Source organism: Bidens hawaiensis, unplaced genomic scaffold, assembly GCF_021521415.1.
Source record: "Bidens hawaiensis isolate Kalapana, Puna unplaced genomic scaffold, B.hawaiensis_p1.1 tig00047366_1, whole genome shotgun sequence".
Classification (NCBI taxonomy): Eukaryota; Viridiplantae; Streptophyta; class Magnoliopsida; order Asterales; family Asteraceae; genus Bidens; species Bidens hawaiensis.
Genome location: NW_027506030.1, coordinates 41,034 through 113,122, shown reverse-complemented (window position 1 = coordinate 113,122; position 72,089 = coordinate 41,034). Strand labels below are relative to the sequence as shown.

General features: G+C 38.9%; 1 pseudogene; it reads right to left on the bottom strand.

Moving 5' to 3' along the window:
• Window positions 1-27,919: 27,919 nt before the first annotated feature.
• LOC143616431 (NADH dehydrogenase [ubiquinone] 1 alpha subcomplex subunit 13-B pseudogene) lies at window positions 27,920-28,506 on the bottom strand (annotated as a pseudogene).
• Window positions 28,507-72,089: the final 43,583 nt, after the last annotated feature.

Here is a 72,089-nt window from a genome sequence, read left to right as displayed (position 1 = left end):
AGGTAAAAACCGAAAGCATGTTAGGTTTGGTTAGAAATCTTCGGTTTAAATGGAAAGTCAAGTGAACTAGTGCACCCGATAAAAATAAGGGAATAGTGTATGACTTGGGACCGTAACTGAACCGGATTTGTGGTAATATTGGTGGATACAAGTTGAAAATAATAAAGATTTTATTTTGAGATATTGCTTGAGGGCAAGAAACGTGTAAGTGTGGGAATGTGACGGATGGTCCATGGGACAACCCTTAAGGGGTTTAAGTTCGTTAATAATCATGTGTTTAGTTGGTTTATCTCGTTGAATTAGATAAATACGTTTACTCGTATAATTTCAGGTATGAGAAGATAGAAGATGGAATTACGAGAACATGGGCGAAAACGGACTTCGTACGAGAAAGTTATAACGAGGACAAGGTGGCAATGTTCAAGGCCACCATAGCTTACGGTAGCCACCGTAAGCTATGGTGGAGACTGGAGTTATAACTGCAATAAGGCAGTTTTATGCCACCGTGGGTTTTTGTAAGCCACCGTAAGCTACGGTGGCCACCGTAGCTTACGGTGGAGGCTACGTTGAACTTTGTAACTGCCGTTTTACTTATATTTGGGGTCGGCTTTTCACATTATTATCATTACTTTTCATATAAGGACGACCTAAGGGCGATTTGGAGGTGCCATAGCTTAATTTTGAGTGTGGTAATCATTAGAAACTCTATTTTGATTCATATGCAAACTATAATCGAAGAGATAACGAACCGAATCATGCTCGGCTAATTTCCTTTGTGTTTTCCCTCGGATTGTAAGGTTTATTATGTTTATTTGGTTGAATGTTTAGACAATTTCTGAGATAATATTTGCTCTTATTGATTTAATAATTTTTTTTCCTTTTTTTTTAATGAAATCAATAAGATCAAATATTATCTCATAAGTTGTCTAAACATTCAACCAAACAAAAAACATAATATACCATACAATCCGAGGGAAAACACAAAGGAAATTAGCCGAGCATGATTCGGTTAGTTATCTCTTCGATTATAGTTTGCATATGAATCAAAATAGAGTTTCTAATGATTACCCCACACTCAAAATTAAGCTATGGCACCTCCAAATCGCCCTTAGGTCGTCCTTATATGAAAAGTAATGATAATAATGTGAAAAGCCGACCCCAAATATAAGTAAAACGACAGTTACAAAGTTCAACGTAGCCTCCAACGTAAGCTACGGTGGCCACCGTAGCTTACAGTGGCTTACAAAAACCCACGGTGGCATAAAATTGCCTTACGGCATTTATAACTCCAGTCTCCACCGTAGCTTACGGTGGCTACCATAAGCTACGGTGGCCTTGAACATTGCCACCTTGTCTTCGTCATAACTTTCTCGTACGAAGTCCGTTTTCGCCCACGTTCTCGTAATTCCATCTTCTATTTTCTCATACCTGAAATTATACGAGTAAACGTAGTTATCTAATTCAACGAGATAAACCACCTAAACACATGATTATTAACGAACTTAAACCCCTTAAGGGTTGTCCCATGGACCACCCGTCAAACCGTAGGGAAGCCGTTAAGCGAGCTAATAGATATTTATAAATGCATATGCATAACCAATTAATTATATGGAATTATTTGACTATGGTTACTCCTATAATTGTAGGTATGAGGAGATAGAGGATGAATTCACGGGAACACGGGCGAAAACGGCGAAGAAAACGGAGTTGAAATGACAAAAATATGAAGAAAAAAGAAAATGAGAAAGAGCTCCATCGTGGCCCACGGTGTTGACCGTGGGCCACGGTCAAAATGGCACAAAAATGACAGTTTTCACCGTACCGTGAGCTTTGGGGGACCGTGGACCTCACCGTGGCCCACGGTGGTCACCGTGGGCCACGTCCGGGAGCTGTAACTGCCGGTTTTCTTTGTTTTTAATCCGTTTTTCATTGTCTTTTCACCTATCTAACACTTGAGAATGACCTAGGGGTGAATTTGGAGTCCAAGAACATTATTGTGAGTGTGGTAATCATTAAAGAGTTGATTTTGATGCATATTCATACCTTGATTGAAGGAATGATGAACCAAATTATGTGTTTCTTATTTCCTTTGTGTTCTCTCCCGAATTGTAAGGTTTTCCATTGAATGTTTGTTAATTGTTTATGTTATTTGTGGGATAGTAATTTGATCTTTTGATTATATTGCTATGGTGATTTTGAGTTTGATTAGTATTTGTTAGTATAGTGTAATTCGTGTTCTTGACTATCAGTTCTTGGTGCCATTGGCAATCGGGATTTATTGGAAGGGAATTAGGGTTAGCTATATAAAACTGATTATCGGGTGACAACCTTGCGTTATTACAATCGAAGTACTTAGTCCTCTTTTATCACAATCAAACACATACTCACGAACTATGCCTATGTTGTTTATCCCAAAGTAAAAGTTAACATTATTAATCTTGGAAACCTGAAATCGGGAGAGAGCATTCTTTTTATTGAATCAGTTAAAACTCGTTATTTGTTTTCAGTTCATTTTGTTAATAAAATCAACCAATCAAATCTTTGAATTTACTTTTTATGCAATTTAGTTTAATTTAATATAGTCATATTACAAAGCTACTTAATAACACATTTTCTGCAAACTCCCTGTGTTCGACACCCACTTACTGCTATCTAATTAGTTGTGTTTGATTTATTTTTGATTGAGTCTTCGACCTCACGTCAAATTTTGGCGCCGATGCCGGGGAGTAGTGCGCAACGTGTGTTAATTTTTTTAGTTTTTGTTTGTTATTTTCGGGTTTACGCTGGTTGTGTTAGTGTGCAGGTACCTACAGGTGTATGCATACCCGAGGCTCTAACAGGTCGTCACCACTAGCTTTTGATCCTGAGATTGAACGAACTCTTATACAAAACCATAGTTTTACTTTGGGAGAACAAACTTGTTGGTTTTCCAACTGCATCAAACAACACCATGGATTCACCCATCTTTACTTTGGGTCAAACATTTCCAACCACACCTCCACCAAATTCACCTCTACCGATTACTACTAACATACCTACTTCATCGAGTGAAGTAAAACCAACCTACACAACCGAGCCTATGAACACTCAATTCACTTACTAAATATCATCAACATTTCCACCTATTTCCAATCTTTTTCCTACTTTTGATCCATCATCATCCCAACAAAACCAACAACCAACGTTTCAACAACCACAATCAAGTTACCAATATCAACCACATCATTTTATGCAATATTCAAGAACACAAGGTGATGGTTATGGTGATGGGTTTGACGGGGAGTATGAGGGGTATGAAGTGGAAGGTTACCACACGGGTGGTGATGGAAGTCAAAGGGTGAATCAAGGGAAATTTTCCTATGCTCAAAGGCAACAAACGGAACCTGTGCAAGAACTTAATAGACAACCACCACCGATTATTCAACAACAACAAGTTCCACAACAAGTTCATACACAAGGGCAACGACAAATGCCTAAACCACAATTTCAACAATTTGCACCCACAAGGCCCATATATAGGCAAATGGGTTAACCAAGAGTACCAATGGGGGTACCAAGAAGGCATGCAAGAGAGATGGTAAAGGAATTGAAGCTCATTTTCAATAGGTTATCACTAATAACCCATCCCCGGTAGTTATTCCTCAAAATCAACATGGAAGAACATTTTAGGTGAGAACCAATTCACTCCAAAGTTTACCAAAGTATAAGGGTATAGCAACGGAAGATCCTTATTTTCACTTGGAGGCGTATGTATCCATTTGCAACACGATTGGGGGTCAAGGGTTTTCGTCGGATGAGGTTAAGTTGGTCTTATTTCAATTTTCTTTGGAAGAAAAGACAAAGAGATGGTTTTACACATTGCCTTCCCCATCCATTTATACTTGGGCCGAGATGCAACAAAGATCGGGTGAGATGTTTCATGAAGAATTTGAGCGGTTAAACATGATGATTAAAAACTGTCCTCATCATGGTATTGCTCTATGGGAATTGTTGAATGCGTTTCATGAGGGGATGAGTATGGAAGATGAACGGGATTTGAGTACGATTACAAATAGTACATTTGGTACTAATTATGAATAAGATGATTGAGAATATTTGGAGCAAATGGCGGTCACATCAAAGAGAAAGGCTCAAACCAGAAGAAGAGCAAGGCCGGTGATTGGAAGACCACAAGTGCAGGCCATTGAAGATGGAGGGGTATAAACCGTTAATAAGGTAATTGATGTTTGTACGAATTGTAATGAGTTGGGTCATGCATTGGAGTTGTGTACGGTGGGACAAGTACAAGTAAAAGAAGTGAATGCACTTCAAGGGGGAGGTGGTAGAAACTATAACATGAACTCAAACACTTACCACCCCGGGTTGTGAAATCATCCAAATTTTTGTTATGGGAATACGACCACCCAATCCAATCCGAATATTCAAGGGGTTTCTCAAGGAAATTATGTTCCTCGACCACAATATGAAAATCAAGGTTTTCAAAGTCAATTTCAACATGCGAGAAGTGGTCAAAGTGGGTCTTCGGGTCAAATTTCTTCAAGTGGGAATGAAGTCATGGACATGTTAAAGATGATGCAACAAGACATGCAAAGGAGAAATCAACTTGATGAAGTGTGCATCCAAAAGTATGAAGTCTGTGACAAAGCCATCCAATCGTTGACGACTCAAATGGGTCAACTTGCAACCGATGTGTCAAATTTGAAGAAAAACAGCTCAAGCTTAAAGAAGGGGAACCACGTGCACATCAATGCGGTAAGTCTTTTATGTGATTTTGGAATTTCTAGTGTTCAAGTTGATCTAACCTAATTATGAAACAATTAGTGAAAGATATTAGTGATGAGATTGAAAATGCGGGTAATTATGAAACAATTTTTCAAAATAACTCTGATTTACAACCTAATGAAACATCTTTTTATGAAAATTGTTCTTGTAATAAATGTTTAAATGACAAAATAACCAAAATAAGGGATGAGAGGGTTGATAATAATATTATCCCGAGTAAACTTCAAGACCCAGGAGTGCCCCTTTTATCAATCCGAATTGGTGAATTTATAACTGATCGGGCACTTCTAGATCTTGGAGCTTGTGTTAGTATCATGCACGGTATTTTATATGATAAGTATGATATTGGTCCGCTACAAAAAGTAAACACCACCGTGGTTTTAGTGGATCAAACCCATACACTTCCCCGAGGCATGATATATAATGTGATGGTACATGTGGACGATTTCTGTTACCCAGTCGCATGTCAAAACAACGCTTTCAACAACAACTACAATCCAGGTTGGAGGTCCCACCTGAATTTCAGTTGGAAGGACGGAGGTAACACTCAAAATTTACCCGGATTCGAAAAGAGGACGATGAATTAATCCTTCCAACCTAAACCTCAATTTCAAGAACAAAGTTCCAGTAGCCATCAGAATCCGAGCTACTAAAAAATTGAAGAAATGTTGATCCAAATCATGACCATGACAAATGAAGCAGAAAAGAAGGCAGCATCAAGAGCCGTTGATATCAACGGAGTATTGTTAAATCATGAAGCTGACCTAATAAGTCAACAAGCATCATTGTAGAATCTAGAAACTCAGATCGGACAGATTGCCCGACAGTTGTCTAAAAGACCACTTGGCGCTCTTCCAAGCAACAAAGTAACAAACCCAAATGCAATAGCCAACACTGTTGCATTGAAAAGTGGCACGACCACTGTTGCCTCACCTACTTCAAAACCAGTTATGGAGAAGGAAGTCCTCATAAGACGCAGGAGATACTAATTCCAACAGGCACCGTACAACCTAAGGAACCAGTACGAACGTAGGTTCCACCTAATCCATACCCTGGATGGCTGTAATAGGAGAGATTGGAAGCTCATTACGGGAAGTTTTTAGAACTTTTCAAACAACTCCACATCAACATCCCTTTCGTCAAAGCCATTGCTCAAATGCCGAAATATGCAAAGTTTCTCAAAGAAGTGTTAACCAACAAAAGGAAGTTGGAGGAGCTCTCGCATGTCGCCTGAGTGAGAATGCTCAACTGTCCTCCAAAACAAGCTGCAGCCAAAAACGACCGATCCAGGGAGCTTTACTATCCCTTGTCTCATAGGAAATTTGTCTGTTAGCAATGCCCTGGCCGACCTAAGAGCTAGTATTAACTTAATGCCTTATGCGGTTTTTTGAAAAACTAGGGACAGGAGAACCAAATCCCACCCACATGAGCATTCAATTCGCTGACCGATTCGTTAAATATCCTCGAGGCATTGTTGAAAACATGCTTGTCAAAATTGACAAATTTGTTTTCCTAGTAGATTTTGTAATTTTAGACATGGAAGAAGAAAAAAATGTACCTCTGATTTCAGGAAGACCCTTTTTAGCCACTACAAAAGCTATCATTGATGTTTGCACCGACAAACTCACTCTCAAGGTCAGACGAGGCAATCACTTTTGACATAGGAAAATCTATGCAACATCCGCAACATCACGATGATACGTTATACTGTGTTGATATTATGGATTCCATTGTGAGTTGCTATGTGCGAGATTCCTCAATTAGTAACAGATTAGAAACACAAATCTTAACCAAAATTATCAACAAACCCATTTTAGAAAACGAAAATCTCAATACTATCAATAGTAAGCAAGAAATATTAGAAATAGTATGTGAGATCACTGAATGTAATGAAAAATCAAAACCATCAATTGAAGAACCACCAGCCTTAGAGTTAAAAGAACTCCCGAACCATCTCGAATATGCCTTTCTAGAAAAAGATTTTCAACTACAGTAATTATTTCATCTCTCCTTTCTAAAGAAGAGAAAGAAGAACTTTTTAAGGTTTTTAAGAACCATTAGAAGGCTATCGCATGGAAGATCATGGATATCAAGGGAATCAGTCCTTCCTTTTGTACTCACAAAAACCTCATAGAAGAATACAAACCCGTGGTCCAACATCAAAGACATCTCAATCCCAACATGCAAGATGTGGTGAAGAAAGAAGTAATCAAACTCCTTGATGCCGGATTAATCTACCCAATCTCAGATTCACCTTGGGTTAGTCCAGTTCAAGTAGTACCCAAAAAGGGAGGAATGACAATTGTAATGAAGGAGAAGGACGAGCTAATACTAATGAGGACTATCACAGGCTGGCGAGTTTGCATTGACTAGCGGAATCTTAATGACGCCACAAGTAAAGATCATTTTCCACTTCCTTTTATCGATCAAATGCATGAACGTTTATATGGAAAAATGTTATACTATTTTCTTGATGGATTCTCCGGATACTTTCAGATTCCCATTGATCCTGAAGATCTGGAGAATACCAACTTTACATGTCCATATGGAACCTTTGCCTACCGAAGAATGCCATTTGGAATATGTTATGCTCCAGCCACCTTCCAACGTTGCATGGTGGCCATCTTTCATGAAATGATCGAACACTCTATGGAAGTTTTCATGGATGAATTCTCAGTCTTTGAAGATTACTTCGATCATTGTCTGAAAAAACCTAGACAAAATGTTGGCTAGGTGTGAAGAAGCTAACTTAGTACTCAACTGGGAAAAATGCCACTTTATGGTCAAAGAATGCATGGTTCTCGGTCACAAGATATCCCAAGCAGGACTGGAAGTTGATAGAGCTTAAATAGAAACCATATCCAAACTTCCTCCACCAACTTCAGTCAAAGCCATTAGAATTTTATAGGCCACGCAGGATTCTATCGCCGCTTCATAAAAGATTTTTCCAAAAATGCTAGAGCTATGAACAAACTTCTGGAGAAAGACGCACCATTCGTCTTTTCAGAAGAATGTGTTGAATCATTCAACATATTGAAGGACAAACTTGTCAACGCACCAATCATGATTACACCCGATTAAACCCTTCCATTCGAAATCATGTGCGATGCAAGTGAGTTTGCAGTTGGAGCCGTACTCGGACAACGCAAAGAAAAAAATTTTCACCAGTTTACTATGCTAGTAAAACTCTTAATGATGCATAAGAAAATTACACCACAACAGAAAAAGAGTTATTAGCAGTAGTTTTTGCCTTTGAAAAATGTAGATCCTACCTAGTTTTTTCCAAAACAATTGTTTACTCCGATCATGCCGCCATACGATACCTCTTCAACAAGCAAGATGCAAAACCCAGACTCAACCGATGGATTCTACTACTCCAAGAATTTGATATTGAAGTTAAGGACAAGAAAGGATCAGAGAATGTAGTCGCAAACCATCTTTCACACTTAGAATACCCAACTTCAGAAGAATATCATGAGGAAATTATCGATGATAATTTTCCACACGAAGTTCTCATGCATATCCTTGCATTCATGAAAGAGGAGGATGAAAGTCCCTGTTTTGCAGATTTCACAAACTATCTAGCTTGCGAAGTCCTAAGAAAAGAGGTGACTCACAAAAAACTGAAGAAATTCTTTTCCGACCTTAAATTATATTTTTGGAAAGACCCTTACTTGTTTAGGATAGGTGCCGATATTCTCAATCACTGCATGAAGGACCAACTGGTGGACACCACAGTACCACCACCATGATCAGGAAAGTGTTTGACATAGAATTTTTCTGGCCCACCATATATAAAGACACACATGCTTTGATTCAAGCATGCGATGCTTGTCAAAGAGCCGGGAACATCTCAGCCAAGAATGAGATGGCCCAAAAAGGCATTCAAATTTGTGAGGTCTTTGATGTATGGGGAATAGATTTCACGGGCTCATTTCCTAACTCATTCGGAAATAAGTACATCCTTGTAGCAGTCGACTACGTGTCTAAATGGGTAGAAGCACAAGCTCTTCCCACTAACGATGCTCGAGTAGTTGTACGATTTTTGAAAAAGTTATTTTCATGATTCGGTAATCCAAAAGCCCTAATCAGCGACAGAGGAAATCACTTCTGCAATTCCTTAATGGACAAAGTCTTAGCACGATATGGAGTTCACCACCGATTGGCAACACCATATCACCTTCAGACCAGTGGGCAAGTGGAAGTCTCGAATCGAGGAATTAAAAGGATCCTCGAAAGAACTATATTAATGAATCACATAAAATGGGTAGAAAAGTTAGATGATGTTTTGTGGGCCCTTAGGACAACCTACGAAACCCCTGAGGAACAACACCATTCAAAATTGTTTATGGGAAAGAATGTCATCTACCCGTAGAACTAAAACACAAAGCTTACAGGGCTCTTAGAGCAGTACATCTTGATCTAATGTCCGCCTGTAAAAACTAGGAAGATCACATTCACAAGCTAGAAGAACTAAGAGCATTGGCATATGAAAAATCTTGGTCTTACAAAGAAAAGACTAAACGTTTACACGACGCCCGTTTAAAAGGAAACAAAAAATTTCAAGTTGGTGATCGTGTACTGTTATATAACAAACGTTTACATCTTTTCCCATGAAAGTTGAAATCTTGTTAGAGAGGTCCGCACATAGTTGAATCTGTTTTTGACGATGGGACATTCGAGATCTCAAATTCTGATCGCCACAAGTTCGAAGTTAATGGACATCGATTAAAACCATACATCGATGGACCATTCGAGACCGTCTTCGAGGTACTAATCCTCCACCAGAACCGATGAACATATTGAAAGTAGGGTCTGGCCAAGACCCTGATTAAACTAGGCATTGTAAATAGATTAGTTTAAAAGTATAATTATAATAATAATATTAATAATAATAATAATGTGCTGTTGCATGGGCAGGGTATAGATGATTTCATACCCAATTTTCAGTACTATTATGCTTTGGTTGTTTCCAGTTTTTATTATTTAGGTACACTACAAGAAAAAAAAGACGAAAAACAGGGGACAATCTGTCGAAATTTCGTTAGCCCGTTGGGAAATTCCTTTCAATTTTTCCCACCATACTTCATATGAATCTTATTATGAATTTGTTTATGAGACTTTTCACATTGAGGACAATGTGAGATTCAAGTGTGGGGAGGGGAATTACTTGACCAATTGCTTGCTCAAATAATTATAAGATTCTCTAACAATAATATTTTTGTAGCAAGAAAAGACTATTTTTTATAACAAAACCAAAAGAAAATCCAAGAAAATATTTTGCAAATAATACTATATCCAAAAAAGCGAAATAGTAAACAGAAGTTTTTTATTATTGAGAATAAATTTATGCAAAATATGGCGTATATACCAAATTCCTTCGTTACTGTGACATAAATCTCATGCCATATAAATATTTTTCGGAAGCTTTGAGTGAGTCATATGTTTCATGTGATTTAGAACTTATCACAATTCCCTCAAACCATTCCCCAAATCACAAAACCCAAAAACCTTATCCAAAAAAACCTTACCACTTTATCCCTCTCATTGGTAAAATACAATGCTGGTCTTTTACCGGCAGACCCTAACAAACTGGAAATGCATTCTTTTGATTTCAATTTCCTTTGCTACATACACTTTGCAAAACCTAGGGTTGCCTCCAAACATAGGGAGATAATCTTTCTCTTTAGCAATGAGGTGAGGAAAAAGTGGTGCCAAGACGAACAAAAGCCACCATTTTGTGGAGTTTCCAAAAGTGCACTAAAAAGAAGAGAAAAAAGATACGAATGATGTTTAGGATGTGGAAACTGGTCCCACTAAGAAAGATGTAGAAAAGAGTCAAACTCAGTCTCAACATGAATATACCGAACTAATGAGGGCGGAGGCTATTAGGCTCAAAGCCGAATGATCAATTAGAGTTGGGAGTTATGTTCAAAGCAGGATTGAGGAAAAACTTATTCACATTCCATGATAACTTATTCAAGATAAAACATGGATCCTTATATTATACTTAAAAATGCTAAGATATAAGTTATGATCTATTCTCTAGTTTTTGATAATTCTGAAATAACATTGTTAACACGATTGCTTAGGTTATCATGCTAGTTATAGTAATCATATGTTAATGGAATGTGTAATTATAACCTAATTAAATCAACCAAGGGGAGGTTGTGTGAGTTAAATACAATCACCCGAGGTTGTTAGAACTGGTATTTGAGAAATCAAAGTCAATCCTAATCTTTCTACTTTACTAAATTACTTGCCTTCTTAAATTGATATTCTCGTGGTAGTATGAGATTAAGAAAGGATGGACTTGAAAATACGCATGCTACTTTCTTTTATGTCGTAGAATATGTTCACATAGAAATGAAGGACTATTCTATCACATATTATTAGGGCAAATTTATCATATGTTTACTTAATAATCATCAAGGAAGAATGGAGTGGATTCTTGATCTTAGATGGTAACCTTCATATAATTGATTTACTCATTTAGAATTTCTCTTCTTGTCACCTATATATTATATATAATTATTTTTATTAAAGTTTAAAAATCAACCCTAAAATGATTAAAACTCTCCGATTGAACTAAAACGAATATTCATTATTAGAAACATTTGTGTCCATAGATCGATACTTGGTTCTTACCAATACTATTCTACATATACGATAGGTACACTTGCCTATTTTGTGTGTGTTTAGTCTTAGTTGAAATCACTTTTATAAATTTAAAACACTATCTTGTGCAAAACCTAAAATCTCCATCCCTTTACATTTTACCACATCGCACGCACATATCAAGTTTTTTGCGCCGTTGCCGGGTACACGGTACATTTCTAAGAACGATCCAAGTTTTAATTTAATCATCGCTTAATTGTATAAATTTTTAACTTTTATTTTTTACTAACCATTAGATTAGAATTTTTTTAGGCTAGTCTAATATTTAGTTTAACTTTCACTAACTTTTAATTTAGTTTCAGTTTAAATAGTTTAAATTTGATTTACTCCCATGTATGCCCTCTACATTCGAACCTGAGCTTGTTTCTCCAATTTCTGAACTGGAACGACTTTTTCGTCGATGAATACGTAAAAGGACTGCGCTGAAACAATCATAGACGAGTTAGCAGGCGCCACGACATCAGGAGAAAATAAAGCTGAATAAATGATGGAAACACAAAACAGTTTGTACTTCAATAAATTGAGTTTAAAATAAGAATTATTAATCTGTATATACCTTCGCTTGAACCTAAGTACCAACTAATACGTTACTTAAGAGAATCACAATATGAACAAAGATAACTTTAGTCACATAAATATTAAACCTTATTGAAATAAATAGCAAGCGAAATCAACCTTGAAACCAAACTAATGAACGTTCTGACAGTTTCAAATGGAATAATAAACATACATAAATTTGTTACATGATTACCAAAGTATTTGTTTCCTGTTGCATCACGTGGACACTCTTCTAATTTATTTATCATGTCCCACGTCTTCCAAACAACATATCAAATAAACGACTAAACGATAACTGAGGTATCTCACTCACGTACTACTTAGATTACTTGAACCCCAATTAAAAAGGATAAATAAGTTTATATTAGCAAAATTCTTTTCTAAAAGGCTAAAAGCTTACTAGGTAAAAGTTATAATAAGATTCTACTCACCACCAACTCTGCATGACAAAACCTTCAAGATAGATATATCTGTAGGAATATGGGACACTTTTTATATTAAAATTAAAACTAACAATAACGATACTCTCGTTATTAACATGAAAATAAGTAGTACACATACCGTAATACAAATTAAAAAAAATAATGAAAGAATATAACAATTATGTTAAATGATTCCAACCAAGCTCTTCAAATGATACAAGTTTTCAAATAATATAAGTCTTCAAATTATTTTGCAACAATATCTTCTTGTAATCTTCTTAAGAACTTAATTTCAACTTTTGCCATAACAAGGTCTTCTAATAGTCTCTTGGCTGCAACAATGAACAAACTAAATTTGACAGTTGAGGCTGAGGCACATGTTTAACACGCTTCCTTTAAAATAGATTCCACGCCTCCACGTAAGACAACGCGTTTGTCTCCCACGGTACAACAGCCAAAGTAGTTAGTACTGCCGGAGATGTCCATGCGCCCGAGGCTACATTGGGTAAATTGTAGTGTTAGAACTTGTGGAAAAAATAGAATAAAGGGTAGAGGAATCAAGTAGAGAAACCCATCTCTACAGGTTTCCAGCATATGATTCTTCAAAGCTTTCTTATTCACTAATAACTCTTCATGCATGCACGCATTTTTCCTTGAAGTTTTTAGCTTGTAATTTTTCTAGCATCTTTCAAATGATGCACATAGCCAATTATATATACAAGAGTTAAGAATGAGTAAAGTCTCACTTAATTATAAATTTAATAATATAATAAAAACTAATCAATTGTCATCAAAAGGCTCTACTCAAGTGTTTCATGACCAAATCAAAAGTTTAATATTAATTATTCTAATTAATCTCCATTCAACATATTCTAATTTTCCAACAATCCCCCACATGAATGGAGATTGATTAAAACATACAAAATATCCAATAGAACCTCGACAGTTGAGTATTGCAGGATAGGTAGGTGTTAGCTTTGAACCTTCCTTTGTGAAGCATACTTAGTCTCCTAGCGGTTAGTAGACATGATTTCCTTGAACAAATCCCCATTTCTGTAGACAACAATACACTTCACACAATACTCTCCCTAGCCGGGCACATCCCCTCATTTTCGTGTCCATTATGGTCTTGGAACACTAGTCTGGTTTCGTGAAAGCTCTAGGAATTGCGCACCCCACAATTTCATTTGAAGCGACCCCACTTCTCTTTCACATAGGTGATTATCCATAAATAATTAAAAACATTAAGGTTATAATGATTTACACAAATCATTAACCATATATTACGCTTAGCCTCACAACATGGCACTATTGTTATAGGAATGGACTAGGAAGTAATTAGACTCCCTTTATAATTTAGGAGGATATATATATATATATGTATATATATATATATATATATATCAGCTTATGTGTCAACTTATACATAAGCTACGCCCCCATAGTGACCACCCTTAAATATATAATTAGGTTGTCCTATTGAACTTAGATCTTGGGATCTCCAGTCAACTAAGTTAGGTTTCCTTTATATACCCTTTTTCATGGAATTTAGTCTCATTCCACAACTTGATCTCTACTAAACCCTCGGGTTGTTGAATCCATAAAATTATCATTGACGCTGTGTAGTCACTACAGATAACTTGCATAGTTGAGATAAGTTGTCGTGACGTGTTCTTAACTTATAAATTAATTTTGCCTATTGTCAACTTTCTAAGACTATAACATCAGTGGCCACCGAAATCTAGTTATAATATTTGTCTTGTAAGATACACTTATCATTAAGGCAAACACATCTCCATTATGCACTACGACCTTTTTTGTTCTCCACTAAGTCATGTGTTTGCAATGTTAGATTGGATTACAATAATCCTCATTGCTAAACCTTCCAAGTTCAAATGCAAGACACCTCCACATGTAAGTGCTATTGGATAACATAATGGGGGGTAAAGAAAGGTTCTTCCTTTCTACACAAGTTTGATATATCATAACAATTTGTTAAACCAACGGATCAATCCAGATCTATAACAGATTAACCTAGATCTAAACCGTAACAGGATCTAGTTCATGATTAATCTAAATTAGTTTATATATATTATTTATATTAGTTGTATTAGGTGTAGTATAGTAATAGATTAACGAAGCTTTGATCGAGAGAGAAATTTGATAGAGTATAGTTACTTAAAATCAAAAACTTTTTTTATGCAGACGACTAAGCCTCTATATATAGACGATGGACTCAATTCATTACAAATGCCGTAACGAATTGAGGTCCAGTTTGTTAACATCACTTGATTCGTTATGCCCATTCGTCAACATTCCATGACGAATGGGAACATACATAACGAACTACAAGCCCATTCGTTAAACATCCTTAACGAATGGGTGTTACATTAGATAATCTGGCTAGTTCGTTAAACATCCTTAACGAACTATCCTTACATTAACGAACTAACTTAATAATATAAATATCTTTTCCATTATAATAATAATAATAATAAATACAAAGACGATAAATATAAAGACTCGAGACGCCAAAACCGTGCACTAGCAGACACCCCCTCGTCTTGAGTTATTTGTCTTGTCTTTAACTTATTTGAAGCGCTTCGCCTGGCATTCCCGAAAACTATGGATTCTGTACTCATGACACAGATGAAAGACACCATGAAACTGCATCGCTCGGTCATAGTCTTCACGGCTTTCAGTCAATATTTTATTCTTGAATAGCACGTCATTGTCAGTCTCAGTCGAATTCACGAGCCACATTGATCAATAATCTTAATCAGCTCGGTCTTTAAACCCTTCCCCAATACAATAACAGCCTCGCCAGTACGATTATCAGAATACCATCAGTTGATAGACAAATTCATATGCTGATTAAGCGTCTTGACTAGTACACGCTTCATCGTCTTTGGCGGTTTAACATTAAGCACGAGCTTCCTCCAACCCGTTCTTGGATCTGTCTCGTCAATACGTTTTTGGATTGGAATCCACGACTTAAAGAACTTAAACCTGTGGTTTACCTCGAAAAGCAAATGTTTATGAAACCATTCTGCTTGACGATTTCCACCATGGTTTATGAAAGGTCGACACGCGAGGGTTCGTACATCCCAACGCGGTAATGACAGAACGTCAGTAATGTTTTCATAATACTGGACGCCTTTCTCCCATTTAACAATACTGACCTTTAAGTCAGAATCATACAACCATGATATAATATCACCTCGCACGTTTGACACGGCTTTAAATGAAGTCATCTGATTAGCTTAAGCACGTGCAACAGCTTCTACTTTCATCTCTTTATCTACGTACCTGTACGCCTCAATAACCATATGTGCTCATTTACTCCGGTACTTGAACCATTCAACAATATCATCAACCGACGGATTAGGCTTTGAGTCAAGTCTTGTGTCAATGACCTTACCCTTTGATACTTTCTCCAAGTGATCTTCGGCTGCTTTAACATTTTCTTCAGTAAATACCGGAGCACCCTGATCAACATTTGATCGTTGAAATAGATCAGGATATTCCTCAGCCGTCATGTCCTCAATCTAAACCTCCTCATCTTCATAAATAAATGACGTGTTCATCGAGATTGTTGGGTCATTCAAGACTTCCTCGTCATTCTAAACCTCCACATCATTCTCGGCCTCTAACACGTCAAGTTCTTCATCATTTAGTCCCAGTAGTATAAAAATCTGCTCTCGTGTCAAGGACCGATCAACGAAATGTCCCACTTCTATCTCATCAGCATTCACAATGCTCCTAACCACCCCCGTATTATATATAAATATAACGGTAGTAGCCATTATCGACTCAATAGGTTTTACATTCGTCGAGTCCTGATAAACGACCAACTGTTTTCCCAAATTATCAGCCTCACTCATATTTGCACCAGAAGATGAACCATGTGCTTCTTTCGGCTCACGTCCTCCAGCACCCGAGGCATCAGGATCATCGTCATCATTCTTTAGCTTCTTTAATGCATCATCTTTACATGTAAGCTGCAGAATGAGATTCTCTTGTTCTTTCATCTTCACCCCCTGAGCCGTAACAATCTCAAGGAGGGTTTTGGTCTCCTTTTGACAGAAAGAGACATAGCTCATTAGCTTTAGTTGATTGTCCAACATGCGTTCTTGAGCCAGACGGTCAGTAGCCATCTGATTCTCATATAAATGAACCAAAATTAGGAAGATGTTCATCTGAGTTTCATGTGGCATAGCATGAAATGATGGAGACACCGGCTGTACAGGACCTTGAGGACGATTAAGCCTCATAAATGAAATGTCCATAGGCGACGGTGGCATCATCGTCGGTGTTGGTGAAACCCCCGATGTAGCAGTTGTAGGACTTGGCAATGTAGATAAAACAGATTGCGGAATCATGCCAAGCTTAGGATCTGAAGTGAGTGTGGTCGTCAATGTGAGTTCTGGGGTGCTAGTAGTAAGCGGCACCGCCGGTATTTGAATAGCAGATGACCTTGGAGGCTGAACTCCAAATGAAACACCAACCCCTTCAGTCACTCGTCGTTTCGATTACCCTTCAACAGCCACCTCCTTCCCTTTACGCTTTTGTTGAGCAGCTTGAGCAACAACTGCCCTAACTTCAGCACAACGTTGTTGATCATTCCCACCTTCATCCCTATCGTCACCATCATCACCTCCCGTTTCATTTACCCAACACTAGCCCAACTCGTATTCTATTTATCTAAACCGATAACGACCCACTATAAAATAACGAAATTTATTTTATTATAATAACCAAAAGTAGGATGTTACAAGTCTTCCCTCCTTAAAGAGGTTTCGTCCCCGAAACCTAACTATTACATAAACAGATTTTGGTAAAACTTGCGCATCTCATCCTCCGCTTCCCAAGTGGCACCTGAACCTTTGCGATGCTTCCATATCACCTTCACTAAAGGTATAACCTTTTGACGAAGTTGTTTCTCCTTGCGGTCGACTATCTCGATCGGTTGCTCAATGTAGTTCAATTGTTCATCAACCTCAATGTCCATCAACGACACGTGAGACGTGTCATCAGCTAGGCATTTCCTTAGGTGAGAAACATGGAAGGTTGAATGAATTCCTTCTAACTCTTCGGGCAAATCCAGCATATAAGCCACTTCACCCACATGATCCATAATCTTAAACGGTCTAATGTACCTCGGGCTCAACTTCCCTCTCTTTCTAAAACGGATAATTCCCTTCCAAGGCGAGACCTTGAGCATCACATTGTCACCAACGTTAAACTCAATCGGTTGTCACCGCTTATCAGCATACGACTTCTGTCTGTCTTGAGCAGCTTTCATTCTTGCCTTGATTTGATCGAACTTAGAAGAGGTTTCTTGCACAACTTCTAGACTTCCCATCTCTTTCTGACCAATCTCTCCCCAACACACCGGGGTCCTACATCGTCTACCATAGAGCATCTCAAACGGTGGCATACCAATACTTGAATGGTAGCTGTTGTTATAGGAGAATTCTGCTAGATGCAGATGATCATCCCAACTTCCTCCAAAGTCTAAAACACAAGCACGTAGCATATCCTCAAGGGTTTGGATCGTCCTTTCGGACTGTCCATCGGTTTGAGGATGATACGCCGTACTGATGTTCAATCTCGTTCCCATAGCTTCATAAAACCTCGAAGTGAATCGAGTATCTCTATCAGACACGATCGATAACGGCACTCCATGCTTGGCCACAACCTCTTTTATGAACAAATTTGTTAACGTTCCTGATGAGATGGCCTCTCGTATGGGCAGAAAGTGAGCACTTTTGGTCAAACGGTCCACTATCACCCAGATGGTATCATGTTGTGTAGCTGTACGAGGTAGCTTAGTTATGAAATCCATGGTGATATGTTCCCATTTCCATTCTGGTATCTCTAGAGGCTGCATCTTTCCATAAGGTTTCTGGTGCTCTGCCTTGACTTGCAAGCAAGTTAGGCACTTACTGACATAATCTACTACATCATTCTTCATATTCGGCCACCAGTAGTCTCTCTTAAAGTCTTGAAACATCTTGGTGGATCCTGGATGAATCGAATATCTTGACTTGTGAACTTCATCTAAGATTCGACCTCGGAGATCTCCATGGCGTGGGATCCACATACGGTCAAACCTAGTCTTAACACCATGAGTGTTTTCCATCAACTCGTATTTCTGACCGAAAAGCCTTTCTTTCCTCACTAGCACTTCGTCTGCCAGTACCTCTGACTGCACCTTGATGATTTCTTCAAATAGACTTGAATTCATAATCAGCTTGTATGACTTCACTGTTGCAAGGACTTCCTCACTCTTACGGCTTAGTGCGTCAGCGACCACGTTAGCTTTACCAGGGTAGTATTTAATTTCGCAGTCGTAATCCTTTATCAATTCTAACCACCTTCTCTGTCTCATGTTCAATTTTTTTTGCTCGAAGAAGTACTTTAAATTCTTATGATCTGTGTAAATAGTACACTTAGTACCATACAGATAATGCCTCCTTATCTTTAAGGCATGCACTACTGCTGCTAGCTCTAAATCATGTGTCGGATAAGTACGCTCATTGACTTTCAACTGTCTAGACGCGTAAGCTATCACCTTCCCTTGTTGCATCAACACACAACCTAACCCACGATGCGAAGCATCGGTACAAACAACCAAATCCTCGTCACCATCGGGTAGAGCAAGGATTGGGGCTTGCGTGAGTCTTTTCTTTAACTCCTGGAAAGCCTCTTCTTGAAACTTACCCCAACTGAATACTATCGATCTTCGGGTCATACCGGTCAATGGTGCGGCTATCTTGGAGAAACCTTCGATGAATCACCTATAGTAGCCAGCTAACCCTAAGAAGCTTCGTATATCAGTCGGATTCTGTGGAGTTTTCCAATTAGTTATCGCTTCAATCTTTGCTGGGTCCACGGTAACCCGTTCAGGATTAATCACGTGACCTAGAAACTGCACTTCTCGTAACCAGAACACGCATTTCGAAAACTTAGCATACAACTTCTCTCTCTTCAGAGTCTCCAATTCCTCTCTCAGATGCTAAGCATGATCAGACTCGCTCTTTGAATAAATCAATATATCATCGATGAAGACAATAACTGACCTGTCCAACATTGGCGGACACACCCTATTCATCATGTCCATAAATGTTGCAGGAGCATTTGTTACCGAATGACATAACGAGGAACTCGTAGTGTCCATAACGCGTCCTAAACGCTGTTTTAGGGATGTCAGCCTCTTTCACTTTCAGCTGATGATAGCCTGATCTGAGATCTATTCGTGATAACCAACTTGAACCTTACAGTTGGTCAAACAGATCATCAATCCTTGGCAAAGGATATCTATTCTTTACCGTAAGCTTATTCAACTCGCGATAGTCTATACACATTCTCATACTTCCATCCTTCTTCTTCACGAACAACACTGGTGCGCCCCACGGGGAAACACTCGGTCTAATAAAACCCTTGTCGAGGAGCTCTTGCAGTTGGGACATCAATTCTTTCATCTCATACGGTGCTAGGAACATCTTTCATCTCTTTCGTCTCGGCCATAGCGTTGACAATATACCCCAGGTAGGCACCACACCCTCGCCTTAACAAACCTTCGGCTTTTATCATCGAAATGACATTAAGCCCCGAACTTTTCTTATCACCATAAACCGTCACCGCACTACCATCCAAGGATTTTAACCTTATTATCCTACTCTTACACCCTATCTGAGCTTCGTACTCAGACAACCAATCCATTCCCAAAACTACATCGAACCCTCCTAAGGTCATAACATACAAGGTAACAGGGAACTCGTGTCCCTCTAACTCTATCTTACATTCCTTAACCATTTTCATTATTTTAACAGAAGCGTCACTAGCGGTTTCTAATATAAAAGTTTCAGATACTCGGCAACATTTCATTTCAGCTAATTTACTAAACGATGTAGCTACGAAACTTCTATTCGCACCCGAATTAAATAATACTGAAGCAGAAATACCGTTTACTAAAAACGTACCAATCACAACATCTGGAATCTGCTTGGCCTGTTCCTGGGTCAGCATGTAGGCTCTAGTTCTTGGCCTAGCTTGATCGGTATCCTTCTTTCCACTACCTCCAGCTCCACCATCAGTACACTCCCTTGCCATATGACCCGTCTTACCACACTTGAAGCATGCGGGTTTGGCATCACATTCATTAGCATAGTGCCCCAACTTCCCACACTTATAACAGGCATTTGTTCCCATTTTACACTCTCCACCATGAGCAAACCCACACTTGTGACACACATCCGAACCAGTGCCCCACTTGCACTCTCCACCGTGCACCTTCCCACACGTCTTGAACGTCTTTCTCTCCCACACCTTCTGCTTCTTGTCTTTAGAGTTCCAAAACTGAGTACCCGGTCGCTTGACATTGACCCACTTCTTATCTTTCTTCTCTTCTTCCACCACAATATCATCCGCAGCCAGGTCTGCATAAACCATCTCTGCGAGCTCGACGACAGAGTCAAAGGTAGCAGGTTTACTTGTCCTGACTAGCGTGCGGACTTTCTGTGGCAATCCCCTCACATAACACTTGATCCTCTTAGCCACAGTGTTAACCATATCGGGTACCAACCTAGACATTCGGTTGAACTCGGTGGTGTACTCACGATGTGTCATCGTCCCAGCTTTCAAGTTCAGGAACTTCATCTCCGTCCTCTCAACTTCGGCGTCAGCACAGAATTTCTTCATAACTAGCTCCTTCAGATCATCCCACCTCATAGCCTTAATCTCCTCCCGACTCTTCATCTGCTCAACCGACTCCCACCAATACATCGCCTCTTCTTCAAACGATTGGGTGGCATAACCGAAAGGTTGATCGGGACGACACTCGCTAATGCGGATAATTTTATCCATGGTGGTTATCCATTGAAGAGTAGCGATTGCGTCTTCCAAACCAGTCAGCTTTGGCGGGCCACAACCCTTGAAGGACTTATAGTTGCAACCGCCTCGGCCTCTCTTCCTATCATCATCTTTCACAGGCCTGACCTCACTCGAAGCTTCTCTCTCTCCTTCATCATCTGCACCTGCCCCTCCAGCAGTTCTTTCACGGCTTCCACCCGACTCTCCAGGAGTAATATTCTTCACAGCAGTGGCTACAGCAGTCGCTACAGCTTGGACAATCTCTGCCTGAATTTCAGGATCCAGTTGAAACCCTTCGTTGTTGTTCGGGTCTCTCCTAGCCGCGCTTCCTTCATCTTCGGTGTTGGAAGCGGTCTCAACCGAAGGTTGTTGGGCACGACGAGGCCTGCCACGACGTCTAGTGAGGCCCTCAGTTCTCGCATCGCCTCCCGTTCCAGCCATCGTATTCTAAAAAGGGAAAACACAAACGTCATCACTCAAGGAACTATTTAGTACAAGGATAGTAAGGTTAACAGGTAATAACAGTGGCCATTTGTGATTAGCTAATCACGTTACTTTCCGTGTCCTATACACTACCTCTTATGAGTCTATTTGTGCTGGTTCTACTCTAAACAGTTAATCAATCTAACAATCAATTAATCCTATCCCTAACATTCACATATTCTTCCTCTAGCAATTAAGCTAACATTTACATACATATTTAATCATACACTTTACCGTTACTGAGGTTGCTTGAATGACACATGGCATTCTCGAACTGGCATCTTCTTTCCTTCCTTACTTAAATCCCATTCTCTGTTCAAGTCTAAGCATGTAGGATGTTTAAATCTCTCGAACTTTGCTCTGATACCAACTTGTAAGGCCCCGTTATCGGTAGCCCTACATTTGGTGTTGGATTTACTCATAAACACAGTTCCAAATATCATAGTTAATTAAAACATTCGCGGAATATTAAACTTCAACCATAATATGTTACATAACCTTTAAATCTTGTCTTATAAAACATTCAAATTTATTAAAACATAAAACATAATCTTTGAAACATCACAACATTTCTTCGAGATGCCAGTATCTTCGATTCCATGCCATGTGTCCTCAATCATGCTAGCTACCTCAACCTATTTGCCTGCGTGCATACTAAAAGTTAGCTACGCTGAGTGAGTTCTAGTTAATCACATAACTTACTTTACATACACATACATGTGCCCGTAGGTACGCATTACATACTTAAACTGTACATCAATCTTTCATACACATACATATCTAACCTTACGTTATAAAGAGCATTCGCCCTACATACCTCGGATATTATTAGGGTCCGGTACCCTTCATCCTCGGATATTGTTAGGGTCCGTTGTCCTCCATCCTCGGATATTATTAGGGTCCGGTACCCTTCATCCTCGGATTTTATTAGGGTCCGGTACCCTTTCTTCCATACCTTTTTAACATACTTTTCTATATACATAATCGTAAGTTTCATACATACATCATTCATTCTTCATCTTACAACATACATATAACATCAACCATTTCCTAGCAATACATGCAACTCCGAAGATCGTTCATGTATCGACAAGAAACCATTCATACATTTCACATAATACATATATGGCATACACTTATCACTTAGGATAAGTGTATTGACTAATCACATCGAGTATGCACACAGCCCAGAAAACATAACAAGGAATGGGCCTAGAAACTCACCTGAAGTCGGTTACGTTCACCGTTAATGGTTATTCCTTTCTTCAGTTGGGCACGGCTAACTGTATAACAATTACTCGTATCAATTATCTATCACTAACCATATCACGTTTCTATTCTAATTATAACCCTCAACGGACGGGGGTTCGGGGGCAACGCCCCTGACAGCGGGGTCTAGGGGCGGCAGCCCCTAGCAGGGTCCAAGGGGCAGATCCCCTGGCTAGGTTCGAGCTGGCCTTTTTAGCTTTTATATCGAATTGGTCACTTTAGCGAATTGGCCTTTTTAGCGAATTGGTCCATATTCGTTTGATCTGCTTAACGAATTGTTCTTCTTGGCGAATTGAACCCTTATAGCGAACCAGTCCTCATAACGAATTGGACTTAACGAACTGAAGCTAGTTCGTCAGTTTTTCCCTAACGAATTAGTACACGAATCAAAGCTAGTTCGTTATATTCCCTTAGACGAATCAGCTAGCGAATTGCTTCTAATTCGTCAATTACTCCCTAGCGAACTAGGGCTAGGTCAGGGAATGTCAGAACATTCACTGACACCCCTAACCTCGTATTAACTTTTCCGGCGCCGCCATTGCCGGAAATCTGCCGGAAAACCGCGAACACGTCGGAAAAACGGGTTTTAACTCGTTTTTCACCGTTTTTCGTCCCGTTCGATCCAGATCTGAGCTAGGGTGACCCCTAAGCTCATCATAGGATCGGTTTATACCCGATTCCACCCGGATCTCATGACTTAAACGGTTTAACGGTGTCGGCTCGTCGTTTCGTGACTATATCTAACGGGTTTAGCTCATACAATATTAAACTATCATTACCTCGGGTCGGTGCTCGGTTTCCTTCTTGGTTTCGGCTAGAGAGAAAAGAAAGAACTAGAGAGAAGCTTAAGTGTGTGTTTTGGTGGAGTATGGAATATGTGTAAAATGAAATTAAATGGTGATTAAGGGTTTATATATTTATGGATCATGGGCTTAAGCCCATGGTCCTTCCTTCTTTCTTTCCTAACCCAAGTCCATAACCCATATTCATTTACCCAACACTAGCCCAACTCGTATTCTATTTATCTAAACCGATAACGACCCACTATAAAATAACAAATTTTATTTTATTATAATAACCAAAAGTAGGATGTTACAAAACATATACACGTATATGTCCTTCAAATGTAAGTAATTGACATAATTTTCAGCGAACGTATGCAAAAATCTTTTTGGATTTTCTCTTTACATATATAAAAACACAATCTTTTTGTCTTTTTCGAATTTTTATAAAACAAACTTTAAAAATTCACAATCTTTTTGGTTTTTGGCATTTTTCTATACATACGAAAAATTCACAATATTTTTGTCTTTTCAAAAAATATTTTTGTATTTTTCATCATTTTTTAAATGTTTTGTTTTTCTCTTTAAAAACAAGAAATCAAAATATTTTTGTATTTTTCATTTTTCACCCCCAAAACCGAAAACATAAAAAGAAATGAAAGAAAATCATAAACTAAAAACGAAATAAAAATAATTATCCTTGTTTAAGGACCTCAACAAGTGTTTTAAGACCATTTAGACCAAGCAAAAAGTTAAAACGAGTTTTATCAAATGCCTTGGTAAAAATGTCAGCGCGTTGAAAATCCGTGTGCACTTTTTCAATATCAATTAATTTATTTTCAAAACAGTCTCGAATGAAATGATATCGAATCTCAATATGTTTTGTTTTCGAATGTTGCACAGGATTTTTGGTGATACTGATAGCAGCAGAGTTATCAATTAAAATTGGAGTAGTAAGAAATTTCAAACTGTAGTCGCGTAGATGTTGTTGTATCCATAAAACCTGTGAACAACAACTCGAGGCTACCGCGTATTCTACCTCAGCAGTTGAAGTGGAGACCATTGTCTGCTTCTTACACTGCCAGGAAACAAGCCGGCTTCCTAAAAATTGACAACCTGCCGTGGTCGATTTGAAATTGATCTTGCATCCCCTATAGTCCGAATCGGAAAACGCAGTGAGTTCAAAGGTATCTTCCTTGGGATACCATAACCCAATTTTAGGATTACCCCTCAGATACTGAAGTATACGTTTAACCGCTGCCAGGTGAGTCACTCGGGGACTTGATTGGTACCTAGTACACAAGCAAAATGCAAACATTATGTCAGCTCGAGAAGCAGTTAAATATATTAAAGAACCAATCATAGCATGATAAAGGGTAGGATCAATGGTATCCTCCAATTCATTTGGTGATAAATTTTGACCCACGGGAAGAGGTGTCGAAGGAATTTTTCCGGAAGTTATCTTGAATCGGCTCAAGACGTCGTTCACGTATTTGGTCTGATGAATGAAGATTCCCTTTTCAGACTGATGAACCTGCAACCCTAAGAAAAATTTCATCTCTCCCATCGAGCTCATCTAGAACTTCGTTCGCATAGACTTCTCGAAATCCTTACACAGCTTGTCGTTTGTTGAACCAAAAATGATATCATCAACGTAAATTTGGATAAGGAGCAGATCATCATCAAAATTTTTATAAAATAGAGTGCAGTCAACAGTTCCTCGTTTGAAGCCGTTATCAGTAAGATGGTCAGCAAGCATGCCATACCAAGCTCTCGGGGCTTGATGGAGACCATACAAGGCCTTGTTCAAATGGTATACTCGGTTCGAATAATCTGGATCATCAAAACCAGGAGGCTGTAGAACAAACACCTCTTCATGTAACTTTCCATTTAGAAACGCGCTTTTCACATCCATCTGATAAACTTTGATGTTCTTGAAAGCAGCATAGGCCAAGAAATTCGTATAGCTTCCAATCGAGCAACATGAGCATACACTTCAGTGTAATCTATGCCTTCTTGCTGATGAAATCCTTGAACAACGAGTCTTGCTTTTTTTTTCTGACGATCACACCACGATCATCCTTTTTACACTTAAATACCCATTTCGTAGGGATTGGTTTCTTAACTCTATCGGGTTTATCAATGAGATCCCAGACACCCAGTCAATGAAACTGTTGCAGTTTTTCCTGCATAGCTTCTACCCAAGATGGATCAGCAAGAGCCACACAAACATTTGATGGTTCTACTTGAGATAGAAAGCAAGTGTATTTTGCGAGATTCATGATTCATGAAGAATGCATGTCAGCATATGCACAAAAAAAAGAATCAGTAGAATTAGCAATTTGATGACGTGTTTGCACACCTACATCAAGATCACCAGTGATGTTGTCATGCGGATGATAAGAATGAATCCGAAGAGTTGGATATTCAGGAACAAAAATTGTTTTAGATAAATTAGTGATATTTTCCTCAACATCATGAGACGATTCACCAGTCTCATGTGATTCAGGAAGAGGAGCTGAGGAGGAATCAACAGATGACCATCATCAGATTAGATCGAAATCATATCAGACGTATCAGGAAGATCAACTTGTGAAACATTAACATAAATAGGACTAGAAGATCTTGGAGGTAAGAATTGATCTTCAAAATAAGCACGCACCAAGTCTTCATCCGATTGCTCGGTTAATCGAGTGAACGAGTCAAATAAACCGTCATAATCGAACATCCAGTCGGGTCCTTTACCTTGAGGAGGTGTGGTGTACCTTTGGCAATCAACGTGGTACCACTCTTTAACACATCCCGAAATAAAATTAAATACCTTTTTCTTAGGTGATGCATAACCCAAGAAATATCATTCAATAGCCTTTTATTTAAATTTTCCCAAATCTCTTTTCAACATTATACAAGGACACCTAAACGGTTCTAAGTACTTTAAATTAGGCTTTCGTTTGTTCAAAAGTTCATAACTCGTCTTTTGGAGTCTCTTTACCGTCAGAACACGATTCAACGTATAGCAAGCAGTATTCACAGCCTTATTCCAGAATTGAACCTGAAGCTTAGAGTCTGCAAGCATAGTTCGAGCCGTTTCGATTAGTGTCCTATTCTTTCTCTCAGCCACCCCATTCTGCTATGGTACATAAGGAGCACTATATTCTCGATGAATTCCTTTTTGTGTACAAAAGAAATCCAACACATTGTTATTGAACTCCAAACCATTATCACTTCGAATACGTCTCACCTTCAACTTATACAGTGATTCGATCTTAGTGATTAGATTTTGAATCAGAATGGGTGTTTGATCTTTTGAACTCATAAATAAAACCCTTGAATATCTTGAATAGTAATAAGTGACGACTAGAAATGTACCAATCTCCAGCGATACTTGCACGATTCACTGGACCGAACAGATCCATATGAAGTCGTTCTATAGGATTATCAATGGAGTTAATTAACTTAGATGGGTGTGACTTTTTCTTCTGTTTGTGTTTTGTAATTCCCCCCGGGGCATCGCCGATCGATACGAGATCCACACGAGGTCTAGGAGTGCGGAATCCTCCTAGACTCGTTTATGGTGTAGAAGACGAAGAACACGATTACACACATACACATACACGAACAAACACACGAATGGGATAAACACATCTGCAGATCTTTTATATAATAACCGAAACTCGTTACAAACCAAACACGAAAACAAATGACGGCCGAGCCGAGGTGAGCTCTACCTCGGGTCGTCCCACACGACTCTCCCTCTCGGTTTCTCTCTAGCTACTTGAACTGTAACACAAAACTCTCTAGCTTTCTGGATACACAAACCTAAACAAGACACGTATATATATATCGAAAAAACTTCGCGGGCTTGGGCTTGGGCCAGTAGGCGAAGTTGTTATAACTTCGCCTACGGCAGAAGTTGTTACAACTTCGCCTACGGCGAAGTTGTTCTAACTTCGTACTTCGTTTCCGCTGATCAGAATTGCATAGCGACGGTCACAAAATGCACCAACAGATTTTTTTTTTTTTTTTTTTAATAGAAAGTAAATCAATAGAGAAATAAACCTCATCTGGTGCCACAACACAAAAGGGCAACCAACTGTTTATCAAACATCTGTAAGTACCACAAACTGATTGGGTTTTATTTCACAAGTACACCATCCCTTGTGATACAATTGCGAATCGACACAAACTTAACTACCGGGTCATAGCTTCACCAGACCTCAGGTCGCAACTCACCTGTTGCAGGAGGCATCCATCTACCAGAGTGATACACGCTCTCCCCAACTTTCCACCCGGGCACATCTTTCATTATCCGGTCCTCTTCATCCAAATACTTCCTCCATTCTTTCACAAATTTTTCATCCTCTTCTTCTTGAAGCATGGGCAAAATAGCCCTCCGCGCAGCATACTTTTCCTCCTTTATTGCCCTCCGGATCTTATTGCCCTTGCAGACCTGGTACATGCCCCAGGAGAAAGTGCCAAAAGCAGCCAGGAATATGGCGACGGCGCTAGGGCCTTTGGAGGGGATCCGGCGGGCGTAGCGGACGGGAGCAAAGCCGCCGGGAGGAGAACCGTCTTGGAGGAGAGGCATGTCTTTGACTCTTGCCATCACTGGCTTCTTCCTTATCGCTGCTTCCGTCATCGTTCACGATCAGATTTCGATTATCTTTCTTTCTTTGATATTCACGAAGGTATGGATGGCCTCATAGTCAATCTACAAGAAGGTATCCTTTTAGGACTTACAGAAATTATTCCAATACTAACTTTGGACAGCCAAAGTACGGGATGTATCGACCCAAGACCAATAGGTCTTGGGTCTTGGGTCCATACCAATAGGTCTTGGGTCCCCAGATTTTAATCCTCTGCTTTAATCGTGCAGGAACAGTTGAACAGGGCTGCAAACAATCTATGGGTTGTGGATAGCGGCTGTTCCCGGCACATGACGGGTAACAAGAGTTTGTTACACGAATGGAAACCTGTTCAGGGAGGAAGAGTGAGTTTCGCTGGAGAGAGCGGTGGAAGGATCACTGGAATTGGGACGGTGACTAACGGAAAGATGACGTTAGAGAAAGTAAATTTCGTTGAAGAACTGAAGCATAATCTGCTGAGTGTAACGCAGATTTGTGACAAAGAATACACCGTGCATTTTACCAAGAATGAAGCGATCGTGCTGTATCCTGGTTTCAAGATACCAGAGGATTGGATAGTTATGAAAGCTCCAAGAGAAAAGAATACGTATATTATGGACATGAGGTCGACTGAGATGGCAACAGAAGAATCGTGTCTTCTGTCAAAAGCAACTGAATCGGAATCCGAATTATGGCATAGAAGAATGGGGCATATTCATCTTCGGAAAATGAACTACATTGTCAAGAATGGGCTGGTGCTGGGTGTTCCCTTGAAGAATTTCAACTTTGAAGACCAATGCTTATCGTGCAAAAAGGGAAAGCAACACAAGAAATCCCATCACACCAAGAAGGTTAATTCAATAGTCAGTACCCTAGACCTACTTCACATGGATCTCTTCGGTCCCGTGAATGTAAAAAGCCTAGGTGGAACAACATACTGCTTGGTGATCACTGATGATTTCTCTCGATACTCTTGGGTATATTTCCTGAAGTCAAAAGATGAAACGGTTCAGATGGTAATAAATTTGATTACCAAAGTTGAGAATATTATGGGGAAAAGAGTTAAATACATCAGGAGTGACAATGGGACTGAGTTCAAGAACTATCAGATGGAGATCTTCTGCTTACAGAAAGGGATAGAGCACCAGTACAGCACTCCGTATACTCCGCAACAAAATGGAGTGGCTGAGAGGAAGAACAGAACGTTAATTGAAGGAGCCAGAACCATGCTGGCTGATTCGAAACTTCCTGTGGTGTTCTGGGCTGAAGCTGTTGCAACAGCCTGTTATATCCTTAATAGAGTTTTAACTGTTAAAAGACTGAATAAAACATGTTATGAACTTATGCATGGGAGAAAGCCCAACTTGAGTGGTCTTGAACCATTCGGGTCCCCGTGTTCGATATTAAAGACAAATTCTAAATTTGGTGAAGTAGCCGACGAAGGAATTTTAGTCGAATACGTTGTTGGGACTCCCAACAGACGAGTCTTTAATACATCGACCAGCAAGGTTGAGGTGGTGTGTAACACTGATATCACAAGTTACAAATCACCAAAACCAAGCACGGGACCCGCTGGGGTTTTCGACTATGATAGGCTTTTTAAATCTTTTAACATACCTTACTTGGATTGTGCAGAAGTTGATGAAAGAATAGCTACGAAGATGATTTATGATGAGGAAGACAATTATGTGCAACGACCGAAGTATGATGAATGTCAGCCTTCCTCGTCAAATGCTGTCGATACCCCTGATGCCTCTAAAGAAGAGGAATTATTCAATCCATTTCACTCTCAACAACAATCACCCATTGATGAGCTACCTTCGAACCTGGAAGACAATCTAGATGTCAGTGCGGTTCCGACTACGAGAGTTCACAAAAATCACCCATTGGAGAACGTGATAGGTGATCTGTCCGACGGTTTACAAACAAAACAAAGCTTGAATGAGCACACCTGTGTTTACACAAGCATTAAAGATACGGGCATAATTAACGAATGCTTGTACACCTGCTTCATCAGCCAGATTGAACCAAAGAACTATCAAATGGCTATCAAGGACAGCTCGTGGGTCGAAGCCATGCAAGAAGAGTTAGCCCAGTTCAAGAAAATGGAGGTATGGAATTTGGTTGCAAAACCGAAGAATGTGCATGCGATTGGCACCAAATGGGTTTTCAAATGCAAGAGAGATGAGAAAGGGATTATTATCAGGAACAAGGTGAGGCTGGTGGTAAAAGGTTTTAATCAGCAAGAGGGGATCGATTACAATGAGGTGTTTGCTCCTGTGGCAAGATTGGAAGCCATTCGATTGTTTTTGGCATTTGCTGCACACAAGGAGATGAAGGTATTTCAGTTAGACGTGAAGAGTGCGTTCCTTAACGGTAAAGTCTATGAGGTTGTGTACGTTGAGCAACCTCCGGGTTTTCCTGACCCAGACTTTCCTGATCACGTGTACAAGCTAAGTAAAGCACTGTATGGGCTACATCAGGCACCTCGTGCCTGGTACTCAACCCTATCCGACTACTTGCTTGAGAATGAGTTTGAAAGGGGAAAGATTGATAGCACATTGTTCTTTAAGAAAAAAGGAAGCGATTTTCTTCTGGTGCAAGTCTATGTGGACGACATCATCTTTGCTGCATCAAAAGTCGCCATGTGTCAGGAGTTTGAGGCCGTCATGAAAAAGAGATTTGAAATGAGTGCTATGGGTGAACTAACTTTCTTTTTAGGACTGCAGGTTGATCAGAAGAAAGATGGGATGTTCATTCATCAGACTAAGTATGTCCATGATGTTCTCAAACGCTTCAAGATGGAGGACAGCACTCCATACGATACTCCAGTCTACGTCAACCATAAATTGGGTGCTGATTCAGACAACGATGCAGACATGGACCCAACCCAATATCGGGCAATAATAGGTTCTTTAATGTACTTAACTGCTTCTAGACCTGATATTATGTTTGCAGTTTGTCTTTGTGCACGCTTTCAGGCAAACCCAAAGGAATCTCACTTGAAGGGTGCGAAGAGGATATTGCGCTATCTCAAAGGCAAACCTAAACTGGGGTTGTGGTACACGAAAGGAGGAGACTTGGAGTTGGTCGCCTACACGGATTCTGATTATGGAGGGTGCAATCAGAATCGGAAGTCAACAACAGGTGGATGTCAGTTTCTTGGAGGCAGATTAGTGTCATGGCAATGCAAGTAGCAGACCTCAGTCGCCATTTCAACCTGTGAAGCAGAATATACGGCAGCATCCAACTGCTGCTCCCAGGTTCTTTGGATTCAACAGCAATTGCGCGATTATGGTCTGAATTTCACTCATACTCCTATTTGCATTGATAACACTGCTGCTATCTCAGTAACTAACAATCCCGTAAAGCACAGTAAAACTAAACATATTGACATCCGTCACATTTTATACGGGATTGTGCTGAGAAGAAACTGATTGTGCTCGAAAAGGTTGATACGTTAGATAATTTCGCTGACTTGTTTACTAAAGCGTTTGACAAAAATCGTTTTCAAAACCTTGTTGAGCTGAATGGGATGATCAATCCCGAGTAACCGTGTTTTTGTCTTTATTTAAAAAAAAAATAAAAAAAAAAAACGTCACTATCGCTTAGAATTATGTCGGTTGCCTCAGTTTGAAGGACATATCTTCGGATATGTTTGGTCCTCATTTCCACTTGTAGAATATAAGGATAGCCATTAACCAGATGACTGAAAGTGACCGGGGCGGTTTATGATGTGTTTTTATTCTTTCGCTGAAAATTAGTCGATCATACTTAGTTAGAAGGACACATACTTGTATGTGGTCGGTCCAGCTGATCCATTGGATCTTCAGGATAGCCGTTTACCTGAAAACTTCAATTTGATCGGGGCGATTGAAGTTAAAATTTTTTCGGGAAATGAAATTATTTTTCAAGTCTACTACTTCGTAAGAAGTTCCTTTACTATGATTAACAGAAAATTTATCCAACCTTGGAAAGTGATAGATATACTGATTCTGTGTGCTTAACTAGTGAAGTTATAAGGCCTAAAAGACTTTAGAACAGTCATTGTATGTCATGGTAGCTTTTTATGGTGCGTAAAGATAGAAGTGATACTAACTAAATTTACTCGATTTTACGTGGAAACTCCTTAAGAGTTGTGCATGTCTCCATATATATCTTTCCGAATGATAGGCAGAAAAGCGATTACCCAGTCATACACGAGCCCGTGAGTGTTCTGATTCCAGTGAAGATAGCGTGTCAAGAAACTGCAGTGATCCAGATTAGGGACTTGCAAGTTGTTTAATACTCTGAAGTTGTGTAACTACTTAAAAAAAATGTGTGTTATTGAGACATTCTAGAGTTCATAATGTTAATACTTCTCAATCAAGATGTAAGAAAGAGAACGGGAAGAAGAGTCTAAAGATCGACATGTGCTTACTATTTAATCAGACACTACGAGTCGAGGTCAACTCGGGGTGACTTGGGGAAAGCCAAATACGCTTTGAGAATAGATAGGAGGCATCATAATCTCTAAGTTGTTGCCCATTTAAGTTTTGAGCTTAATTGAATCTAACCCGTATCACAAAAACAATGAAAACCATTCTAAGTTATTTACCTGCTTACAACCTGTTTCTTTATGTCATAATACAGCTGAACACGGATCTGTGTGACAGTCACTTAATTAGCATGATTCCTGTTCGGATCTTTTCTAAAACATCGTAGTCCCTATCGAGACTGAAATTTGATCCCGTGTACTTTATAGTTAAAATATTTTTCTACTTATGTAGTTGTTTGATTTTATACCTGGTTACTTGGTCTTGATCGTATCATTTAACGCTTTAAAGGTTGTTTTTAAAACTTAATTTCAAATTGTTCAAATTATAGGGGTTTGTTTTGTAAAATTTAATATCAGCGAAGTTATCCATAACTTCGCCTGCCATAGGCGAAGTTATCCATAACTTCGCCGGTACAACTCTGACCCTATATAAAGAAGTTTTAAGGTCAAAACTGTTCATTATTTTCAAACCGGCGAACTTATTTCCTAAACCCTAAGCGAACTTATCGTATCGATCTCATCTGTGTTAATCTTTTTCGATTTCAACTCCGATTAAAGGTGTGTAGGGTTAGTGTGTCGAATATTCACCGTAATTGATGTTATTCAGAGGTCGTATCGACTCGTTTCGTGACCTCGAACTATCGAAACTCTTCATCCATTTTTAAACTTATTTTTACGTGGTCATACTCAACTTAATCGTCTAGATCGTCTTAAAAACGTGTTTTACGAGATCCGCGATCTCCAAATTGACCAAATCAATCCGTTCGAAAACCTAACCTGTTGCCGATTCATATTCGGCGAAGTTATAGTTTAGGCGAAGTTATCCGTAACTTCGCCTGAGGTTTAGCTTCGCCTTATAATTAATTATGTAACTGTACTTCAGGCGATGTTGTGGTTAGGCGAAGTTATCATTAACTTCGCCTGGACCTTTTTACTTAACTGTTATCCGGCGAAGTTCAATTTGAGGCGAAGTTATTCCCAACTTCGCCCCACCTCTAACTTCGCCTATACAGAATAAATCACAACTTCGCTCATGGTAACAGGCGAACTTGTGATTTGCCTTGACGTTTATCTAACTTAGTATGTTTGTTGCAGATATGGCTGTTGTAGCTGGAGCAGGCGGCGCAGGCGGTGATGATGGTGGTGACAACCAACGACAGTTCTTCCCGGGTCATAACATGTACATAACATTAGACCCGGAGGCGAGCGGAGTTGATGATTTCCGCGAAATCATCATGTTTCTTCTACGCTCGCGTATATTCCACGCGATTACCACAACGCTGCCAATATCCTTGCCTAACATTGAGGATTTTTGGCAGACCGTGGAGTATGACTGTCGCGTCGAGCCCCCGGTGATGCGAGCAACGGTCAACAATCAGATTGTTCAGTTCTCATCTGAACAGATCCGGGCGGCTTTGCGGTTTGGAGATGAGACGAGGGATGACCCGACAGATTTTGTGGCTCCATTCCGTGATGGAGCGTTTCTGAGAATGGGATACTCTGGTCCCTTGGGGGACACTCAGAGACGGAAGGGGTTCTTACTGGACCCGTGGCGCTTTCTCATGCATGTCATGATCGTGTGCATGTCAGGGAGAAAGGCTGGTACAGATGGCATGGGCGCGACCATGCAGTCGGCGATGACTGCTCTGACTTATAATAAGCGTTACAGCTTTAGTCAGATGGTCTTCTACGAGATCGATCGACAGAGAAGAGCGGTGGCGCGTGAGAGATTTATCATGTATCCAAGATTCCTCCAAATGATCTTGAATCATGTTGCTCCAATGCTACCTCAGCGCCGCCCAATCAGATACGTGGAAAGTGTGAACAAGAGGATCTTCGCCCAATGCAGATCTTCTGGAGCACCTCAAGCTATACCTGCTGCTCCTGTTGTGTCACCGGAGGAGAACGTAGACCTTGATGCTGCAATTGGTGGTCAAGGCTTCTTTGATATGGATCGGGTTGATCCTGAAGAAAATGTGTAAGTATCATTTGAAAGGGTTTCGAGTGTGAATGTGACTAGGGAAGCTACAACGGTGGCTGACTCTGATTCAGAAGATGATGTGGCCGTAGCGAGACGAATTTTGGTAACTCAAGAACGAACTCATGGGAAAAGGAAGAGAGCTGATGATGACAGCGAGTCAGACTATGAGGAAGAGGTACATCAGTTGATTCGGAAATCAAGAAGGGAATGGGCAGGTGCAGGTTCGAAAGCTGGTGAGAGCTCAAGGGTGGTACGTTTCACTCCACCAGCACTGTCCGGTATGACAATGGTCCCTTCATCGTTGCAAGTTACAAGGCCAAGCGCCACGGACGTTCCCGTGGTGGCTACCTCATCCTCATTTGGCCTCCCACCCACTACATTCCAACTATCGGCTCCGGAGATTGTATCGTTGCCGCCTCCAACTCTTACTCCAACGGAGGTCGTGGCACGATTTATTGAGTCGACGGTTGTGGCCACTGCAGGGTTATCGGTGACGATACCACCTGCGGTTACGTTTACGCCTACTTCTGAGGTCACGGTTAAATCGGAAATCCCTCCTCAGTACACTCAACATATATCACATCTGAGGTTTGATTTCGATGCAACCTTATCAGACTCTGAACGAATAGCAGCACTTGAACGGGTCGTGGCAGAACAATCAAGGGTGAATCTTATCCAGACCCATGCTATTCAACGCCTCGTTGCAGAGAATCAGATACAGTCGTCCCTGCTGGTTGAACATGGCAAAATCATTGACGCTTTGAAAGAGTTCTTGGCATCTCAGGGGGAGACGAGCTGTAAGGGCGATGAGCTGAGGACAAAGAAGAGAAATGATCGAGACGATGATCCCAATGCATCGAAAGGTGCAGGTGGAGAGTTGCCAAGAACTGAACAAGCTCTTGGGACTTCCACAACTCAGGGGGAGTCAACAAGTGCAGCTGGTGGTGATGATGTGGTTGTAGTGGATGTTGAGGAGATGGATGATGAGTATATAGGTGATGATGATATATTACCAGTTGATGAGATAGAGAAGATTGGTGCAGAGATTGTGATTGATAATGATATTGAAGAGGGAGAGATTGTAGAAGAGAATGTGGAGCATGAGATTCCGGAAGTCGATAAGGCAGATATGAGTCAAGAGATTGGAAATGATGAGACTGAATGGGAAGAGCAGCCTGGATGGAAAGAAGGCTATGCTCAATGGTTTGTAAAAACGAAGAAACCGGCGGTCCCTACTATGTTTAAGAAGAGTTACAACATTAGAGGCTATGCTGAAGCGAGAAAGGGGATTATATGCTGGATATATGATGAGCAGTTGAGGCTCTTTGTGATTAAGAGGTATGATGGTGTTCAGTACTTCAAGAGGCTGTTGAGATCATTGAATACATTGCCAGAATGTGAAGTGAAAGACTTAGCCAGATTGGGGTTAATAAAAAGAAGTGATGATAACATGGCTAGAGTCATTGGGAAGATTGTTTGGAAGGAAAGTATAAAAGAGAAGAAGTTCGAGCTGTTGAAACCACAAAAGGGAAAACTCATTGAAGACAAAGATAGAGGGATGAGAGCAGATGGCAAGCCTTGGATGATTATGAAGTATAAGCCGATCCGGTGTTTAAAAGAGGTGCTGATGAAACAAATGCCCAAGGATGTGCTGAAGGATCTAAAGTGGTGGTATGTAGATTGTGAAACAGCTGAAGCAGTAATGGAAGACGAAGAACACGATTACACACATACACATACACGAACAAACACACGAATGGGATAAACACATCTACAGATCTTTTATATAATAACCGAAACTCGTTACAAACCAAACACGAAAACAAATGATGGCCGACCCGAGGTGAGCTCTACCTCGGGTCGTCCCACACGACTCTCCCTCTCGGTTTCTCTCTAGCTACTTGAACTGTAACACAAAACTCTCTAGCTTTCTGGATACACAAACCTAAACAAGACACGTATATATATATCGAAACAACTTCTCGGGCTTGGGCTTGGGCCAGTAGGCGAAGTTGTTATAACTTCGCCTACGGCAGAAGTTGTTACAACTTCGCCTACGGCAGAAGTTGTTACAACTTCGCCTACGGCAGAAGTTGTTACAACTTCGCCTACGGCGAAGTTGTTACAACTTCGCCTATGGCGAAGTTGTTCTAACTTCGTACTTCGTTTCCGCTGATCAGAATTGCATAGCGACGGTCACAAAATGCACCAACATGTTTCTTGCAAGCAACACAGTGGTCAGTTAACTTAAAGTGTTTCAAGGAAACACCTTCGACCAAGTCATTTGCCATCAAATAATTCATCTTTCGAACATGAATATGACCCATCCGACGATGCCATAGAATAGAATCTTTATCAGTTGCATTAGAGACAAAACATGTTTTAGTCGATTTATTTAGCTTAGAACTCATGGTCAAGACATAAATATCATTCGATCGAGGAGATCGCATGCCAACTATATCTTCAGGAATGACATATCCTGGTTTTAGGATATTGCACTCTTTATCAGTAAATACGGTAGTGTACATTTTGTCACAAATTTGAGACACACTCAATAAATTATGATCAACTTTATCACAGTAGTTGACTTTCTCAAACATGATATGCCCATTTGAAACTTCACCCTCTTGTGTTATCATACCACCAGAATTTCCAGCAAAAGCAACATACCCACCTTGATTATTTCTAACATTTGTCAAAATATTAAGATTGCCAGTAATATGACAAGAAAATCCACTGTCCATTATCCAGTTCTCACCAGACACGGTCTTGGATGTACCCTACATGAAAATTGAAAGTGATTAGTTCCAAAAGGCAGCCCAGGCCTTAGTCTTGGGCACTTTTTTTGTTACATGTGAAGAATTAAATTTAACAGAATTCAATTATTGTTCAGCAACTTGTGAATAAGTTACAGGCCTTTTAGACTTCCGTCTTAGATAGCCAGATTGAACGTCATTTGCATTCACATTCTTTCAAATAGGTTCGGTTGGGACAAATTTTTGTTTTGCATTAACCAAATTTTCATTTACATGAATCGCTTTGCAAGGATTCACATAAGCAAACATAATGTGAGTTTCATCATCCAAAGACATTGGTCTTTTTAGAATCTCCTTTACCACAGGAACCGGTGTAGATTGGTCCTTGATAAATGGATGAAGATTCTGAGATTTCTTCAAGCCACAGTTTCTGACCACGTGACCTAGTTCACCACAGAGAAAGCAAGTTCTCATATCAACACGTTCACGTTGAGGTGGTGCAGGTGCAACCGAAGGTTGATGATAAACTCCAGCAATTGGACCTTTATCTAAGTCATCAAATGCACATGATTTCCTTTTCATGTAAAAGTATAGATTTGAATAATTAGAAAAGCTTTGCAATGAATCAGTCCATGAGATTTTACAAATTAAACATTTTTAGCTGATTTTAACACTTGTTTTGCTTTTACTTAAGGATCAACAACATTTGATTTCTTAGATTTTACAAATTCTTATTCAAGATTTTGCATTTTGGAAGTTTCATTTTGAAAGACACTTTCAATCAACTCAGGCTTGATTAGATTAAGCGGAATGTCTTTCTCGGTGAAAACTTTGATAATATCTTTTAGCTTAAACACACGTCCAGTCGAAGAATCAGAAATTGGAGGATTGACAAAACATAGCAAATCCTCATCCGAAATCTTTGGTTTTTTAGATTTCGTTGGTTTAACCTTAATTTGTTTCCCCTTTTTCACTCAAGTTTTATTTGAACCATACACAGCTTCCTCAAATTCATGAGGTTCACATAAAATGTGATTCGAACTTGGAATGTCCTGATTTGTGTGTATGACTTCTGGTTCAAATACATCCTCAACGAGTACTTTCTCAGCATTATTTTAAACAAAGACCTTTTTGCTTTGAATATGATGTTTTTGTACTGAAGATTGAACAGTCACATTGTCACTTTTAGCAATGTTAGATTTTGTGTCAACAATCGGTTCATTAACAACAGTTTCTTCATTCCAGCAAAAGGACTTGCTGTGTAATCGTTATGAAATGGTGGTGGTACTTTAACAAAACCGACACCCTTTTTAGAATCTTTTTGCTTACCAGATACTTCAATAATTTCATTTAGCAAAAATGAAGAATTTTTTGCCCAATTTATTCTTCGACTCAAGAACCTCATTTTCAAGTTCTGTTATCCTGGAACGATGTTTCAAGATTTCTTGAAATTTTTTATCATTAATTGTCATTTTGATAGATAATTCAACTCTAAGATCATGATTACTAATAGATAATGCTTCAATTTTCTCCCTAGATCTCATTTGAGATTCTAATGATTGTCTATAACTGTCCTTAAGTGAAGCAATTTCTTTCACCAAAACATCATTATATCCTTTCAAATTTTCTAACTTAGGCTTATTTGTCTCACAAGTAACACAAGGCACACTAGCAGAAAATTTAATAGAGTTAGAGGAAGAAGAACTAACCTCATCAATCTTAGCCATGCAAGCAAATGCAGTTGGTTGTATATGACATGAATCATCAGAGTCTGAATCAGTGTCATTGTCAGATGACAATTCATTCCCACTTTCATCTTGAAATCTTTCGTGTGTCTCAAACATAGCCAAATTTGCTTGATTCTCATTGCATAATAAACGTTGAGACCAATCAGTTTCATCAGCAGCCAAAAGTAAGGCTTGTGATCCCGAAGCAGACGGTTTACTCCCAGATGGTTTGTCAGCATTATCACCCTTTCTGTCAGAATTTCGTGATCCATTATATTCTTTCTTCGGTTTGTCACATTCTTTTGCAAAATGATCAAACTCTTGACAGCTGAAGCACTTGACTTTCAGCTTGTCAAACCCAATCTTCTTGTTCAACGCCGGCAAATACTTACCCGTTCTTTGCATGAATTTCTTCACTTTTCTCACGATCATTGCCATGTTCCACTTTAGATCCATAAGTTTCAAATCATCAGGGTCTACTTGATCATAATATTCATTAGTCAATTCACTCGAAGCAATTTTACTGCCCATCAGATTCTCATACGAAGTAATAAACGCACAAATAAACGAGAAATTATGTTCGGCTTCTTTGATGTTCACGTTTGGTGGTGGAATGAAGTTGTTTGAAGAAGAAGATGCACCCGAGTTCCCAGTGTTTCCGGTATACCCAGAGTCCATAAAACAAGCCTTTGGATCACTAAAACTTGAAGATCCCACATTTGCATTTGCATTTTAAGTGAGAAAAGCAGTGATCGGAGTTGTAATACTACTTAGAGGCATACTTCCTCCATAGAAAGATGGATAATCTTTTGATGATTTTTGTCACTTTAGATCATATTCTCTAGCTTCGATCTTTTGCATAAACTCTGAAGCACTCAAATCTTCATTTTTGAAATAATTATTATCCTTTAAAACCATAAGAAATGTAGAATACGAAGCAGGTAAAGCATTCTTCACAGTGTCAATCTTGTCACTTTCATCTGGTTCCATTTTTAACTTAATCATTTCAGCAATCAGATGATTAAACCTTGTGGTCATTTCCTCAACAGCCTCTCCTTTCAGCAAGTTAAAGTTTCGAAACTGAAACTTTAACATTACCTTTTTGCTTTCTTCAGTATTTCCCATACTTCTCATTTTAACATGTTGAAACAATGAAGCACAAATCTTAATACTCCCAACTTGATGGAATATATTATCAGGTAAAGCCATAGTAAGAGTGGAATATGCTTTCGTCTCAATCTCTAAGGCCTTCTTCTCTTCTTGGGAATACTGTGAGAATGCCTTAGGGGTGAAACCAGTAGACTCATTACCAATCATTGGTACAGTATAAACTTCATCGAGAAAATAGGAACAATCAGGATGAACAAAACCAAGAGGAGCACGAAAACGTGGTTCCCATTTTGCAAAATCGTTAAACTTCATTAAACGGGGACATTTGGAATGGGATCCGATTTCAGCATCCAAGTGTAACATTTGCTGCATGAGGGCGTTTTGAGAAGCCATAGAAACCAGCCATTGTAAATAACAAGTTAAAGTTTCATAAGAATTCAAACTTCAAAGGTTAAAAATTGAAAAAAAATGATAACGAACTAAGAACAATGATTGTAACGAACTGGATATAACGAATTAATTATACGAATTAATTGTTATCTGAATAACGAACAAGCAACAGTACCACAACGACTTAGATTATAACGAATTAGCAATGAATCAAGGACATGTCACTAACGAATCAAGTCAACGAATCAAGTTAACGAATCCAACGAATCAAGTTAACGAATCAAGGTTGACGAATCAAGGTTGACGAATTAAGTTGACGAATTAGGATGATGAATCAGGTTGACTAATCAGAGATTCAAAATGACGAATTAAACTGACAAATCAAAGTAACGAATTAACTACTGTTGATAGCGAATCAACTACAGTTAACAATGAATCAGGTTGTTAAACAGTTGTAACAAACTCTGCCACGTGGCACAAGTTTGTTAGAGAATAGCTTAACGAATTAAACCATGTGTCTAACGAATCAAGTAGAACGAATTAAACTTGATAACTAACTTAGATAACGAATTACAAGTTTTAATGAATCTTCAAACGAATGATGAAGATCTTCAAATCTTCATCATTAATTTCCAGAAATTTGGAAAACTTATGAACACACAATACCAACCAGAATCCGTAATACCACCTTGATACAACACCAAATCGTCCAAGTAATATATCAAATTACTCGTACACACATCGTGAACCCGAAATACATCATCTCGTACACTCTATTAATCAAATACGAACACAATCAAATCAAAACCAAACCTCTGTTCCATACGAATTCAGATTCAAATCAATCTCAATCTGAATCAATTCCAATCACACACTCGAATCCAATACCTTACTAAACACAAATCCAACTCAATTCAATCCATAATCAACCAAATCATCAGTTAATTTGATTGAATTCATCATAAATTTAATAAAATAAAAAAACACTTGAAAATACTTCAATTATCAATCAAATAACACAATCAAGAGCAATTCGAACGAACGAAAGCTCTGATACCACTTGTTAAACCAACGGATCAATCCAGATCTAAAACATAATAACCTAGATCTAAACCGTAATAGGATCTAGTTCATGATTACTATAAATTAGGTTATATATATTATGTATATTAGTTGTATTAGGTGTAGTATAGTAATAGAATAACGAAGCTTTGATCGAGAGAGAAATTTGACAGAGTATAGTTACTTTAAATCAAAAAAAAAATTTTATGTAGAGGACTAAGCCTCTATATATAGACGATGGACTCAATTCATTACACATGCTGTAACGAATTGAGGTACAGTTCGTTAATATTACAGACTCTAAAGGAAACATAACGAATAACTTGGTTCGTTATCCCCATTCGTCAACATTCCATCACGAATGGCAATATACATAACGAACTACAAGCCCATTCATTAAACATCTTGTTAGGGCTGATATTTTCTCTGCTAAGGATATGTTATCCTTGAAGATGTGTCTTGATCAGTCATCCTCTCGAAGAGTTCCGGAACCATTTCGAAGATCAAGGATCCTCAGAGGTTAATATTATTAACAATTGTTTTACATGTGTAGGTTATTGTTCAACAGAAGTAACGGCTATATGACGTGGTCCACCTTAAATCTTGCTATTGGAAGCTACCAGCACGTGGTCAATGAACGTTGGAAGAGTAGTGTAATAGTGGCGGATAGTTAGGACTTTTTGTTACACGTATTTTCTTAATATACATCAAGATATCATCGATAAGATATCATCACTTGTACTCTCACACACTTAGAGCAGAAATCATATTTTTCTCTACACGTTAGCAATTATTGTAACATCGATCTAATCTCCACAACCATTGTAACCCTTTGTTGTTATTAATAAATTGGTGATCGACGAGTTGTCATCACCCGGGGTTTTTATCTTTTGATCTGAAAAAGATCAAAGGGTTTTTCCTTGCAACAAATCTCGGTAGTCACTCAATTTTCATTCAAATAATCGTTGTTATTATCATAGCACTATACCTCACTTTTACGGATTTGGATACATTATCCTTAGCTGATTTTTATCCAAAACAATTTGGCGCCCACTGTGGGGCAGTTGGTGCTATAATCCATATTACTCCTATCAATTTTCGATTTTCTCATACCCATATTACTATCAATGGCCTCTCAATCAACCTCTGTTTCGTCAACCATGCCATCATCGGTTCCTCTCTCATCAAGGACTTTGCCACCGATGCCTCCGCCAATCACGGGAGCACAACGGCCTGCCGCTGCATGAAGCAAGACGCAATTACCAGTCTTCCAGAGTTCAAAAACTGCTGCTGCTGCGCCGGTGGTTAATACTAACAGTGATGTTTCATCTATGTTTTCGCAGGTTAAAGCATATATGGAGCAGCAGAACAAGACCAACCAAAGGATAATTCGTGAGATAGAAGATCTCAAGAAGACTAAGAGGCCAGCGGAGGATCACACTCCTCTGATGCCCAAGATGCTGGATTTCACCAGTCTAGGATCCATAGCTTAGTTCTCGCAAGGATCATCTATCCTTCAACAAGGGCCATGGGTCCACAGGCTCAGGGGTCCTCACCGTTTCAGCCAGGATCATCTATCCTTCAACAAAGGTCCATGGGTCAACAGACTCAAGGATTCTCATTGGTTCAGCCAGGATCATCTATCCTTCAACAAGGGTCATTGGGTCAACAAACTCAAGGATCCTCACATTTTCTACAAGGATCACCTATCCTTCAACCAGGATCCTATCGGCTATATCTTCAAGGATCCTATAATTCCCAACCTCCAGGATCCTTCTTTCAGAATCAAGGATCCTCAGGAGTCCAATATCAACAATCCTCCAAAGTTCATGATGGAGATTTCATTCCCATGCAGACTATCGCGTCGGGTGGTCCAACTCCTATTGCTGAATCTTCATATACTAGATACTCATTCGAGATGCCAACCTTCGCCCAGCAAAGAGGTAATTTGTATGATCCTTTATCTTTAGATGCTAACCGTGGTTCCATGCAGGATGCAGGTATTAACCAAGTTATGGCCAAGGAGTTACAGAAGCTCAATGATATGTTATCCAGTGTTCCCGGGGTGATACGACCAATCCCCGAGATACCTGAGGGAAGTCACAAGTTATCCAGATTTGCTTCACCTATCTGTGATGCTGAAATCCCGAAGCGATTCCAAATCCCCGACATGAACACTTACTATGGAACTACTGATCCTGAAGAACATGTGGCACAATATAGAGAAATGATGGAAATCAACCCCATTCCTAAGAGACTCAAGGAAGCCTTCTTGTGCAAAGGCTTTGGATCCACACTGACAGGATCAGCATTAAAATGGCTGGTAAGTCTTCCTCCCTTTTCAATCACTTCTTTTTCACACTTAGTTAACTTATTCAACAGTCAATTTTCCTGTAGCAGGAAATTTGAAAAGTTAACTAGTGATCTATACCGAGTTATCCAACCTAGTGATGAATCCCTTAGGGATTTTGTTACGAGGTTCGGCAGGAAAGCTCTGGAAATCCCTAATCTTGACATGGCTACTGCTGTTGAAGCCTTCAAGATGGGACTTTAGAGGGGCTCCCCCTTTTATGATGATCTTGTGATGACTCCTTGTATGTCCCTAGATGAAGTAAGGAACAGAGCATTAAGGTTTCTACGGCTGGAAGATGACAAAAGGATCCAAGAGAGATTGGGGGCTCAGACAAAACAAGAATCCCCTGACAAGAATAAAGGATCATCGTATAGGAACAACAAATCAAATCCTTACAACAAATTCAACAATCAAAACTTGCGGGCAGTCGAAGAAGGAGATGTGATAAAGACTATCCCTGCATCTCCGAGTATTGTTTCTCCGTAGATACCCATGGCTTGATTTGTGCCATGAAGGATCTAGGGGAGAAAGCAAGGTGGCCCCGAAAGAACGAGAAAACGACCACCTTCAAAGACAAATCTAATGTGTGCCTTCCACGAAGATTTTGGCCACATGACAGACGAGTGCATTGGCTTAAGGAGGAAAATTGGATACCTCCTGAGCTAGGGTCACTTTAAAGAGCTCTTGGGAAGGAAGAAATCCAAGATCCATGATCCTGAAGATCTTCCGCAAAAAGCAACACCACCACCACCAGATGCCCACGTGATCAGCTTTGTCTCTAGAGAATATGACGTATTTCAAACTTCTTGTCCTGCAGAAGAGAAACCCGCAGAAGAATTCAAGTTGGAAAATGAAAGAAGACCGCTCATCCCCACTACTCGAACAATTGATAAGAGAATCTTCTTTGATTCGAATATCCATTATCCTTACCAGGATGAACTGGATGTGCGAATGGTCAATTTCTTCTCTGGAGGTTCAGACATACGTGGAACTTCCTTCTCCGCAGCAGAAAGGCTTGCCAAAGAGATCAAGTTGGATAACGGAGACCGACCAATAGTATCTACCACCTTAATGACAGACAAAAGGATCTTCTTCGATGAGGAAGACAAGCTAAACATCCAGGATCCTCACCATGACGGTTTGATTATTATTTTATTTATCGCTAACCATTATGTACGCAGGATCCTAGTTGACGGTGCGAGCTTGGTCAACATCATCCAACATGATGTCCGTAAGAAGATGAACATACCAGATTCAGAGATCATCCCTAGAACATCAGTGCTAGTAGGTTTCAGTGGAGAAACCAAGAAGACATTGAGGGACATCAACCTCCCAATTTATATTGAAGGGTTAAATTCATATAAAAAATTTTGTGTTATTGATAACCTTTCTTGTTGCAATGTTATTCTAGGTAGGCCCTGGTTGCATGGAATGAAGGCGGTGGCCTCAACTTATCACCAATGCATCAAACTACCTACTCCATGGGGAGTTGTGAAGATAGTTGGTGATCAGGCGGAGGCCAAGAACTATTATTCTTCATCAATGAAGCCGACAGCCAAGCAAACTATAGCATAGCAACCACAGAAACATCCTAGGAACGTACTGGAAGCTCGGGAGAAAGACACTAAAGAAGTATCCTTGGACCCCGAGGATCCAGATGTAAAGGTGTTCCTAGGATCCAGTATCCCCAGCAAGATCGAGGAGGATATGATATCCTTTTTGGGGCGAAGAAAATCTATCTTTGCATTTAAAAACTCAGGCACGATAGGTATTTCAAAGGAGGTAATCACTCATAAATTATGCCTTGATTTCTCTATTAAACCCGTCCATCAGAAGCGAAGAAAATTCGCTCCTGAGAGGAACAAGATCATACAAGAAGAAGTTGAAAAACTTCTTAAGGCAGGTATGATCAGGGAGGTTCAATATCCTCGATGGCTGGCTAATGTGCTCGTTGTTTCAAAAAAGAATGGAAAGTGGAGGGTGTGTGTCGACTTTACAGATTTAAACAAGGCATGCCCCAAGGATCCTTTCCCATTACCGCATATAGACTCCATGGTGGATGCAACGGCAGGACATGAAATGCTTACCTGTCACACCCCTCCCAGGATGAGGTACTTACAGTGACCAGTCGGTACAAACTTACAGCGGAACCGTTATCTTATATAAAAACTAAAATATTAGTTACGTGTCTAACTATTACACTTACTAGAAAATTTAATGGTAACATGATAAAACATCTAAACTCTTCCAACTTATAGAAGCTAATCTCCATGTCCTTGTTTATCAACCTGTAATACATGCTCGGGTAAAAATATGTAAGCACAAAGCTGGTGAGTCACATAAACTGACATATTTAATAAAATTGTACTAAAACTTTTTTATTGATCAAGTATGAGCTCTTTGCATGTCATGCCATAATTATTCCCGCCCACTTCACGTTAAAGCCGGGTCAGCATCATATATTCGCACATACAGACTTTACGCACGTCTGCTGCTGTATAAAGTGCATGTCCCCTTGGGAAAATATAATGATCATTATAATATATATAACATCTTGGTGCCACACCATATGCGCCATGCAAATACAAGATCATTCACAGTCCAAATACTTTTATGAGCATGTATCATAGTTTTTAAAATAGTTTAAGTAACTCACCTGAATAGAAACAAACTTTCTTCAGCTTCTTTGGCTCTTCCCACTTCAACTGAATCTAGGATTTAATATACTTATTTACTTACTCATGTCCAAAAAGTAATATTCTAATACTTATAGGCCTTTCACATAACATCTGTCATTATCGTGCACAACTACTCAAGTCCAGACGGTGTTATGGTTTAAACAACCATATCCACCAATTTACAGTTCATGGTTCTCTTAACCATTCATGATCAGAGTGGTCATACAATACCACAATCTAGTCGTGCGCGTATCAGACATATTATGCTAAGACCATACAGTCTACTCTAGTGGTTCACTACCCTAAAGTCTCTAGGTTATTTATCAATAAATATTAAAGGGGTATAATTTTTACTTTATGTGTCAATCCTGGTTTCATAACTTAACCCAAAAGAAATAATAACCAAATATTATTTTATGGTTAAAATTAACTAATTAATGAAATTATTATTTAAAGAAATTACCTTATGCCAGACCCATCTAGCAATTATCCTCGGGAGGAGTTGATAAAATTTGAGTAGGAATGTAAACTAAATTCCACTAACTATTAATAGTCTATTGAGTCGGTTTATTTATGTGACCTTCAAGAATTATTAATATGAATAAATCTAAAACATGATTTTCATCATTATCTTCACATATTTCTTTTGTTTCAATGCACACACACACGTGTACTTAACTGACTAGAACTACGTTATCATTATTATTCATTAGCATTTTAGTGTTATTATAATAATATTTTTATTATTACTTTTCTTTTTCACAATACATGAACACTAATGTTTCAATTCACATGCACACCTACATTTGAATTTTAATAACATATTATTATTATTATTATTATTATTCTTATTATTATTCTTGTTTTCACATTTTCACACGAGTACTTGTAAACTTTTTCTTCTTCTGTTTTTTATATGATTATCATTATATCAATATTATAATTAATTTAGCTCAAATTTTATTTTTGTCTAATAACTTATAAAATATAGTGTTTTATAAAATTACAAATATATCGTTAGGATAAGCTCAATTTTCTCTTCGATTCGAGCTAAGTTTCATAAAAAACAAGAGTAGGACCAAATATAATATATTTAATAGCGTTGTTAAGCGGTTATCTCATAACGCTAAATACTCACATAGATGCCTCATGTTACAAATAGTCATTTTACTCATCAGTTACTCGTTTAATATTATATAAAATATAAGATTCATATATTTTTATTTTTACCATAATACAGGATGTTACAAATCTCTCCACCTTATAAAAATTTCGTCCTCGAAATTTTTTGTTTACTAAATTGTTAGACATCATCAAGTTCTAATTCTGTTATCTGGTTTTGGTTTATGAAACTTTATTTCTTATAGTAGGTCTAATAATATGCTACACTTACTACTCAAGTAAGGTTCTTAAATGGGTCAGTGAATCTTGAATTTAAGTTATCTATCCTAAGTAATTTGTGTTACTCGGGGCCCTATCTATTTGATCGTTTCTACTTAACAATCTTGTTAAAACCAAATTCTTTCGAACCTATCCCATCACAACATATGGGTGTCTTATGTTTCCGTTCATATAGAATTTCATATGGTGGTATCCTAATGCTGACATTGTTATATAAAATTCTACCAGCGACCAACAGCAAATAGGAATGGTACTCCCTAAGTCAATAATGCATGCCCTTAGTATGTGTGAGAGTTTGAATCATTCTCTTATTTAGTATATCTATATTTCTTGAGATTTCCTATGGAATATTTAGGTGACTTTGGTATTTCGATAACATAAACATGCACCATGTGTTTTGAGACAAACTTGTTCATAAATAGCTCATCATTTTTTTTTCTAAGCTACACATTTTCTTAATGGCTAAAAATTGACACCATTTTTTTAATGGTCTTTGCTTAGCTCATGGTTACGTATTCCTATTTCCGTACGATCATCCTAAATGGTTGTAACTTAGTATAGGGTCATTGATGTTAAGCCTTTACTCGTAGGCCTGTTTGACGCTTTCCACATACTTTGTGATGTGTCTCTTCATGCCAGACCACCAATAATTATTCTATAGGTCATGTTATATGTTTTCATAGCACCCGTATAAAAGAACTCGACTTGGATGTCTCGTCAAGAACCATTTCTTGACTTCACAATTCCTTAAAATCCATATTCATCGAGCGAAATTCTCAATTCTTTAGTCACTCTCGTTCAATAGTTTAACATGTTTCATTATCATCTAGTGTGAAGATGTCGTGACTATATTTAGGTCATAAGTTAACAATTCATCTCATGTGTCTGTAGATGACATATGACATACGCTACTAACAATCCCCTTTGCTTAAGACACCTCCTAACCCAAGTATTGAGGCATCAAAATATACCACAAGGTCTTATGCTCCTTGATGCCAGAACTAGTCTTTATCCGTTTTCCCTTTAATGTTTTGAATGCATTCAACATTCATAACATGTCCTAAAACTTGTATTTGTAGAAACCAAAATGTACATTTGGAAAAATAATGCATTTAGCTACTCCGTTTTGCAATGTAATAAAAATTTCATGAAGATTTTGAACATGCTCCTCCTTGTAGGTAAATAGATTAGAATTCATTAATAGAGTCAATGAGAAATCTATTCAGTGTTGGTCGACAAGATCGATTCATGAGGTCCATGAAGACAACTAGGGCATTGGTCATACTAAAATACACTATCACAAAGTCATAATGTCCCTAGCGAGTTCGAAAAGCCGTCTTAGGTACATTCTCATCTTGCACCTTTACTTGAAGATGTACTGATCTCAATTCGATTTTTAGAAGATCAACTTGATCCTTGTAATTGGTTGTGCTGATCATCAGTTCTAGGTGAAGAATACGTATTCTTGATGGTCATCTTGTTGAACTCTTCGTAGTTGTCCGCATTCACATACTACTGTCTTTATTTTTAACAAAGAGGGTGTGTACACCCTTCAAGGACACACTTGCGCATATAAATCCTTTACCTAATAGCTCTTGAAATTATAAAATTAATTCCTTCATATTCGTTGATGCCAAATAATATGGAGTCTTAGCCATTAGATAAGCTCTAGGAATATAGTCGATCTTAAACTAGATCTCTCTCTCTCTCTCTCTCTCTCTCTCGGTTGGATGCTTAGGATATCTTATAGAGACTAAATCGAAGAAGTTATCACCACTGAAACACGATTTCTTGCCTTTGCCATTGAGCAACTAATGATCTGGTTCTTCCTCACTTGATAACCGCAAATCTTCTTTTTAGCGGGTGATTATTTTTTTTTAACAGTCTCACTGTTAAAGATGATTTTCGTGTGATAGGAGATGAACCAGTCCATTCAAAGCATTACATCAGATACTCACATAACAATTGGGACTAAATCAACGAATTTCATTTCCCGTTCAATAAGCAGTTGATAATTTCGACATATCTCAGTTACTATGAAATTTCTAACACTAGCAACCTCGGCTTCTATTAGCCTTGCCAATTTCTTTTCGACGAAGAATTAAGGGTTGGAAAATCTGTGGCTATTGGTTTTGAAGCCTAAATACACTTCACTTCCTCATGTCCTTGAATCATTAATTAAGCATCTTTCTCACCCTGCTTCCTCAACTAGGAACATTCCTTATGCACGTATCTCAGTCTTTAACAGTTGTAGCAATATCTTACTAAACTTGCATATTGTGGTATATGTCCACTCTTTCCTACTTAACACATATTAGATTCTAATATGAACATTCTCCAAAATGTATTTTCTCATAGGAATTACATTCCGTAAATTCTTTCCTTAGGTTGAAGTTGTTCCAAGACCTTCCATCATTCTTTAGTTCTATCAGAAAGCTTATTGGTTGCGAATACCACTTCATCATTTTATCTCAAAGGCACATATCAAAGATAGTCTCCATTGCGTTAATCTACCGTTATCCTTCTACGGGATCCATTTCTCCTTTACAATGCAATGGTTTGCTTGACATAAAGCCCTCATATGTGTACTTGGTTGATCTAGTGTCAAATCTTGATGTATCATTGTCCTTTCCCAAAGGTTTCTCTATTGATTCGTGCCTCTCGATAAACTCCAAATTCCTAACATAGTTATATAACCCAACTAGAAAGGGAATGTTGGCTTCGAACGTCTTACCTACTTCTACTACAATTTGTCTCCGGGACTTGTTTTATATTGTTCTCGTGGTTTGCGAAGGCCAACCTTAGAAGGTTGCATTTACATCGAATTTAAAACTTTGCTTCCTTGCCATGATCCTTTCTTGAGTATCAGATACATTTATTATCTTCCTCGTTACCCGAATCACATACCTAGGATATTCAATTTAGACCTTACACCATTCTACCAATTAAAGTACTTTACGATTTCAACTAAGTCAATTATATATGCATATTCATATATGCATTTTCTTTTTCCAATCTACTATCTGCTGATTTCAGTACAATACAATGTTTGTGAGATCATAGCAGTGTCATTCATTAACCTTCATACTGGCCAGGCATGAAAGCAATCTATGATACACACTATGATACTCCTAACTATCATATTGTGCCTTCATCATACAATGTTCAACACACACTTAACATTCTTTCATTGGATGTCCTTAGGTTGAATTCTGATTAGGAATCCTAATTCAAACTCAAATGTAGTAAAATCTCAATATCTCAAACTTAGACATTCTAGCCCCTAAAGTATTCTGGTTAAAGCCTAAGTATTCCCAATAAATACCTAATTCGCTAAAACCTGAGGCTCTGATACCAACTTGTCACACCCCTCCCAGGATGAGGTACTTACAGTGACCAGTCGGTACAAACTTCCAGCGGAACCGTTATCTTATATAAAAACTAAAATATTAGTTACGTGTCTAACTATTACACTTACTAGAAAATTTAATGGTAACATGATTAAACATCTAAACTCTTCCAACTTATAGCAGCTAATCTCCATGTCCTTGTTTATCAACCTGTAATACATGCTCGGGTAAAAATACGTCAGCACAAAGCCGGTGAGTCATATAAACCGACATATTTAATATAATGGTACTAAAACTTTTTTTATTGATCAAGTATGAGCTCATTGCATGTCATGCCATAATTATAACCCGCCCACTTCACGTTAAAGCCGGGTCAAGATCATATATTCGCACATACAGACTTTACGCACGTCTGCTGCTGTATAAAGTGCATGTCCCCTTGGGAAAATATAATGATCATTATAATATATATAACACCTTGGGTGCCACACCATATGCGCCATGCAAATACAAGATCATTCACAGTCCAAATACTTTTATGAGCATGTATCATAGTTTTTAAAATAGTTTAAGTAACTCACCTGAATAGAAACAAACTTTCTTCAGCTTCTTTGGCTCTTCCCACTTCAACTGAATCTAGGATTTAATATACTTATTTACTTACTCATGTCCAAAAAGTAATATTCTAATACTTATAGGCCTTTCACATAACATCTGTCATTATCGTGCACAACTACTCAAGTCCAGACGGTGTTATGGTTTAAAAAACCATATCCACCAATTTACAATTCATGGTTCTCTTAACCATTCATGATCAGAGTGGTTATACAATACCACAATCTAGTCGTGCACGTATTAGACATATTGTGCTAAGACCATACAGTCAATTCTAGTGGTTCACTACCCTAAAGTCTCTAGGTTATTTATCAATAAATATTAAAGGGGTATAATTTTTACTTTATGTGTCAATCCTGGTTTCATAACTTAACCCAAAAGAAATAATAACCAAATATTATTTTATGGTTAAAATTAACTGATTAATGAAATTATTATTTAAAGAAATTACCTTATGCCAGACCCGTCTAGCAATTATCCGCGAGAGGAGTTGATAAAATTTGAGTAGGAATGTAAACTAAATTCCACTAACTATTAATAGTCTATTGAGTCGGTTTATTTATGTGACCTTCAAGAATTATTAATATGAATAAATCTAAAACATGATTTTCATCATTATCTTCACATATTTCTTTTGTTTCAATGCACACACACACGTGTACTTAACTGACTAGAACTACGTTATCATTATTATTCATTAGCATTTTAGTGTTATTATAATAATATATTACTTTTCTTTTTCACAATACATGAACACTAATGTTTCAATTCACATGCACACCTACATTTGAATTTTAATAACATATTATTATTATTATTATTATTATTATTATTATTATTGTTTTCACATTTTCACACGAGCACTTGTAAACTTTTTCTTCTTCTGTTTTTTTTATATGATTATTATTATATCAATATTATAATTAATTTAGCTCAAATCTTAATTTTGTCTAATAACTTATAAAATATAGTGTTTTATAAAATTACAAATATGTTGTTAGGATAAGCTCATTTTTCTCTTCGTTTCGAGCTAAGTTTCATAAAAAACAAGAGTAGGACCAAATATAATATATTTAATAGCGTTATTAAGCGGTTATCTCATAACGCTAAATACTCACATAGATGTCTCATGTTACAAATAGTCATTTTACTCATCAGTTACTCGTTTAATATTATATAAAATATAAGATTCATATATTTTTATTTTTACCATAATACAGGATGTTACATTACCCTTATGGATGCTTCCTCTAGATTTTAACAAATTCAGATGGAACCATCTTATCAAGAGGATACAACCTTCATGACTCCTACCGGCATATACTGTTATATTGCTATGCCTTTTAGACTAAGAAATGTAGGGGCAACATACCAAAGACTAGTCAACATGATGTTCAAGGATGAGTTGGGCAAGACTATGGAAGTATATATAGATGACATGGTGGTAAAGTCGAAGAATGCTGTGGTTCACCTTAGAGACCTCGAAGAAGCATTCAATATCCTCGAACAATATAACATGAAACTGAATCCGTCAAAATGCCATTTTGGTGTTAAGGCTGGAAAGTTTCTAGGATATATGGTGACCAAAAGAGGGATAGAAGAAAGCCCCGAGCAGATAGAAGCCATCATCAACTTGAAGTCTTCTGCAAATGCTAAAGATGTCCAAAGGCTCACGGGAAGAATAACCGCTCTCAACAGGTTCATCTCAAGATCCTCCGAGAAATGCAAAGATTTCTACGACATTCTTAGAAAGAATAAGAAGTTTGAATGGACGGAAAAGCATGAGGCTGCGCTCGAAGCCTTGAAGGATTACTTATCCTCAGCTCCAAGTCTGATGAAGCCTATGGATGGAGAATCCTTATATCTGTACCTAGTTGTTTCAGAAAATGCTGTAAGTGCCGTCCTTGTGAAGGATCATGAAGGTGAACAACATCCTGTTTATTATGTAAGTAAAAGTCTTCTAGATGTGGAAGCTAGGTATTCTCATTTAGAAAAATTAATTCTTGCACTTATTATGGCTTCTACTAAATTGAGACATTACTTTGAAATAATACTATTGTTTTGAGAACTAATTATCCTGTTAAGAATGTCCTTAGAAAGCCAGAATTGTCAGGTAGAATGGCCAAATGGGATGTGAAACTGAGTGCATTTGATATTCAATACCAGCCAAGAACAGCAATCAAGTCACAAGCACTCGCGGACTTTGTGGCTGATTTCAGTAGTGACTTGCAGAAAGAAGCTGATTTGGAGGTCCAACAATTAGAAGAGACCAATGATCCTTGAATACTCTTCACTGATAGAGCTTCCAATGTAAAAGGAACAGGATTAGGGATCCTACTGAAATCGCCACAGGGGGACATATTACCCCAGTCTATAGCTTCTGAGTTCCAAGAAACGAACAATGAGGCAGAGTATGAGGCTTTGATCGCAGGTTTGCTTAGCTAAGTGCATGAGGATCAGGTATCTTCAAGTATATATAGATTCATTATTAATTGCTAACCACTTTAAGGGCTCATATGTTGTTAAAGGAGAAAAGGTAATCAAATATCTAGATGTTGTGAAGGAACTAGCAAAATCCTTCGAATTGTTTAGTATTATACAGGTACCAAGGGAAGAAAATGTCGGGGCAGATGCTTTAGCAAATTTAGCCTCATCTTTGAAAATTCCAGAAGACACGAAGATTCCAATCATTCATGTTCTCTCGTCAGCAATAGGAGGACAAGAAGTTGGAGAAATAACAAATGACAAGGAGATTGTACTTTGGGATCTATTATCCTCGAATAATCAGTAATCATGGATTCTCCCAATCAATAAGTACATTCAAACTGGAGAGATTCCAAATACTGAGAATCCCAAATCCTTCAAACTCAAGGTATCACAATACATTATATTAGATGATATGCTATACAGGAAATATCTTGCAGGTCCGTACTTGACGTGCATCGAGGATCCTGAAATACAAGAGGTGCTCAAAGATTTTCACGAAGGAGATTGTGGTAATCACACCGGAGGTAGAGTCTTGTTTTCTAGGATTCTAAGAACAGGATACTTCTGGCCAACAATGAAGAAAGATGCAACGGAATATTCAAAGAAATGTGATGCTTGTCAAAGACATACGAACATCCTTCACCAGTCAGCAGAACCTATGTGTCCTATATCCTCTTCATGGCCTTTCATAAAATGGGGTATGGATATTGTAGGCAAACTACCTAAGCCACCAGGAGGAAAAGTATTCATGCTTGAAATGACGTATTACTTTTCAAAATGGATAGAAGCAGAAGCTTTCGTTCAAGTACGCGAAAAAGAGGTGATATCTTTCATTAAAAGAAATATTATTACTAGATTCGGTATCCCCTTGGAAATTATTTGTGACAATGGTTCCCAGTTATCAGGAAAAGAACCACTAACTGTTGTGACAGCTGGGGCATCAAGATGATAACCTCTACTCCAGTGCATCCTCAGGCTAATGGTCAAGTGTAGTCTAGCAACAAAATCATCATCAACAATCTAAAGAAGAAGCTAGGATCCAAGAAGGGAAAGTGGACCGAGGAGCTACCTTATGTTCTTTGGGCCGACAGGACGACACCCAAGAATGCAACATGCCAGATACCCTTTTCATTGGTGTTTGGTTCAGAAGCAGTAATTCCCACAGAGATGGTGGTTCCTACAGCAAGAACGAGCATCCGTGATCCTGAAGCCAATAAAGAAATCCTTCTCGAAGACTTGGATACTGTTGAAGAACTCAGAGATCTGGCCAAGATCAAAATGGCAGCTTATCAACAAAAGGTAGCTGGGGCATACAACAAAAATATAAGGAGTAGAAGATTTCAAGGAGATTTGGTTTTGAGGAAAGCCTTCCAAAATATAACCAATCTGGCTTATGGGAAGTTAGCACCCAAATGGGAAGGTCCTTATCAGATCGAGTCAGAGGCAGGAAATGGGGCATGTCATTTGCTCACGATGGAAGGAAACAGGTTACCAAGAGCATGGAATGCTATCCACCTCAATAAGTACTTTTTCTGATCAGGATCCAATATCCTGTGAGGATATATTATCCATAAAGGATCAAGGAACCCCAAAATTGGTAAAATCTATCCTATCCTTTATCCTTTTCAGTTTCCTAAATTCCAATTTATGGATAACATATTCTTAACGATTTGTTTCTTCCAAGTTTTAAGTATCAATGCATGATATTAATAAGATGTGTAATAACCAAGAGGTTGGCCACCTCTCCTTTACATTCAAGGTACTATACTATTTCCCTTGGCCTAGCCCACAATTGGATATGATTCCCGATGGTCATATCCCCTAAGGTTTAAAGGTTTTCACCTTTCTTATAAATAGAGTTTCTACACTCTCGCCTGGAGCACACGCTATCCAACGTATAGTCCGGGGCAGCGGGACCAGTACACGTTTAGTGGCTGATAATTTCGTTGTCTTCGGCTATATGGAGGATCCTACGATTTATGGTAGACGTACCATACCACCGGTTTATAATGTTTTCACGTTATCTACGTTTGGGCTAAATCCCGGTTTGAGCGAGTCCCCAGTTAACATCCGTATTTGGGCTTGTCCCCAGTTTTGGGCTTGTCCCCAGTTCACGGGCCTGTCCCCAGTTACACGGGCTTGTCCCCAGCTTATTATTTGGGCTTGTCCCCAACTTAATGGGTTTAGTCCCCAATTAACAGTATAAGTTGTTTGCAACAGACTTTCTAAGTTCATCACGAAGACAAAGTTCTATGGATCCAAAATCCTAAGGTTATTTCTTCAAGGATCATTGGAGGTTCAATACTTATGGTAACTTAGGTCTACCTAGACCTTCTGGTATGGTCTCTATTAATGAATTTATATTGTCTTAGTTGCAATAATTTTAAACGTTTTAATTTAAAGGGTTATACCTTTAAGAATATTCTATTATAAAAACTTTTGTCAATTTATAAGGATACTTTATCCTATAATTTGTTCTTTAAGAATATTCTATCCTAAATATTTTTCATATGGATCTTTTATCCTAAAATCTTTTACCCAAGATTATTTCTCAAAACTTTCAATAAAGCTAAAGTTATATCAAACAAACTTATAAAATAAATAACAAGCTGATAGTTGAAAGTTTCATAATATTAAGCATAAGTCACCTGGACTTACCAAAATCTTTAACCCGGATTTCACCATAAAAAAAGATGGACCATCCACCCGGGTTAAACAGTTGTTACTAATTGTTCTTAAGTGCAGGAAAATAAACATCAGAGGCACCAAAGGCTTCATCCCCACAAACAGAGGATCCATCCACTTTCGGTACCCCTGGAAATTGTCTTGAGGATCAGTGATCCTTAAACCTACTTACTATTGTTTATTACAAACCAAGTTAACCTTAAAAAACATCAACACAAAATAAAAAAGTGGGCTCGGGCCTTGTCTTTTATATCCTTCATTACCCACTTATGCTGCATCTTCACCCTCAGCAGCACATGCTCCTTCACCACCTTCAATCACATCTTTAACCCTGCTCGTTCCAGCAGCATCCTCCTCAGCCATCTCAGTATCCTCAGCACCACCAAGAGCCGCCAAGCTAGCCTTCCACTTCTGCACGTTCCAGGTTGCCTTATCAAAAGCGGGATCATCGGCCTCCGTCGCCATCTTAATCCTCGCTTGAAGCACTGACCTGGCAGCCCACATCTTGGCATCTTCCATCTCTTGCTTGACTTCCTCTTGGCGCTGGGTTTCTGCTATGGATACCCGATCCTCGAGCTGCTTCTTGAGTTGGGCTAAAGCCTTGTCCTTGTTGACCACCGCATTCCCTAACGCGAATAGCTTGTCACTCATCTTGCCTACAATCTTTTCATAATGCTCTTTAAAGGCATTCATAGCCTGTGATCAACTATATAATCAGAATCATTAGGATATTGGATCCTTAAATTCAAAATTTCAGGATACAAGATACTTACAGAGAGGACTGTATCATAATGGGTTTCGAGATCAGTGGACCTCTTTATTTTGGAAGCACTTAGCTCTAGTAGTTGCAGTCTTGGGATCAGAACTGGTGGCCGTCTTGAGGATTTCTTTCGTAACATCTTGAGGTGTGAGCATGCTGTCAATGTCTTCTAGAGATAACTTGCTAGCTGATTTCTGGGATTTCTTGGCGCCTACAAAAGAAAAGTTAACAGATAAGTTCTTAACTAATTTTATTTACCTTAAAATTACTGTAATGGACTTACTTGACATACTGGAACCCGAGTAGATTTCACAGAAAGCTTCAATGAAACGGGATTGAAAGGTTCTAACCTCGGTATCCAGTGCAAGGAACCGTTTTGTTTTCTCTTCTGTACCAGGTAACTTACCAAAAGAAGCAAAGTTGTCAACTTCAAACAAAAAGGAATATTTAGAATTAAAGTTAAAGCATCAAGGATCCTACTATTTCTTAAGGATCCAGGATCCTACCCTTTCTGACCCACTTTGAAGGAAGGTCAATCCCTCAAGGTATTGAGTCACATTTTACAAAGAAAAACTAATTCCTCTAAAAGGAATCATTTAAAGTGACTTTCAATATCGGGTGGGGTTGTCGAGGCGTGGATTTCAAGATGAATCGGGCAGGACCGTGGGTAGTAAAGGTGTATAGATGTGAAAGCTCTGGAACACCGAAGTCGATCTTTTGCTCCTCGATGATTCTTTCTATCGTGTTGAGAACTCGCCACACCATAGGCATAGCCTGAATATAAGATATGCCCGTGGTATAAAAAAAGCTTTGGGTGATGGCAGGGAATGGATAGTTGTAACCGATCAAGAAAGGACAAGCGGGCATGCAAACCCAGATCTGAGAAGAAACGTCGCATCGAATTCCGGCATCGTATGGACGGAACTCCGTTCCAGACAGAAATAGTGCTCGGAGTTCATCTACTTCAGGGTCGGTTAGTTTGTAGATTTCGATAGAAGGGTTGGCAATCAGGTTTTGTGGTCACATCTCAGACAACCCAGAATCTTCGGACGCTTGGTCGGAATGATGTGAAGGAGAAGAAGAAGACGAAACAGTAGACATTGATAAAGAGAATAAGGAAAAGAAGAGATGGATACCTGATTCGTCGTCTGGATGTGTGATTATAAGAAAGATATAGGACAGCATTTATAGGCGGTTATCATTAACTCGAGGGCCAAATGGTAATTATTTCTGGCAAAACTGTCCCATCATCCAGTTTTTGTAGAAGTTCAAAATTCAAAATGACAACTGTGTTCCACTATCACCCACCATTTTGGGGGAAATTGTTAGGGCTGATATTTTCTTTGCTGAGGATATGTTATCCTTGAAGATGTGTCTGGATCAGTTATCCCCTCGAAGAGTTCCAGAACCATGTCGAAGATCAAGGATCCTCAGAGGTTAATATTATTAACAATTTTTTTACATGTGTAGGTTATTGTTCAACAGAAGTAACGGCTATATGACTTGGTCCACCTTAAATCTCGCTACTGGAAGCTACCAGCACGTGGTCAATGAACGTTGGAAGAGTAGTGGAATAGTGGCGGATAGTTAGGACTTTTTGTTACATGTATTTTCTTTATATACATCGAGATATGACCGATTAGATATCATCACTTGTACTCTCACACACTTAGAGCAAAAATCACAATTCTCTCTACACATTAGCAATTATTGTAACATCGATCTAATCTCCACAACCATTGTAACCCTATTTTGTTATTAATAAATTGGTGATCGACGAGTTGTCATCACCAGGGTTTTTTTTCTTTTGATCTGAATAAGATCAAAGGGTTTTTCCTCGCAACAAATCTCGGTGTTCACTCCATTTTCAATTATATAATCGTTGTTATTATCATAGCACTATACCTCACTTTTACGGATTTGGATACATTATCCTTAGCTTATTTTTATCCAAAACACATCCTTAACGAATGGGTGTTACATTAGATAAACTGGCTAGTTCGTTATACATCATTAACGAACTAGCCTTACATTAACAAACTAACTTAATAATATAACTATCTTTTCCATTATAATAATAATAAATACAAAGACGATAAATACAAAGACTCGAGACGTCAAAACCGTGCACTAACACAATTAGCATTTCCACACACTTTTAAATAGTAGTTTCTTAAATGACTCCCCCCCCCCCCCACACATTTCTTGCATTTTGATATAGTATGTTTAACTTTACTTATGAAGGCAACTTGACACTCATGATTTGAAAAAGACCATGTCTTTGTATCAATGAGTTCATCATTGCTTACTAATAAAGTAACACTAGTCAAAAGTTTGTTATCAAACATCACCAACTTAGAAGTATCACTCTCTAAGGCATTTGAAAAAGACCATGTCTTTGTATCAATGAGTTCATCATTGCTTACTAATAAAGTAACACTAGTCAAAAGTTTGTTATCAAACATCACCAACTTAGAAGTATCACTCTCTAAGGCAACCCTAGAAAATTGAGGTCTTCTCAAGATTCTCATAAGTTACATTGTTATCTTATATTGAATGAAAATTTCTTTAAATTGTCTATACACAATTCTTGTGTTGTTGATGCTTCAAATTTCGCGTAAATTAGTCTCCATAAAGCATCATAATTAACAAGTATTAGTCTAGCATGCTTTATACTACAATACTTTAGCATGTGAACAGAAGATGCATCATTCTGATCCAACACAGCCATTACAAAATCACTTTGAAACACTCAACCCTTTGTTTAGACATAATTATGAGACTTATTCACAATCCCCAAACCTTAATATTCAGGAAAGTCTAACAAGTTATTGTATATAGAACATAAATATTTTTTCACTCATTTAAGGAACATAACTCTTTTGCCTTTGATCTTCAAGGCTTCACCATTGTGTAAGGCCCCGTTACCGGTAGCCCTACTTTCGTGTTGGATTTACTCATAAACGCAGTTCTAAATATCAGAGTTAATTAAAAACATTCACGGAATATATAAACTTTAATTAAAAATTTCATAACAATTCAAAACTTGTCTTAAGCAACCAACTTGTCTTTCGAAAACTAAGTAATTAAAACATAATACGCCCTGAGCCTTCCGATGCCAGTCTCTTATTCAACGCCACGTGTCTCCTCAAGCGAGCTGCCTCAACCTACTCACCTGCGTGCATACTAAAAGTCAGCTACGCTGAGTGAGTTCTAGTTAATCATACATTATACAATACACACAAACTTATATTCTTTCATTCATACTTTCATACTTTCATACTTTCTTTTGTACTAACTTGCTTTCATATCTTACGTTATAAAGAGAATTACGCCCTACATTCCTCGAGTATTATTAGGGCTCGGTACCATCCTTCCTCGAGTATTATTAGGGCTCGGTACCCTCCTTCCTTGAGTATTATTAGGGCTCGGTACCCTCTTTCCTCGAATATTAGTAGGGTTCGGTTCCCTAGTTCTCGAATATTAGTAGGGTTCGATTCCCTCTTCGTTACCATACAACCATACATCATACCTCGAGTATTATTAGGGCTCGGTACCCTTTTCGTAACCATACAACCATACAACCATCCTTTCCTTCTTTTATTAACTTTATCACGTTCATACACATAAGCAAACATATCATACTTACCTTACACATAGCGTTACAACCTGACAGTACGTGCAGTATCCGAAGATCGTTCACGTACCATCAAGCAATCATTCAGACATTTCACATTATTCACATAAGGCATACACTTATCTCATAGGATAAGCGTATTAACAAACATATTGAGTATGCACACAGCCCCGAAAACATAACACATAAATGGGGCTAGAAACTCACCTGGATCCTGTTACGCTCTCCGTTAATTGTTATTCCCTTCTTGAGCTGTGCACGGCTAACTGTATAATATTTACGTCATTAAGCGCACTTAACAATAAGCGAACTTAACATTAAGCGAACTTACTGTCTTAACACATTTTCCATTAGGTTTTTAATTTATTTTCTAATTTTCTAACTCCGGCGAACTTATCATTAAGCGAACTTAACAATAAGGAACTTAACATTAAGCGAATTTACTGTAAGCGAACTTAACGTCATGCGAACTTATCATCAGCGAACATGTATTAGGCGAAGTTATTGTTCGACGAAGTTAACCCTAAGCGAACATATGCCAGGCGAAGTTGTTGCTAGGCGAAGTTATCATCCAGCGAACTTAGCTTTGCAGGCGAAGTTGCCTACCATGAACCTGCTTACAGCGAAGTCATCCAGTGACGGCCACTGGTTTTGTTTTAACTCCGCTAATCGGCTATATTTCAACGTATAAACCTTTTAACCGTCCTCGTAAACATTCCCATAGCCAACCTCGGACAAGACTTGACTCGGATAAGTGTAAAGTTTGGACCTTAAGCTAGAACGTTTAACACTAGATCTTAGGGTTCCATTTTAACGAGCCGTTTATGTTCTTGGGTTCGTTCGGTTCGTTTTAACATCAAGTTTATAACTTTACATTTTGTTTACACTGGATCTATCTCTGCTCTAAGTTTCAAGGTTTAATGTAAATAAAAACGTAATCTTTAAGGTAAAAGACATACCTTTAGTGCTCGTTTGGATTTCGTTAAGCTTGGTTATGAACTCTAGATCTTGTATATAGCTCGTGTGGTAAAGATCTACTACAAGCTAGCGTCCGTTTGGTCTCAAATCCCACTCGTCTCTCTCTCGGCCGTAATATGGTGAAGGATGTGTGTCTTTTTGAGTGTTAAGAGATTAGGATGGAAAGAAATGAGGGTTTAGGGTTTTAGGTTGGTTTAGGGGATATTTATATCCCTTAAAGCCCATGGACCTAAGGCCCATTCCCTTTAATCCATCTTAATTAATCTAAGTCCATGATCCGTTCCTTACTTGATATTAATTAGTTAATAACGCGAAATCGCTTAAACGTAACTTTCTTTATTTAACGTTATAATATTTTAGGATGCTACAAGTCTTCCCTCCTTAAAGAGGTTTCGTCCCCGAAACCTAACTATTACATAAATAGACTAGGGTAAAACTTGCGTATCTCATCCTCGGCCTCCCAAGTAGCATCTGATCCCTTGCGATGTTTCCATATCACTTTTACCAAAGGTATAATCTTGTGACGAAGCTGCTTCTCCTTGTTCATAGGTTGCTCGACTTAGTTCAGTTGTTCATCAACCTCGATGTCCATTAATGGCACGTGAGACGTGTCATCAGCTAGACACTTCCTCAGATGAGAAACATGGAAGGTTGAATGAATTCCTTCTAACTCATCGGGTAAATCCAGCTTATAAGCTACTTCACCCACACGATATAAGATCTTAAATGGTCCAATGTACCTTGGACTCAACTTTCCCCTTTTTCTAAGACGAATAATTCCCTTCCAAGGCGAGACCTTGAGCTTCACATTGTCACCAACGTTAAACTAAATCGGTTGTTGCCGCTTATCAGCATACGACTTCTGTCTATCTTGAGCGGCTTTCATTCTTGCTTTGATCTGATCAAACTTTGAAGACGTTTCTTGAACCACTTCTAGGCTTCCCATTTCTTTCCGACCAATCTCACCCCAACACACCGGGGTTCTACACCGTCTACCGTAAAGCATCTCAAACGGTGGCATACCAATACTTGAATGGTAACTGTTGTTATAGGAGGACTCTGCCAGGTGCAGATGATCATCCCAACTTCCACCAAAGTCTAAAACACAAGCACGCAGCATATCCTCAAAGGTTTGGATCGTCCTTTCAGACTGTCCATCGGTTTGAGGATGATACGCCGTACTGATGTTCAACCTCGTCCCCTAGCTTCATGGAATTTCTTCCAGAACCTCGAAGTAAACCGTGTATCTCTATCAGACACGATCGATAACGGTACTCCATGCTTGGTTACAACTTCTTTAATGAACAAGCTTGCTAACGTTTCTGACGAGATGGCCTCTCGTATGGGCAGAAAGTGAGCACTCTTGGTCAAACGGTCCACAATCACCCAGATGGTATCATGTTGCTTAGCTGTACGAGGTAGCTTAGTTATGAAATCCATAGTGATGTGTTCCCATTTCCACTCTGGTATCTCTAGAGGCTGCATTTTTCCATAAGGCTTCTGATGTTCGGCTTTGACTTGTAAGTAAGTTAAGCACTTACTGACATAATCTACTACATCATTCTTCATTCCAGGCCACCAGTAATCTCTTTTCAAGTCTTGGTACATCTTTGTAGCTCCTGGATGGATTGAGTACCTTGAATTATGAGCTTCATCTAAGATTCGACTTCTAAGATCACCATGGCGTGGGATCCACATACGGTCGAACCTAGTCTTAACCCCATGAGTGTTTTCCATCAACTCATCTTGCTGGCCATAAATCCTTTCTTTCTTTACTAACCCTTCATCTACTAACACCTCTGACTGCACCTTGATGATTTCTTCAAAAAGACTTTGGTTCATGATCAACTTTTATGACTTTACTGTTGCAAGGACTTCCTCGTTCTTACGACTTAACGCGTCAGCGACTACATTAGCTTTACCGGGATAGTACTTAATGTCGCAGTCATAATCCTTAATCAACTCCAACCATCTTCTCTGCCTCATGTTCAATTCTTTCTACTCGAAGAAGTACTTTAAACTCTTATGATCTGTATAGATAATACACTTAGTACCGTACAGATAATGCCTCCATATCTTAAGAGCATGCACTACAGCTGCTAACTCTAAATCATGCGTCGGATAAGTACTCTCATGGACTTTCAACTGTCTAGACGCGTAAGCTATCACCTTTCCTCGTTGCATCAACACGCAACCTAACCCTTGATGCGAGGCATCTGCACAAACAACCAAGTCCTCATCACCATCGGGTAGAGTAAGGATTGGAGCTTGTGTGAGTCTTTTCTTCAACTCCTCAAAAGCTTCTTCCTGAAACTTACCCCAACTGAATACTACCGACTTTCGGGTCATACCAGTCAATGGTGCGGCTATCTTGGAGAAACCTTCGATGAATCTCCTATAGTAGCCAGCTAACCCTAGGAAGCTTTGTATATCAGTCGGATTCTGTGGAGTCTTCCAATTTGTTATCGCTTCAATCTTAGCTGGGTCCACGGTAATCCCTTCCAGATTAATCACGTGACCTAAAAATTGCACTTCTCTTAACCAGAACGCGCACTTCGAAAACTTAGTATACAACTTCTCTTTCTTCAGAGTCTCCAATACCTCTCTCAGATGCTCAGCATGGTCAGACTCGCTCTTTGAATAAATCAATATATCATCAATGAAGACGATAACCGACTTATCCAACATCGGTCGACACACCCTATTCATCATGTCCATAAATGCTGCAGGAACATTTGTTAGACCGAATGACATTACGAGGAACTCGTAGTGTCCATACCGCGTTCGGAACGCTGTCTTAGGGATGTCTGCCTCCTTCACCTTCAGATGATGATAGCCTGACCTGAGATCTATTCGTGAGAACCAACTTGAACCTTGCAGTTGGTCAAACAGATCATCAATCCTTGGAAAAGGATATCTATTCTTTACCGTAAGCTTATTCAATTCGCGATAGTCTATGCACATTCTTATACTTCCATCCTTCTTCTTCACGAACAACACTGGTGCGCCCCACGGGGAAACACTTGGTCTTATGAAACCTTTGTCGAGGAGTTCTTGCATTTGGGACATCAATTCTTTCATTTCGGACGGCGCTAGACGGTAAGGCGCTTTCGCGACAGGCTGGGCTCCTGGTACCAAATCTATTTGGAATTCTATCTCTCGCTCCGGTGGCAACCCCGAAAGATCCTCAGGGAAAACTTCTGGGTAGTCGCACACAATAGGAACATCTTTCATTTCTTTCGTCTCGGCCGTAGCGTTGACGACATACGCCAGGTCGGCACTGCACCCTCGCCTTAACAATCCTTCGGCATTTATCATCGAAATGACATTAAGCCCATAACTTTCCTTATCACCATAAACCGTCACCGCACTACCATCCAAGGACTTTAACCTTATTATCCTACTCTTACACACTATCTGAGCTTCAAACTCAGACAACCAATCCATACCCAAAACCACATCGAACCCTCCTAAGGTCATAACATACAAGGTAACAGGGAACTCATGTCCCTCCATTAACCATTTTCATTATTTTAACCGAAGTGTCACTAGCGGTTTCTACCATAAGAGTTTCAGACACTCGGCAACATTTCATTTTAGCTAGTTTACTAAATGGTGTGGCTACGAAACTTTTGTTTGCGCCTGAATCAAACAATACTGAAGCGGAAATACCGTTTACTAGAAACGTACCCGTGACGACATCTGGAATCTGCTTAGCTTGTTCTTGGGTCAGCATGTAGGCTCTAGCTCTTGGCCTAGCTTGATCGGCATCCCTCTTTCCACTACCTCCAGCTTCACCCTCGTTGCATTCTCTAGAAAAGTGGCTCGTCTTACCGCACTTATAACAAGCGGACTTGGCGATGCAATCTGGGGCATAATGTCCCACTTTTCCACACTTATAACAGGCATTCGACCCTAGCCTACACTCTCCAGCATGCATCTTTCCACACTTATGACATGTATCCGAACCCTTTCCCGACCTACACTCACCACTGTGTGCCTTGCCACAGGTCTTGCACGACCTGTTCTCCCAAACTCTCGGCTGCTTGTTCTTAGGGTTCCACATCTGGGTACCGGGTCGTTTAGTAGGAGCGACCCATTTCTTCTCTTTCTTCTCGTCTCCCACCACCGCATCATCCGCAGCCAGGTCTGCATAGACCATCTCTGCGAGTTCGACAGCAGAATCGAAAGTAGCAGGTTTACTTATCCTGACAAACATACGGACTCTCTGTGGTAATCCCCTCACATAACACTTGATTCTCTTAGCCTCAGTGTTGACCATATCGGGCACCAACCTAGACATTCAGTTGAACTCAGTGGTGTACTCACGATGTGTCATTGTCCCAGCTTTCAAGTTCAGGAACTTCATATCCGCCCTCTCAACCTCGGCGCCAGCACAAAACTTATTCATCACTAATTCCTTCAGATCCTCCCACTTCATCGCTTTGATCTCTTCACGGGTCTTCCTCTGCTCCACACTCTCCCACCAATACATAGCCTCATCTTCAAATGATTGGGTGGCATAACCGATAGCTTGGTCAGGACGACACTCGCTGATTCGGATAATTTTATCCATGGCGGCTATCCACTGAAGAGTAGCGATTGCGTCTCCTAAACCAGTCAGCTTAGGCGGGTCACAACCTTTGAAGGACTTATAGTTGCAACCGCCTCGGCCCCTCTTCTTATCATCAACTTTCACAGACTTTACCTCACTTGAATCACCCTTTTCCCTCTCATCATCTTTCCTACCATCACCACCTGCCCCTTCAGCAGTTCTTTCACGTCTTCCAGCAGACCCTCCAGGAGTTATATTCTTCACAGCTGTAGCTACGGCTTGAACAATAGCTGCTTGAATCATGGGATCTAGTTGGACTCCTTCGTTGTTTTCCGGGTTTCTTCCAGCTGCGCTTCCTTCAGCTTCGGTGTTGGAAGCTGTCTCAACCGAAGGTTGCTGGACACGATGAGGCCTGCCGCGTCGTCCAGTGTGACCTCCAACTCCAGCAATGTCTCCAGCTCCAGCCATCGTATTCTAAAAGGGAAAACACAAACATTATCACTCAAGGAACTATTTAGTACAAGGATAGTAAGGCTAACAGGTAATAACAGTGGCCAGCTGTGATTAGCTGATCACGATACTTTCCGTGTCCTATACACTTCCCTTTATGAGTCTCTTTGTGTTGGTTCTACTTAAGCAGTTAGTCAAATCAAACAATCAGTTATTCTTATCCCTGTCGTTCACATATCTTTTCTTTCTCATTAACATATATCATTTAATTATACACTTTACCATTACTGATCATGCTTGAGCGACACATGGCATTCTTGAACTGGCATCTTCTTTCTTTTTTTACTTAAATCTCATTCTCTGTTCGAGTCTAAGCATGTAGGATGCTTAAATCTCTCGAACTTTGCTCTGATACCAACTTGTAAGGCCCCGTTACCGGTAGCCCTACTTTCGTGTTGGATTTACTCATAAACGCAGTTCTAAATATCAGAGTTAATTAAAAACATTCGCGGAATATAAAAACTTTAATAAAACATTTCATAACAATTCAAAACTTGTCTTTAACAACCAACTTGTCTTTCGAAAACTAAGTAATTAAAAAATAATACGCCCTGAGCCTTCCGATGCCAGTCTCTTATTCAACGCCACGTGTCTCCTCAAGCGAGCTGCCTCAACCTACTCACCTGCGTGCATACTTAAAGTCAGCTACGCTGAGTGAGTTCTAGTTAATCATACATTATACAATACACACAAACTTATATTCTTTCATTCATACTTTCATACTTTCATACTTTCTTTTGTACTAACTTGCTTTCATATCTTACGTTATAAAGAGAATTACGCCCTACATTTCTCGAGTATTATTAGGGCTCGGTACCCTCCTTCCTCGAGTATTATTAGGGCTCGGTACCCTCCTTCCTCGAGTATTATTAGGGCTCGGTACCCTCTTTCCTCGAATATTAGTAGGGTTCGGTTCCCTAGTTCTCGAATATTAGTAGGGTTCGATTCCCTCTACGTTACCATACAACCATACATCATACCTCGAGTATTATTAGGGCTCGGTACCCTTTTCGTAACCATACAACCATACAACCATCCTTTCCTTCTTTTATTAACTTTATCACGTTCATACACATAAGCAAACATATCATACTTACCTTACACATAGCGTTACAACCTGACAGTACGTGCAGTATCCGAAGATCGTTCACGTACCATCAAGCAATCATTCAGACATTTCACATTATTCACATAAGGCATACACTTATCTCATAGGATAAGCGTATTAACAAACATATTGAGTATGCACACAGCCCCGAAAACATAACACATAAATGGGGCTAGAAACTCACCTGGATCCTGTTACGCTCTCCGTTAATCGTTATTCCCTTCTTGAGCTGTGCACGGCTAACTGTATAATATTTACATGTATCAATTAACTACTACTACTCATGTTGTATTTCTATCTTTATATAACCCACAAAGAACGGGGGTCCGGGGGCAGCGCCCCTGGCAGCGGGGTCTAGGGGCGGCAGCCCCTAGCAGGGTCCAAGGGGCAGAGCCCCTGGCTGGGGTCGAGCTTAACATTAAGCGAACTTACTGTAAGCGAACTTAACGTCATTAAGCGCACTTAACAATAAGCGAACTTAACATTAAGCGAACTTATTGTCTTAACACATTTTCCATTAGGTTTTTAATTTATTTTCTAATTTGCTAACTCCGGCGAACTTATCATTAAGCGAACTTAACAATAAGCGAACTTAACATTAAGCGAACTTACTGTAAGCGAACTTAACGTCATGCGAACTTATCATCAGCGAACTTGTATTAGGCGAAGTTAGTGTTCGGCGAAGTTAACCCTAAGCGAATATATGCCAGGCGAAGTTGTTGCTAGGCGAAGTTATCATCCAGCGAACTTAGCTTTGCAGGCGAAGTTGCCTACCATGAACCTGCTTACAACGAAGTCATCCAGTGACCGCCACTGGTTTGGTTTTAACTCCGCTAATCGGCTATATTTCAACGTATAAACCTTTTAACCGTCCTCGTAAACATTCCCATAGCCAACCTCGGACAAGACTTGACTCGGATAAGTGTAAAGATTGGACCTTTAAGCTAGAACGTTTAACACTAGATCTTAGGGTTCCATTTTAACGAGCCGTTTATGTTCTTGGGTTCGTTCGGTTCGTTTTAACATCAAGTTTATAACTTTACATTTTGTTTACACTCGATCTATCTCTGCTCTAAGTTTCAAGGTTAAATGTAAATAAAAACGAAATCTTTAAGGTAAAAGACGTACCTTTAGTGCTCGTTTGGATTTCGTTAAGCTTGGTTATGAACTCTAGATCTTGTATATAGCTCGTGTGGTAAAGATCTACTACAAGCTAGCGTCCGTTTGGTCTCAAATCCCTCTCGTCTCTCTCTCGGCCGTAATATGGTGAAGGATGTGTGTGTTTTTGAGTGTGTAGAGATTAGGATGGAAAGAAGTGAGGGTTTAGGGTTTTAGGTTGGTTTAGGGGATATTTATATCCCTTAAAGCCCATGGACCTAAGGCCCATTCCCTTTAATCCATCTTAATTAATCTAAGTCCATGATCCATTCCTTACTCAATATTAATTAGTTAATAACGCGAAATCACTTAAACGTAACTTTCTTTATTTAACGTTATAATATTTTATGATGCTACACATTGACTTATATGTCTTAATCCGAATCATTTTGATGAATACACTAGGCTATTGACCCGTGTTCGACACAGGTGGAAATATATAAATCGTGTAGCAATCACACGTAATTTTAAATGATAAAATAGTTTTGACATATATTTGTTGTGACAGAATCATGATATGTAGTTGTTAATAATACCAGTACCAAAAATAATTATTATTAAGCATAGTTTTCAACCAAAATAGCATTCAATTTACAATTGCTTCTCCCGGTCGTCGAGCCTGATTGACTCGACTCTTTTCCCTGCCTCCCGGCCTCTCACTTCGTTTCGTTCTTCTTCTGTGCTTAGAAACATAATTAAGATTAAAACTTCAAAATAAAAATTCACAAACTACTAAACACTACCTTATAAACCACATTTGTAGTTTTATTTGTAACATTACCTTCATTGTCTATAATATAAGCATTTTAATACTGTCTCTACTCTTCACTCGTGATAAAACTACATATAGTTGACCATGTGTAAACACCGGTTCTCGCAAGTCTATGCCAACTCTTGTTAGTGACTGACCTTGACTTTTGTTAAGATTCATTGCAAAACAAACTGCAACTGAAAATTTTCTTCGTTTCAATTTGAATGGAAGTTTCTTAACTGAAGGGGTTAAACCACTACGAATTCTATAAGTGTGATAACCAATATTAGTACCTAAAATAACATTTACTTCGATAAAACTCCAGTGCAAGTTAATTTCTTGTAATCTAGTGTCGTTGCACAAACCGTTCTTCTTATCAACATTCCATAATAACATTCTTGGGACACCAACTTTTAGAACAAATATATGGTTAGACATTCATGACATTTTTAAACCATTTAGGAAATCTTGTGAGTGTAATGTTGGATCAAAACCAGGCCAAACACTATCAGACTGATCTATACTATCAGAGCTGAGGTATTCGACTTCTTTTTCGGAAAAAAACGATAAAAATATGTGATTAATGTCTTGGACAACCTCATTTGAAAGTGCAAGTATGAACCTTTCTTGAAAGTATGCAATATCATTAAAATTGTCCAATAATGATGGATATACAAAATCAATCAAATCAGAAATCGGATCAGATGTCTCACGAATCAAAAGATCATCTTGTATATCTATAATGACTTGGCCGTCATTTTGAGCGATAAGTTTTCCTTCACCAAGTTCTAACAGTCATTCTGTAAATCATCTAGTATCTTCCATATCTGATCATTGACACCCGACAGTTAACCTCATATTTTTTGTTAACATAAGCACCTTGCATTTGGACTAAATGTGGGACGAACTAAGTGGAGCATTAACAATGTCACTCCGTGATCCATTTTGTACCACTGGTAGGATTTGTCTAAAATCACCCCCAAAAACAATAACCCCCCCCCCCCCAAAAAAAAAAGATCTTCAC